Source organism: Populus euphratica, unplaced genomic scaffold (genome assembly GCF_000495115.2).
Source record: "Populus euphratica unplaced genomic scaffold, PopEup_1.0 scaffold136.1, whole genome shotgun sequence".
In the NCBI taxonomy this organism is placed as follows: domain Eukaryota; kingdom Viridiplantae; phylum Streptophyta; class Magnoliopsida; order Malpighiales; family Salicaceae; genus Populus; species Populus euphratica.
In genome coordinates this window covers 251,483-319,571 of record NW_011500002.1, presented here as the reverse complement: position 1 = coordinate 319,571, position 68,089 = coordinate 251,483, and the positions used below count along the sequence as shown (strand labels likewise).

At 32.3% G+C, this 68,089-nt stretch overlaps 6 protein-coding genes, 1 long non-coding RNA gene and 1 pseudogene across 11 annotated transcripts; 3 read left to right on the top strand and 5 right to left on the bottom strand.

Moving 5' to 3' along the window:
• Positions 1–9,360: 9,360 nt before the first annotated feature.
• Positions 9,361–12,284, bottom strand: LOC105140943 (uncharacterized protein ycf39-like). Its single transcript, XM_011047991.1, has 7 exons — positions 11,821–12,284; positions 11,623–11,721; positions 11,193–11,387; positions 10,749–10,841; positions 10,551–10,646; positions 10,198–10,338; positions 9,361–9,748 (listed from the first exon to the last, which is right to left on the bottom strand). Exons 1-7 carry the CDS (start codon positions 12,217–12,219, stop codon positions 9,572–9,574), a joined length of 1,200 nt encoding a protein of 399 aa, XP_011046293.1. The 5' UTR covers positions 12,220–12,284; the 3' UTR covers positions 9,361–9,571.
• Positions 12,285–12,934: 650 nt separating this feature from the next.
• LOC105140942 (uncharacterized protein At1g04910-like) lies at positions 12,935–17,676 on the bottom strand. 2 transcript variants are annotated; one of them, XM_011047988.1, is made up of 10 exons: positions 17,337–17,676; positions 17,093–17,158; positions 16,893–16,983; positions 16,408–16,490; positions 16,177–16,265; positions 15,911–16,094; positions 14,998–15,179; positions 14,695–14,797; positions 14,273–14,604; positions 12,935–13,956 (listed from the first exon to the last, which is right to left on the bottom strand). In XM_011047988.1, the coding sequence occupies exons 1-10, from the start codon at positions 17,532–17,534 to the stop codon at positions 13,521–13,523; spliced, it is 1,764 nt and encodes a 587-aa protein (XP_011046290.1). In that variant the 5' UTR covers positions 17,535–17,676; the 3' UTR covers positions 12,935–13,520. The 2 variants fall into 2 exon arrangements, with proteins under 2 accessions (XP_011046290.1, XP_011046291.1); XM_011047989.1 differs by having other exon boundaries at positions 16,408–16,484.
• An 11,250-nt stretch (positions 17,677–28,926) lies between these two features.
• LOC105140941 (glycerol-3-phosphate acyltransferase 3-like) lies at positions 28,927–33,197 on the top strand. The gene is made up of 14 exons (XM_011047987.1): positions 28,927–29,145; positions 29,295–29,352; positions 29,977–30,095; positions 30,631–30,730; positions 30,905–30,949; positions 30,994–31,044; positions 31,190–31,208; positions 31,250–31,327; positions 31,634–31,721; positions 31,803–31,899; positions 31,985–32,070; positions 32,247–32,366; positions 32,471–32,569; positions 32,940–33,197. The coding sequence occupies exons 1-14, from the start codon at positions 29,018–29,020 to the stop codon at positions 32,986–32,988; spliced, it is 1,137 nt and encodes a 378-aa protein (XP_011046289.1). The 5' UTR covers positions 28,927–29,017; the 3' UTR covers positions 32,989–33,197.
• On the bottom strand, positions 30,397–30,664 carry LOC105140940 (uncharacterized). Its single transcript, XR_845275.1, has 2 exons — positions 30,610–30,664; positions 30,397–30,492 (listed from the first exon to the last, which is right to left on the bottom strand). It is a non-coding gene; the product is annotated as an uncharacterized LOC105140940 (long non-coding RNA).
• An 11,655-nt stretch (positions 33,198–44,852) lies between the features above and the next one.
• LOC105140936 (lysM domain-containing GPI-anchored protein 2-like) lies at positions 44,853–47,770 on the top strand. The gene is made up of 4 exons (XM_011047982.1): positions 44,853–45,653; positions 46,889–47,009; positions 47,111–47,304; positions 47,440–47,770. Exons 1-4 carry the CDS (start codon positions 45,008–45,010, stop codon positions 47,529–47,531), a joined length of 1,053 nt encoding a protein of 350 aa, XP_011046284.1. The 5' UTR covers positions 44,853–45,007; the 3' UTR covers positions 47,532–47,770.
• Positions 47,771–48,410: 640 nt separating this feature from the next.
• LOC105140937 (MATE efflux family protein 3, chloroplastic-like) lies at positions 48,411–53,618 on the top strand. 4 transcript variants are annotated; one of them, XM_011047986.1, is made up of 14 exons: positions 48,411–48,590; positions 48,999–49,370; positions 49,670–49,812; positions 49,921–50,064; positions 50,195–50,367; positions 50,556–50,691; positions 51,017–51,113; positions 51,211–51,311; positions 51,451–51,614; positions 52,365–52,436; positions 52,532–52,648; positions 52,740–52,835; positions 52,919–53,037; positions 53,442–53,618. In XM_011047986.1, the coding sequence occupies exons 2-14, from the start codon at positions 49,018–49,020 to the stop codon at positions 53,497–53,499; spliced, it is 1,773 nt and encodes a 590-aa protein (XP_011046288.1). In that variant the 5' UTR covers positions 48,411–48,590; positions 48,999–49,017; the 3' UTR covers positions 53,500–53,618. The 4 variants fall into 4 exon arrangements, with proteins under 4 accessions (XP_011046288.1, XP_011046287.1, XP_011046286.1 ...); XM_011047985.1 differs by having other exon boundaries at positions 48,972–49,370; XM_011047984.1 differs by having other exon boundaries at positions 48,969–49,370.
• A 330-nt stretch (positions 53,619–53,948) lies between these two features.
• Positions 53,949–57,147, bottom strand: LOC105140938 (26S proteasome non-ATPase regulatory subunit 1 homolog A-like; annotated as a pseudogene).
• A 1,900-nt stretch (positions 57,148–59,047) lies between these two features.
• Positions 59,048–61,616, bottom strand: LOC105140935 (cytochrome P450 87A3-like). Its single transcript, XM_011047981.1, has 9 exons — positions 61,417–61,616; positions 60,991–61,321; positions 60,754–60,903; positions 60,412–60,663; positions 60,221–60,310; positions 60,034–60,112; positions 59,832–59,938; positions 59,618–59,745; positions 59,048–59,250 (listed from the first exon to the last, which is right to left on the bottom strand). The coding sequence occupies exons 1-9, from the start codon at positions 61,614–61,616 to the stop codon at positions 59,157–59,159; spliced, it is 1,431 nt and encodes a 476-aa protein (XP_011046283.1). The 3' UTR covers positions 59,048–59,156.
• Positions 61,617–68,089: the final 6,473 nt, after the last annotated feature.

The following is a 68,089-nucleotide window of genomic DNA, read 5'->3' as shown; positions in this document are numbered from 1 at the left end:
GGGACATAACGTGGCTTCGTGTTTCAACATTCCTGCCAAAAGCTTCCGTGTGGCTGGGATAGCTATGGCCAGGCAGTAAAAAAAAAATTAATTAATTTGTTTAAAAAAAGTATTTGAAATATAAAAATAAACAGTGCCGAGACCTGGAGACGTACTGAACTTCCTGCCAATATTCGAGCATTAAATTCTTTGGTCCCCACTGCTCTAAAAGAACTAGGTCGAGTGGTGTGGTTGCAGAGAGTAACCAAGCAAGAATTTAACGCCTAATAGGAGTGTGTCCTTTTTAAACTTTTATTTTCCTTTGCATTATATTTTTTTTTCTTTTATGGGAAGGTTTTCTTTAAATATACGATGTTTCTCCAAACTAACATGATTGACAATTTTTTTAAAAAACTTAAAATAACACAAAAAAATATTTTATAAAATAATATAGGTAAGAAAAATGCCAGCCAAAGAGAGCCAATTTGTATTTTAAAATAATATTTGAAATTTTAGAAAAGAAATTAAAAGAAATCATCAAAAAAAATTTAATATCTATTTTGATTTTAAATAATATTTTTTTATCAATTTTATTTACCTAGTTTCAAGTTTACTAGATAAAATATTTTTGTTGGCCACGAATTGCATTAGAGTTGTACCTCTTCTTGTTAAAAAAAAAAGAAGACAATTTCTATCAAGGTATTCTAACAACAAACAAGTGATATAATTGAAAAATTAAAACTAGTCAAAGATAATTTAAACAAATTTTATTTGAAGGTAAAACGGATGAAGGTCCCAATTATTGGTAGCATTTCTTTAAAGTTCTCCCAAAGGAAAGAAAGAAAAGAAGGGAAGGCATCATATAAGGAGAAGAACTTTCAGCGCCACCGTCAAATCACACAACAGTTGGCCCAGTAAGAATTGGGTGTCGTGATTCGTTTCCTTTTTTTTCATGATTAGATGTGTCACTGTCAAATGGCAAGTAGCTAGCCAGGCACTGAAGCATGAATGCTTTTTCATGGTCGTACGAGAAAATAATGCTTATTCTTGCTTCAGTTTCTTCTCTTCTTATGATGCCTTGTGATTTTTCCTTCAATAAAATCCCTCCGCCGAATAAAATCTTCCTGGGAATCAATCTACAGAACGACCTTTTGGAGGGAAATCATGGAAGAAACCCCATCAGTACTGATCATGCCTTGTCAATCTGCAAGCATATGCACTATATAGATGTATCCATGATAAGGACACGATGAATCGATGGGCCAACTTCTTTAAAAAATCTCAAGAAAGCTAAGCTAAATCTCTTGTTCAATCAATCGCAGATAACCCTGTCCTCGTCTCATTACGCTAAGAACGTTACGTATACCTGCAGTACTGTGCCTCGTGATGGCCTTGCCAGCACCAACAGTTGGCTTATTTGCTGTCTTCTTCCCTCCATTCGTCAAAGAGATTCATTCGTTTTGGCTCCCATTGCTATTCTGCAGAAGATCGAGCTAGCTCATGCGACGTTTACAGTGCCAGTGGCAGCGTTGATAGTTCCCTTTCTTGCACCATGCTTTTAGGGCCAGTCCCTAAACTGCTAGACTCAAAATCCCCCTCATGTTCATCCTTCTTGACACTGTAAAGTGAATTATTGTCTCTCCTTGTGTTTTATTTGTGTTGAGCTGCTAGCAATCTACGCTTTTTTTTTTCTTTTCAAAATACCATAGCAGGCATAAACTAATTGAAAGAAACCTGGAAGTAGCTTGGCTTGGTTATTTTCTAATAAAAGCAATCAACGATCATACACATTCCACGAATTAACCTTCTTTTTCCTCCTAAAACCAGAGAATTTAGGTCATTATATAGCTAAAAAATACAGTATTAAATTATTAATTACTCATTATAGCAACATCCTCCTCCATCCCACCAAATTAACTCCTTTATAGATAGAGCCAAAGCCACCAGCCCCCTTCACTCTCCGAAAAGTAAACCAGCGCGCAAAAAGAATCCAATGTGTCACCACTCATTTTGCTCTAGGGGGCCCACTAGACATCCTGTACAGTGACCAGCTAAAAGAATAGCCATAGGTGGGGTATATCGTGTCCATACACATTTTTCAGCCATATGATTCCATCATAATATATTTTCGAGAAAAAAAAAAGAAAAAAAATACAATATTTATCGATCTGCTCGAGTGTATGTGTACGGTTAAGTTGTGCAGTCAAAGATGAACCGAACATGATTTCAACAAATCATGTGCGCTGGAGCATTCATGTGCCCAACACCACCTCTCTCTGCGGAGGTGGCATTGAGCTTGAGGCTCAATTTCAAGTCCTCCGCCTCCCTGTGATCCCTGCGAAGAGCTCACCTGTAGCGGTGCACAGGATCAGATGTCAACCTCATGACACTGTATGGGCATCATCGAATCAAAATGCAAGAGCATAAGGCTGTTAATTACACTGCTGGCATCCGCAAATGATTAATATTTTTTGATTTCTTGACTTTAATATCGTATTTTCTTGCTCCTATATTTAAATCTGATATGAAATTTAAGCTTTTTAACCATGCATGAATTAGATTTATGTAATAATTTCTTTGACGTGAATCCGGTGTTATTATACATGCACTAAAAAGAAAGAGAAATGGTATTTTCCTGGAGAAATGATATAATTATAAATTTTACTGATTCTTTTATTTACATTTATTTGTGAAAATTTATCATATAAAAAATAAATAAATAGTATTTTAATGTAACAATTGTAATATTATTCTATTATATTAAAAATTAGCTTGAAATCTTATATGTTTTTATGAATACATATTTATTATATATAAATATCAATATTTTGATTCACATTTATATTTTTTAATTGATATCAAAAAATATATTAATAAAACTGATGCATTAATTATTTTGTGCTATAAAAAAAACTAGTTAACATGCAACAGAACAAATTAAATAAATGCTTTAACACTTTATTTCTTACATTTATTGTAACAGATGATTTTTTATATATTTAATTAAATATAATCATAATTTTTTATTTATAATTATAATTTTAAAAAAGCTTGCATTTTTTTTATAAAAAAACTGGAAACCCAAGTCAAACAACTAATTTCATATAATTGCAATAGCATAGGATTAAAATGGATAATAAATCTTCTTAATTAAGTCTAATTCAAACAGAAAAAGAACACAAAAAATTGCATTCTGATCGCAAACATGCATTCCGTGCCCTAATTTATCGTGGTAAGAACATGGTTTAGTAGCCTGGGACCTAACCTATAATCTCATCATAGTGCTGCCAAATATATAATCGAACTCAGATAACTTGTCTGAATGTAGGCTACAGTCACATCATCTTCACATTTATTACTGTTTTCTTGAATATTAGACGGAGTAATCGCAGCTTAAAGAAATTTAAGTAGCTGCTCGAAACATATTCAATTTTAATGTGCGAAAGTTCATCCGAAGAACTTAAGGACATTGCAAGGAAATAAAAAAGCAATCCTGCGACGTGGAATGTTTGAAGTTGGAAGCCACGCCATGGCAAACCCTCCTGACCAGCGGTGTCCCTCTCGAAGAACTTTATTAATGGAGCCCTCTCTCTCTCTCTCTGCGTTGATCAGGAATGGGAAGCACGATAGGCAACTTGACATGGAGCGGGGGCACTGGAGGGGCCTGCGAGAGGGAAGTAGCCATGTGCCCGATCGAGTACACATGCATTAAGCAAGCTGTTGAATGGTGAAAAGTGCCGAGTGATCAGAGATACGTGAAGACTGATCTTTCACTTTACATCTCTGCAGGGAAAACCTCACGTTCATGAGGTGGTGCGAACTGCCATGAAAACTTGCTGCTGGAAACAGTTTTAGGTAGCAAAGCGTGTTTAGGAGTGGTAATTAATTTTTAAAGTGTTTTTTATTTATAAAAATATATTAATAATATTATTTTAATTTTTAAAAATTATTTTAAAGATTAGCATATCAAAATTAAAATGATTTAAAAATATAAAAAATATATTACTTTAAAATAAAAAAATAAAAAATTTTTCAAAGCATTTTAAAAAAGCAATCTAAACACCCATTTAATTTGAAGCTTCATTTTCATATTTATATTTTATCAACGTGGTGTCTTTGTCTTCTTCCACAAATCTTTAGCTTAATTTATACTAATTTCATCCCTGTCGTCTAACAATTTTGCTTTTGGGCATGAAAAGTACCATTAAATAGGCAAAAAAGAGAAAATAAAAACCTAAAATTGCTGCCCAGGTGCATTAAAAAAGAAAAAAAAGGAAAGAAGCAGAACGTGGGTTCTCCTCGTAGCACCTTTTTTTTGTCAGAGACAATATTAATAACAATAGAAAAATATAAAACTTTCCCGAGAAATCAATTCAAATTTAAAACACCATGAGGTGAGAAATGAGCGTATGTTGTTGGGTGTTGTATTGTATAAAACATGTCATAATTATGAAGATTACTGTGATGATGCTCTTAATCAAGATTAGCAGAGTCAAGTCAAAATAAAAACATAATCAAGGTCAATAAAGGTGAGAATATCCGTACTGTGACTGTCCTACCAATCTTTAAAAAGCTTAAAGTATTGGGGACTTTGTGCAGAATCCTCGATACAGATCCATCTTTTCAATTCCACTCTATCAGATAGTGGTGAGGATTTCTTAATCATGTTGCTCTCATGGGAATACGAGAAAGCCGGGCATGGAGATGAAGTTAAAGTTTTAGATTTCCAAGTTCGTGAAAAAATAAATAAATAAAAGGTTTTATACAAGAGAGATTTCTCGCACATCAAACCATTTTCACCTTCTCTATGTATATTACTTTTGCACTCCATGTTGAAAATTTCAAGCTATGTGGTGTAGGAGATAAGAACAGCGTCGACATGAGTACAGGGACACAGAGAGACTAAAAAGAAGAGAGTATTTTGTGAGGGAGACCAGACCAGTGCATGAGCTGGTGAATAGTGCTGGTTTTGTGCTGTCGTTTTATGCGTATTTCAAGATATGTTTGTCCTAAATTTTGGTACAGTAAGCATGTGACAGAGAGGTACAGACTCACAAGCCTACAAAACTCTCTCTTATTTCACCTACCGACCCCTAAGCATGTCTCATTTGACCCTCGGGAAGCCCAGGCCCATCAGGCCCTATAGGCCACGACTTCCGCGGCTATCAACACTTTCTTCTTTTAATCGCACTCTAATTCAACATTTTAGCTAATAAAAATTACCTAGTGGTTCAGCTAGTATATATATTTTAAGAAAAATAAGCTTATGGTATCGTTACAGAAATTATTTTGATATCTTGATAGTAAAATTATCTATAAATACATATAATTATTTTTCAGCTCATATTATATTATTATATTACTATTAAGGTGCTGTTTGGAATTGTATTTTATATATTATTTCATGATTTTTTTTATAAAAAAAATTATGTTCTTAAATAGTTTCTATGTAATAATATCAAAAATAAATTTTTAAAAATAATAAATATATATTATTTTGATGAATTTTAAAATAAAAAAATATCATTCCTTCTTCTAAACCAAAGTGACGGTAGTTTTCTTAGGATCCAATAAGTGAGATCATTAGTGGTTATTGAGAAGGAGTTGCAACCAAATCACTAACAAGCACTCATTCATTTTGTAATCATTAGAAGAGTTATAATCTTGCAAGGCATGAATGCTGGCTTCCAATCAGATTTCCCAATTATTTGACAGTGATTGGTTCATTGCATGATAATATAGGTGGCTCCTCCTCCTCCTCCTCCTTGGTGATGTATAAGACTTTGTTGGCCCTCTCCATCTCCTGATCTTTCATAGGGAAAAAAGAAGAGAAAAAAGAGAGTAATCATTTCATTAGAATTTCAAATAGCTAATCATGCATTATACAACTTCGACCTCCCACTTATCATTTGCTCCTTTTCACTTGTAGCTTCTTTCTTACTTGGAATTCCATGCATCTTTGCCGGTAAATTGGCTGCACAAATGACAGGCAACCAGTTGTAGCTTTTCTAAGGTGACCCACCAAATTCTGAAATAAAACAAAATAAGGGTATTTATCAATTTATCCGATTCTGAACTAGAAATAGAAGAGTAGTAGAAAGCTTTGCCGAAGTTGTATTTTCCATATTATCATTTTGGATGAAGATTCAAAAGGAGATTAATTGCTGTAAAAATAACATTTATGAACGTATTAAATCATGTATTTGTAGTATTAAGAAGGAAATTTAAGAAGCAAGAAACAAAGGATAGAGGAGTGGAGACGAGGGAGCTAAGATTCCTCGACCGTGCATCACAATGGCCACTTAATGTGCAGTGAAGTCTTCTGTTCTATTATTAGACAAGGGCGATCGAGCACAGCACAGCACAAACTAGCCCTCATTAAAGTCAACACAACAGGCCCCTCGGATCTATAGCTTGGCAGTCGCATCAGAAACCTGGATTAAAGTGGACAGGCCTGTTGCCTGTGTCTTACCTTCATCCTTCGACCAGAGGGTGACAGGTCTAGTCAGCACTCTTCTCAGCTCATTCGTCAACCTATGCTATGGATGACAGAGATATAGCATCACGTGGGCATGGGGCTGGCCACTGCTATGAACAACAGATTTATACTGTATTTTACCATTTTAACACATTCTCGTAGTAAAAGTTAGAACAGTATTTGGAAAATTAAACAGTAAACAGAACCGCCATGGTATTGTTTTTGTAACAACTGTAACTGGGAATAGCGGTTATTTACTAAGAAATCAAAAATAAAGTTAATTATCATGTATATAAGTTAACATAAAATTATATGAAAATCCTATATATAAGTTATCAGGTATTGCATCTTTTTTTTCAGTCATCGTAATCCAGTAACCCCCAGCCTATGATTTTTGTTGAAAGACAACAACTAAAGCCTGAAATGAGATGACATTTCAGGCTTGAGCACTGAACTCTATAGCCTTGTGGCATATTAAATTGAGTTTAAAAATATGATTAAAGTTGTTTTTTATTTTAAAATATATTAAAAAAATTAATATTAGTATTTCAAAATAATCTGATAATACCAAAAAACTATAAATTTAAAATAAAATATTTTTTATTTTTTTAAAATATTTTTAAAACAATGTTAGGCTAGGTGAACGGTAAGGAATTTAGTCAATACCACTAGGCCTAAGGCCTTCATAAGAATTGGAAGGAGTTTCCCACCAATTCCATAGTCCATTACACAAGTAGATGAAAAAAAATGTTACCACCTAAAATTCTCTCTCTATTTAACTCGATTAACTCTCATGAAAGAAGGCATTGTAGTTTTCTGCTGGTTAGAGAACCGGAATATGCAGCAAATTAATTTAAAAAAAATATTAAAAAGAGATAAATATTTTTTAAAATAAAAAATATATAATATTGAGGTAAAATGAGTTTAATAAATTTAGTTTAATAATTTCATTAGAAAATAATGATATCATTAACAAATAAAATAAAAAAAATAACGATTCAATATAAAAGATAAACAATTGTCAATATTATAGAAATATATCTTCATAATATTTTTAAAAGGTCTCAATGATCTTATTTGTTAATAAAGTAAAAATTAAATGAGAATAAAATAATTGTATATAAAAAAAAATAAATAGAAAAAAATAAGATAAAAAAATCAATCAATGTTAACTTTTTAAACTATGATCTTGGTTATAAAACTAAAAGCACTAAACATGAAAAAATAATGAGGGTTAAAATAAAAACACAAAAAATTCAAAATAAAAAATTACAATAAAAATAATGAGTGTTAAAATTGCAATAAGAAAATCAAAAGGCAACTATAAATTTTAAATTTGAGAATTAAATTGAAAATAATAAAAACATTAACAAAATGACAAAAATCAAAAAAAAAAAAAAAAAAACACTACAAACTTGGGTTGAATGGCAAAACTAAAAACAATGAAACTTTCATAAAAGATTCAAGAAAAAAATAAAAAAATCATAAGAATAAACATAAAATCTTAAACATCAAAACATGATAAAAAATAAATATACAAAATTATTCAACATGTTTTTTTACATTTAAAAGAATATTTTAGATTTAAATTGAAAAACTTATGCACTCATCTAATTAAACAAATCAATAACCACTGTGTAAAGCAATAAAAAAAATTCATCAATAATTAAAAAAAATTAAAAAAACCAAGTGAAAAATAAAGATAAAAATATCTAACATAGTAACATGGGCAATTGACCTAATTATGTTTAATGAATTTCTATATGAAAATAAATTTATAATAGAAACCAATACACACATAAAATTTATTGAATATTAATTAAAAAATACAAGGCTACACATGTGGAAAATCCTATAAAAAATCAATATTTTTTTAAAAATTAATTCATATAAAATTAAGAAAAAAACAGATGAATCATAGCTATCTCTTTAAAAAATAAACACACCTAATATTATTTAAAATAATCACAATATAATTAAATCATAAATCCACAATTTATTTTAAAAAATACACACAAATAATGTATTATTTTTTTACAAAAAAATAATTAGACTAGGCGCTACTGGGCTAAGCTCGATACTTAATCTAATAAAATAATAACCTGCGCGCAAGCCTCTAAGTCCAAGCCCAAGCACGAACCTTTATTTTTAAAAAAGTTTAATGGAACAAGTGATGCATTGTCCACTCTAACTATATTTATAAAAAAATGATGTGCCATCTGTGTTAGTAAAAAAGTTGTCTTTTCAATCTAGAATTGGGTTATTGTGATAGCTGGAAAAATAAAATCATTTGTTTTTCATTCAAAAATGTATTTTCAATTTATTTAGACCCAATATAATTAAAAAAGACTCTAAAGACCTTGTTAGGCCAATCTATGACCATCAAAAATCCAATAAACCATCCTAAAATAAAAAATTCACCTAAAATAAAAAATTTTCTTGAGTTCAAATATGTTTTTTAGGTGTTTGAAGATAAAAACAAATGTATAAATATAACCCTCTCATCATACAGAATCTTGACATAACAAAAAAAATCATTCGAATAATCACGATCTTTCCTGGTGATCATTTTTATTCTTTAAGTTGAAATCTACAGTTCACTCTCTCATCTTAACCAAAAAAATAAAATTAAATATATATAATAATTTTTAAAAATTTAAGGAACTCATCACCTAATATTTAAAAAAACTAAAGAATTAAAATGAATATATTAACAAAAAATTTCTGTGTTACATGATATTTTCACTTCAATCCCTTATCTTTCAATTCAATTTTTTCTAAAAAAAAATGCAACTAAAAGCTAATTAAAGTTAAAAAAAATCAAATAATATAATTACAAAGTTTGAGAATTAAAATAAAAATACGCAGCTTCAATCCACGGAATGTTGAGAGAGAGAGTGCAGTAATTCCAAAAGCTAATACCTTTTAGTATTGAGTAATTCTTCACTGTTCAATTTTGACCAAAGGAAAAGACAGAAAAAGTGGAATAGAGAAAAGAGCGAGGATCAAATTGCGGAATATGAATGGCGTTGCCTATTCATACATTTTGCCAAACACAAAACTTGTGCTTAAATACATATATAGCTTCATTTACAGTAACATAATCTTGCTTCTTCAGATGTAGAAGTCGCTTTGTTTTGATTGTGCTTTGAGGTCTTTCAGTTTCTTCAATATGTTTGTAAAATAATCCTGCAAATACTTCTCCAGTGTAACTATATCTTTCTGCTCCACCCCTAGAAGACTGTATGTCTCAGTCATCGGAGCGGAAAAAACAACATCACTTGTAAGGACCTGCAAGCCTCGCAGGGGAGATTAGTGAGCTCAGTTACGTACAAATATTATTAGTTTTCAATTTATTCTATATACGGTAAAATGGGAAATAGAGTATAGAAGAAAAAATTTGACATAAAGGACAATTGAGAGGTAGCAAAGCTAAGTCATGGATAAAAAAATGATTATTTAAAGTCCTCATCAGAGGTGATGTGAAAAGGTTGACAAGGGCAGACAGTTCAATCCATCCCTTGAAGGTGAATTCATGGTATATAATCACATATAATGATGATTATTAGTGAAAACCATTAATCATTTCAATAATATTCGTACATTTCCGAGAGATCTTTCATAACTACAACAATCTTTCACATGGTCAGCACTTTAGCGCAAGACGAAGCACTCGCAGATAAACCACTTGCTTCGTGCAACATGGCTGGAAGGTGGAAGGAAATATAAGAATTTATTACCTCTGAAAATGCTAGCCGATCAGCAACATCACTTGTCCACTCAAAAAACCGAGTCAACTGACGAGTGAATCTTAAGACAGAGACTGGGACAGTAGTAACATTTGCATCCTGCCCCGCAAGCCTCTCGCACAATGTTATGACCTAAGCCAAGTGAATGGATATCATTCCAACCCAATGCATTGAAATATTAACATCATAACAAAAGGAAAGGAAACCTTGAAGGCATGAACTAACAAACCCACTAAACAACAGCATGGTATGATCGGCCAGAGATCATCAGACAGCAAAAAAGACTTCCGAAACGACGGAACGATGTGACCTTAATCAAGGTCAAACATTGGTATATCTCTTACCTCTTGAGTAGTCCAAGCTCGAGGGCCAGCAAAGGTGAGGAGCTTCCCATTAATTTTCTCATTCCGTAATGCTACAAGTGTCAGTCGAGCTATATCCTATTGACATGTGAAATTTTTAGGCAGCAATTGGAGGGAAAAAAATAGCAGATTTAACTGACTCCAAAAGATTAATCACAGAAGCAATTGTGAAATTCTAACCTGGGTATCCATGTATGCAATTCTTGTTGGGGCATCTGTTCCCCATACAGATTTCTCTTCTAGAATAGGTACTGCATATTGCCCAATAAGGCCCTGATTAAATTAGCAACAAACATTCAGACTCAATAAATGAATAACAGTGGAAGAAAGAAAGCAAGGCAAATTTAAGACTTCATAGAAGTAGAAGGAAACATCGATTCAGGAGTGAACAAATCACTGCTTAAATTTTCCAGATAATCATGTTCCTGCTAGTTTGGCAAGGATAAAAAGCAATCTCAAATTAGTTTCTGCTTTAAATGCATCAAGGAACTAATGCACATTTCCATGAGGATTCAGAGATGAAGAGCTCTGATGGGAGATGTAAAGCTAACAAACAGAATTACACTAAGCTGGTAACACACCCCCCACCACCACCAACAAGAACACAGTTTGCTCTACACTTACTTGCATGAAACCACATAGACGGATAATGACGTGGGTTAGACCAGAGTCCTGAAGAAACTTCTCAGTGCAATATTTAATCTCCATTAGGGGAACTTCAGGATGCTTGTCACAGTTGTGGATAGAATAGAACACATACTTCTGGATTCCCATTGCTTTTGCACATTGTATTAGAGCAACTTTTCCTTCCCAATCTACCTAAATAGAACAGAGAGATTAGATGAGGCCAAGAGCAAAATTTAACATTTTCTTGAATATAAACAATCACAGTAAATTTATGGGCCTTTCATTCACTGATGAGATATAGTTACATTTAAAGCAAAGATGGTATAATACGTCTTCTTTGTCATAAGTTCCTCTTTTTCATCTAATCTTTTTCGAACCAAGTGACTGGCCAGCTAGAAAACAAGAAATTAAACAGATATCTTCCTACCGTTTTAATGGGCTCTTCGGGACGCCCAGTAGCACAGTCAATAACTGTATGAACCCCAACCATTGTTGCAGGTATAGTCTCAGGCTTACTAAGATCTGCCTGTTCATCATATCAACATTGAGAAAACAATATCAAAATCCAAAAAATCCATCTGAAGCAAATAAAAAACCCTATTTTGGAAAGCAAAAAATATCTTACATTGACAACAGTGGCACCCCAATCACGAAGGAAATCAGCAGGGGCAGGTCTAGGCCTAACAAGACACCTAACATCATAGCCTTCATCAAGGGCTCTTCTCACAATTTGCCTGCCTAAAGTACCAGTGGCTCCTACAACTAATATACTGGTTGGTCTAACTGGAGTCCCTGGTCCTAAATTCACTGCCCCTGTTGCCTCTGCAGTCCCAATAGCACTACATGTCACAAGTTGCTTTCCATTACACTTCCCTGAAGGAAATGAGGTGGAAAGAGAGAGGAGAGGTTCTGGTGACAGAGTCCTACGCCAGGAGAGGGGAATAAAGGCGGATGTGATGGTGAATTGACAGTGGTGATGGAGTTTTCCTGGGGTTGCTAGCTGAGCTGGAAGCTTGCACGCCATTGCTATGGGAGCGAGGCAGAGGCAGAGGCAGGGGGAGAGAGAGGGAGAGGGGCGGGGGAAGAAACTAAGAGGACAGAAAGGGCAGAGGATTATGGATGTGAATGCGGCCACGTCGTTCTCTCAAATGGATTAGGATCTTTGCCACGTGTATTTCTCTCCAACTACTAACGACAAAGACCGGCCCTTTGGCGCCTCTTTCTGGGAACAACACGATGTCGTTCTTCAATTTATACTTGATTATATTGACAATTTTTTTATAGTTATTTTAATACATTTTAATTATATTGACTTCAAATTATAAACTATAAAAAAATATTTATGATGTCATAATAATTGATATTATCACCCAGTAAATTAACTAATCATCTTTAATTGTGATAGTTATTGATAAATGACATAATCATAACTCAAGAATAAAATTTTATTTTAAAAAGAAAATAAATATTATTCACTTTGTTACAAGTTATTATGAACTATTACATATATTCATCTAATGAATCACAAAGATTTATCGAACCTCATGTTAATTACTCTATAATTATGATAGTTAAGAACAATTAAATATGATTTCAAATAGAAAAAAAGCTCTTTATTACCTTACATTTGTAAAGAAACTATTTTCAATTAATTATCGCAAGTCCAATATACATATACAGGAAAAAAATAATAAGAAATGGTGAATGATCATAATGTTCTCCCTTTAAAAGGGGAATGATACCAAGCAAAGAAGTCATTCCAATTTATTGCAAATTATTATAACAACAAAAATGCTAACACCACACCCAACAAAATAAATAAAGCTTTATATTGAATCATTTTCAATTTGCTGTATTTTAATATCCAAGTCTCCTTTCTACTTCCTTTTCTATTCAAGTACAAAGAAAGAATCTCATGAGCAAAAAAAAAAAAAACCTCTATTTTATTTTCACTGTTGAGTTGTCTTTCTGGTATAATTTTCATGCCCCTCCAGTTCTATACCCATCTCCCCTTCCGGCGAGTAATTCGCCGGAAAATAAGGGGGGGGAAATGAGAGAAGTGCAGTTTTCAGGCACTGATGTGTCTTTCAACCTACAACAAGCCACATGAATGGAGCAGCTATACTTACAAAAAGTTTCTATTTGCCAACGTCTCTCTATGTACAAAGTTTATCTTTTCACACAATGCAGTTGCGGAAGATAAACTGTTGACGTTGCAAAAGTAAGGGGAAGGGCCGAGATGAAGATAGAAAAGAATTTGTTGAAGAATCGGGTTAGGTTAAAGGACTCATTACTCTTGTTATGCGGAAACTGCGGTCTCCTTCCTCAGTCGGAAAAGAATTCCTCCAAAAGCATTTCACCAGGCAGACCTTTACCTTTAACCGCTGTTCCATTGTCCACATAATCCAGGTCAGTCAAATCCTGATCATCCTCTATTGATAGCTCATCAGTCACATCACTAGTCTCATTCTTGTTGATATTCTCTTTAGCATCTTTATGGCCCTCATCCAGTCGATTTTGAGGAGTCAGAGTCAGACCTGCACTAGCCTTGGCTGCAGAATCCTCGCATATGCAGGATGAGGGATTTTCATGGAACTCGCCTCTGCCAGGCTTCACCTCATTTGGTTCTCCCATGAAACCAATTTGATGAGTTCGGACCCTGGAGGCAAATTCTTCCCATGTTTTGTTATGCCGGCTCATGAACAATTTGTACAGTTTTTTAGCATTTGGACGAATTGTTGGTTTGTGCCCAAAATATCTCCTGCGACAAAAAAAATATTATAGTCTGTGAAGTGAGCTGCCAAAGCCATCAGCATAAAGCGGGTGTCTAGGAAACTGCAATGACGAAGAACATTTCATATGTCTTTAAAATGTTATAAAGGCAAATGTGATGTGATAACTTTGTGTATAAAGCCAAAAAGAAATTTGTGTTTGCAGCAGGAAATACTTTGATGGTTAAGCCATCTGGACTTGAAAACAAAAACAAGAAGAGCACATAAACATATCTTCACCAGTCTTTGGAATTGCTTCTGAACAAACTGCAGTGTATAAAACCAAAAAATAATTTGCATACATACCTGCGACCAGCTAATATCTTGGCCATATTTCCATTGTTGTTGGTAGAAAAAACGTCACTTTCATCACAAACAATGAAGTCCAGTGCAGCCATTTGAGAAGAAAATGATGAAAATGGCGCCAATTCTCTCATGCTGGCTAAAGTCTCTTTTGAATGGAAATTTGGAAAGAGAGCTTTGAGTGGTGCTAATGTCTCTTCACCTCCATATACTTCACCTGAAGCCACATATAAGTGAACATCACTTCCGAAACCCAGGGCTCTCAGCATAAGACCAACTTCCTCTGGTGTGAGAGGGCATCTTCCTTGCCTTCGTTCTTTGTCAGGGTTGCTTGTCTGCATTTCACGTCAAAATAAACATATCAACCATGCTTCGTAAACTGTTTGGGATACAGAATGTGTTCTGAGAAACTACGAGGGCCTCACGTGTAAACTTTTCCACCTCCTCCGGATCTTGCCAAGTTCCATCCTTTCTTTCTCTCCCCCGCCAAAATAGCATCCCGAGAATGCAAGCATATCAGGTTCAAACCTATAACATGATAACGTTAAATTTGTGTTATCGAACCCATCTGACCCTCTACTGTGTTGACGATTCTACACTTAGTACAGATGAAAAAAAAAATCTCCAATGCAATTCAATAATAAAAATCTTGCCCGCAATGATTCAAATAACAAAAAGAAGTTTCTAAAAGAAGATTATAATAAATCAAGCATTGAGAAGGACCTTACCTCAAGTGCAGGGCAATGAAGTGCTCACTCTTCATTCTCATTCTCTCAACCAGTTTTTTGCCCATTTCAAGAATTGAGTCCGTGAATTTTAACGCATGGTAGTTGACCCTGCATCTTAGCTTCTGTAAATCTGGGTCCAACCTATTCGAGAGCCTGTAATCAAACTTTCCAAGCTGAACAACCTATGATATCAAAGGATAGCCAGCAAATGTCAGTTAAAATAAACATGCAGAATCAAGATTTGAAGCAGCATTCAAGCAAAACAAGTAATTTGTCATTAATGCTAGAGAAAGTGAAATTAAAGAACATTCTAAAATTATGAAACAGAAAAGAATGTCCAACAGTTTCTGATATTTTGCCTCTGCTCTCCCTACTTGGCTTTCAGTTTCACAACCGCGCAGATTCTGTCCATATGTCACTGATTCTATACATGTAAAATTCTACATTGAAATTACATGTATTTATCAGCTTTTGGCCAAGGATGCTTGCTTTCCGAAATTTCCAGGTTTGCCTATATAATAAATTCATCCTCCAATGTTGATGGAACTGTAGCTGTATTATTTCCAATTTTGCGCATCGCTTCATGAATTCTAATTCAAACATGATAAATTGAAATCTTAACTACATTAACCATAATGTACTTCAATATACAGGTATGTTTTGGTTAGCCTGACAGATCAAATTCCTCTAGGCATCTATTGCTGATGCAACATTGAAATTCACCACTCTAGCAAACAAAACTACAAAGATAGAGTGATAAAATCATGTCCTGTGAAATCTTTTTACATAATTAGGTTGCACCGTGTAGGAATATACAATCATGAAGTGAGGAAAAAAAACACAGAATTTAAGGAAGTGCAACTTACAAGCTTCTCTATAAACACAAGTATTAAACTTTTAGCATAACACTTACATGCTTCTTATTAAGAACAGGTAAAACTTTCGTCAGATAGCATGTGGGAGTACACTTCCTTGGAACCCGCATCCTATATGGATTCAGCGCTTTCCCGCCCTTTGCATGGAGCTGTTTGATTATAGTAACATCTTTTGATAGGAATGAAATGAACCAGTCAACATCAAAAATTTGAGCAAAATCGCTGCATCAAACACCAGAACAATATGAACGCACTGATATTTGAGCAAACAGAAATGAGAATGTTAACAACGAAAACAACATACCTACTATCATTCCAGAAAGACTTCTGATCCAGCTTAGGAACAACAAGAGTAGCATTCAAGATATAAGCTGCAACAACACCATCTGTTATCTGCGGCCAAAATGGTCATAAGAATCTCAGAATCACAAACTAATTTACCATCCTATCCATTTCAAGGCAGGCCAACGATTTGCAGTTAATTATCAATTGAAAAAATTGTATCAAATTTACACGTCAAATCTAAGAAACTCACCCCTGTTCTCTGTTGATTTAACCCTCCACTGGTAGCAATCAACAAGTACCGATCACTATTCTTTCTCATATCAGCAGCTGCATCTAACAACACACCTCCATCAAATTAATGTCTAAACTCATCTGATGACATTAACACTCAAAGTAAATAAAAAAACCCGAAACCCTTAATCATCGCAATGCTATTTTTCAATCTCCCAAAAAATGGAAACCAAAAAAGAAAAGAAAAAACCCTCCATAAATCAACAAAATTAGACATGAAATCTGTTACCATTCTGCAATTAAACAGGCTGGTTTCCAATTAAGACCAACTCCTCTGTCTTTTGTAGAAAATTTCTTTAAGTGGTTAATACTCTAATCTTCTTCTTCAACTACTACTAACATCGCTCCAATTATTCATAAACAAACCACTAGATTATCATCAACACTAAAAATCTCCAAATAAATAGGAAACTAAACAACAGGTATTAAACCAGTAAAATTTACTTTCAAAGCTCTCGCTGGCGTTACTGCAGCCATAGTAAAACTTCGATGACCTTGAGCTCCATAAATGACGCCCTAAGCGTCCTCCACTTCTCTTAAGTATTTCAGAAAATCAAACAAATACAAAAATCAGGCAACCGAAAGCAAAACACACGGACTCGTAAGAGCTAAAGAACAAACAAAGGCTCGTATAAATTACGTACCGGAACACGAAACGACGACGTCTCTTTACTTAGCGTTGACTCTTCCGCCTTAGCTCCATTTTTTAACTGATTCATCCCACGAAACAGAAAATCGCTATCGTTAGCTTGCTACTTAATTAATTAAAACGATCAGAACAGAAACCTAAATGTCCACCTCACATGACAGCAAAACAAGCAAACAAAGTTAACAAACACGATACAATCATGATCGCAGAAATCTGAGCAACAGAGAGAGAGAGTGTACTTGTGAGGAGTGGTTGTGGTGGTTGATGATAGGAGGAAGAGGAGAGAGGAAAGCGAAGGCGGCGAAGAGAAGGAGGAGGAAACCGAAGAAAGCGGTGAGTAACGGAAACTGAACCAAGTAGTGACGCGTAAAGAGAATCCAGTGGAGCACGGCGGCAGGTATGTTACGCCTTTTGGTTTCTCTCTTCTTTCTCCTCATGTTAGGGCGGAGAGAGGGAGGGAGAGAGATTTGTTGGAGGCTAGCTTTCTGGATGAAAAAAATGTCAAAGCGATGGGCAGAGCAGAGAGGAGGAGGAAGGTGATGTTCTGTTGTCGCGGTCGCAGCTACGATAAATACATATCCGTATTGGTTTTTTTTTTTTTTTTTTCCTGGGAGGAAAAGGCATAAACCGATTGAGAAAACGACAGTTTCACTGGATTGGCCTGCGAGCAGCCCTTTCCACCTAGGCGGAGTCGCGCCGAATATTTTATTGGGGGATGGTTGGGTGTGGTGCATGTCATGCAAATTGGATGCTGAGGTGGTGTGAGATGTGTACGTGATTTTTAGATGATAATTAGGGATGATAATTCAAGAGAACCCGATGAATATTGCCAAACTCCAACCGAAGATATATACATGCACATAAAATTTATATTTTTAAACAATATATATGCATAACACATATACCTCCATCACTTAATACACACACATATTGAGCATATATTATTTTTTTTATTTTATATTAAATAATAAAAAATACTTCAATAATAGTTATGTAGATAAATAATTAAAACGTGAGAGATAAAATATGTATATTAAAAAAAATTGTCTTATAAATAATAGGTATGGTATTGCTATTATAGAAACTAGATAAATTAACATTCATTGTCGATTATATTTTTAAGTTGTATAACTTTTATTTAAATTCTAGAAACTGTATTTTAAAATATAATAGTTTAATTATAAAAAAATTGGAAATTATGGATTTTGTAAGATTATTTGAGTCTATAAATTATAGTTTTTTAAAGGTTATCTAAGTAAGTTTACATTTACTATAATTATTTTTCATCTTATAATATAGTATATTAGATGTCATGCAATTACATTGGAACTTTATATTCACTCATCAAAACAATAATTTCTGCACCCGACAGCCTCCCTTCTTTTTATCTAGCAGAAGTCTTACTCGGTATTAACACGCGCGCGCACGAGCAGCTTGTTCAGGCCGATTTTAATCAAGCAACAGGTAAAGCAAGGTGTGAGCGGTTCGCACAGGAACTTTTCCAACCATCTAAACGCTTCCCGGCAAGATCTTTGTTTGCTCGGTCTCTTTTCACGTGATACACACGTGCTAACGTAATTGCCCAATTTTTGCACTTAACGAGAAACTATAATTCCACACACACCTGGAGCGCGTGTCTTGCATGAACCCACGAGATGTCAGAGAGTCTGCCTCACGTGCTATTCAGGCGAGTGGGAAAAAGTGCACGGTCGCGTAAGCATTGTCGTTTTGGCCACATTAATAACGCTTTTCGATGTGATTTAAGGCTGTGCTTCTGTGTTTTTTAGCTTCTTAACCCCACCCCCCCGGTCTTGTATAGTTAATTCGTGATTTGATAACGATGCAACGGATCGAAGACCTTGACTTGTAGTTATCTCACTAATTAAAGGTATATTTGGTTTCAACTCAGTTTTTTTTTTTTTTATATAAAGTATTTCCCAATAATATATTTTTATTGGGAGACCATTTCATTTTGTAGATATTTGAAGTCGAATCATGGGTGTTTTTAATTATTTATCTAGAGCCTTTACTTTAATTATAAAGAGGATGGAGTGAAGAGGGAAAAGCATGACGGACTACAATTGTGTTTGGGTCGTTTAAGGATGTAATTTAAGCTTATTATGATAGGACCAAGCCGGCCAAATAAAACCTGGTGCAGTCGTGAACCGTTTGATTCAGATCGGACTGTCATGATCTTGGTCAAAACTTCTGGTGTGGAGCCACATCACCTGCCAACCAGAAGAGATTGGAGATAATCTTTTGAGATTAGTTATTAAATCAGAGTTAATTAGGTGATAATATAGGTGGTTAGTTGATGGGCAATAAAATCATAACAAGCACAAAAACCCACCTAACCAGAAGCTAAAAGGCCACTTGGAATGGTTGAGAGGTGCAGAAATTGTCAAAACAGTGATATATTATTGTCCTCAGAAAATGAAGTTTGCTCACTGTAGCAATATATATGCATGCATGATTTCTACACCTGTTGCTGGCAGAATTTTCCTTTATCTGGGACAGAAGGCAACTAAGGCTGGCAGCACAGAGAAGGCAACTTATGGTGTGGACCTTCGATCTTGCTTGATGTATAAGGTTAAAATGAGATTCCCCTCTTCTTTTTTATAAAGATTTTGTCTACTGAGTATCTTCTTTTATGAGTGTTGTGTCCTTTGATTTTGGAGTATCAGGCGTTCTTTTTTTTTTTTTTCCTTGTGTTACAATTCATTTTTTATGATTTTTTTAAAACTTGTGTTACAATTCATTTTTTATGATTTTTAAAAAAAATTAAATTGTTTTAATGTTAAAAATAATTTTTAAAAATAAAAAAATTAATATATTTTTAAATAAATTAAAAAATTATTATTATCACAGAACACCTTCTCGATCTCCCCCAGTAAGGCTGCTCATGTTACGGGTACGGGGTTTGGTCTACTGTGATTTTCATGAAGAATCATATGATTAAAAATGATTGGAAGCATCAACAATTTTTTTATTTACAAGAGAAAGCATGTTTGATGGTTCCCTTCCAATCGACGCAAGCACGTTGATATGGTTGCCGTTGATGTGTTGGTGGACGTTGTGGCTATCATGGTCGCCAAGGATCAACCACTATAATATGATAATAATAGTTATTAAATCTTATTGGGGAGTTGAATTCGAAAAAATTCGTTGGGTTTGGTTTTAATCTGAATTAAAAAATACATTAATTTGTGAATTATCTCATGATTCACTTAATTTGACTAAACTGGTGGTGTTAATATTAAAACATTTTTTAAAAATAAAAACAAATCAATTTATTTATTTATTTATTATCATTGTATTCCCACTGGGCCACCACTGTGTTCCCGGATCAGCTGTACAGAGATCAGATATTTTCCGTTCACCCCAGCCACTTATATGTACTTGAAAAAGATTCTCTGCTAATCTAACTCACATGCAGTTTATTTATTTGTCCTTGGATTCTTGGTGGTCTCTAGCATCTTTATCATCTAAGGACTGTGTTCTACTCGGATTGCCTGTTTGGCTGTAGCCCAGCAGACCGAATGTTTTTATATCTCGGTTAGGCTGTTGTTGTTAACTTGCCTTTAAGGTCTTCACATGGCATTATTTCCATGGCCCCTCCTCGTAAAAACATACTTCTCCCGGCTTTGGCTTTTGAATTCAGCTTGTGCTCCATCTCGCGTCCTGGGCACCACCGTGCTAGCAAGAAGTGGGTCCTCGACACGACGCCAACTGCAATTCTTTTTCTTACGTTGGACTCTATCGTCCAACGCAGATTTAAATGACAAAAATCACATCTTTAATTAACAAAACTCTACAACACGTGAAATTTCTACTGTATATGAATATATTGTAAATCAAGAGATAATTTAATGTGAATTTACTATACATACATATACTTAAATGCATTGTAGATTAAGAAACAATTAATTATGGAATTGCTTCACTATTTGTTAAAACATGTGGAGATTTTTTATTCTACATGTACTGTGAACTAAAATCCAATTAATTGTGGATAGCACTATAGCACTGGACCACATTACTTGCCTATATTTTTAGTCAAGAATTGTGATTTGAAATTTCGTTCATTTGACTTTTGCCATTAAAATGAAAGCGATGCAGCAACAAAAATGACATTAAAGCCATTGGTCTAGCTTTGGTAATTGGATATAACGCTATCAAATCTAGTTAATAAATCAAACCTAAAACATTTTTTAAAAAAATATAATAACAATTATTATTATTATTATTGTTAATAATTTTTTTAAAAAAAATTATTACTATAAAAACTTTGAACATGTAAATTTAATATTATTATTAATATGATAAATATTATTATTAGTATTCTAGTTATTATTAGCTTTATTGTAATTAAAAGTATTAATATTAAGAACAGAAGAAAATTAAAAAATATATAATAACAATTATCATTATTATTATAGTTAATAATTTTTTTAAAAACAAATTATTATTGTAGAAACTTTGGTCATATGTAAGTTTAATATTATTATTTGGATTCTAAATATTATAATTTTTATTATAATTAAATATACTAATTAATTATAATTAATTAGATCAGGTTATTGACACCTAGCATTTGAGTTGTTAAAGCAGGGCATTAGAACTAGCCAAGTGCGCCTGACAGCAAACACCTAGCATTATAAATGGTCGAGGCTACATCATGCAAACACCTTGCGCAAAGTGTGACTAGCCTTGGGAGCTAGGGGCAAACCCAAGCGCTTAGTTGTAGCCTCAAGGGGAGCGGGTTTGCAGAGCTGCTATCCTGGGGTTTGCAACCCCGCGTGTCTAGGGTCCATAGACCTACGAGGAAGGGTCTTCAACCTCGAGTGTCTAGCCTACAGACCCGCACGCTTGGTGCAGACCCTGCTATCGAGGTCTATTCTAACCCGTGCTGGGTTCTGTAGACCGCCCGTGGGTTTAGGGTTGGATTAGCAACCCCTGCAAAGAAGAAAAATGATAAAAAATAAAAAATAATATAATAATAATTATTGTTGTTATTGTTATTGTTAATTTTTTCAAAAAAATTCATTATTGTAGAAACTTTGACTAGACAAGTTTAATAATATTATTAATATGATAAATATTGTTATTGATATTCTAAATATTGTAATCTTTATTGTGATTAAAAATGTTAATATTAAGAATATTATTATTGTGATATAAATATTATGATTTTTATTATAATTAATATTACTAATATTAAAAATATCATTATTTTTATTATAGTTAAAAGTATTAATATTAAAAATAGTATTATTTGTGTTATAAATATTATTATGTTTAGTATAATCAAAAGTATTAATATAAAAAAAGTATTATTCATGTTATAAATATTATTATATTTACTATAATTAATAGTATTAATAATAAAAATAGTATTATTTGTGTTATAAATACTTTAAAGTAAGGGGTGTTTTTCTTCTATGTTTTTTGTTAGGAATTATGATTGGGGCATTGCTTTTTTTGCCAAAAGCTATTGAATCCGGCTTAGGGTCTGCAAAACCACGCATCAGGTGCAGACCTAGACACGACCCGCATGCTTGGATGTGCCTAAGTCTGCTGACCCCCACCTAAGGGTCTGCAAAGCTCTTGGAGGTATTATAAATATTGTTATTTTTTATCATAATTAATGCTATGAAAATTAAAAATATAATTATTTATTTTAAAAATATTATTATTTATATTATAATGAATATAAGCAAAATTCAAGATATTTTTATTTGTCGTTAAAACCCAATTCTCTTGGGTGCTATATCAGGACTCAATTTCCTTAGCCCGCATCATGACCCAATGTTTTTGGATTCACGGAAGGACCTAGGGCTAATTGATCCTGCGTTAGGACCCAATAGAATTGGATCTTAAGTTTCTAAATATAATTGTTTATGTTATAAATATTATTATTTTATTATAATTAAAAGTATTAATATAAAAAATATTATTATTTGTGTTATAAATATTATTATTTTATTATAATTAAAAGTATTAATATTAAAAATATAATTATTTCTCTTTTAAATATTACTATTATTATTATAATTAATAGTATTAATATTAAAAATAGTATTATTTGTGTTATAGATATTATAAGAATTTGGGTTAGACAAGTTTAATAATATAAATATTATTAAATTTATTAATATTATTAAATTTATAAAAAATATTATTTTATAAAAAATATAGAATTGATTTAAAGGATAAAATAAATTATTATTATTATATTAATTTGGGTTAGGCATCTCCTTCTAAACCCAAAAAACTTGGGGCTGGGAAGGGGCATTAGGATCCAAGATTAATGGGTCTTGCATCCAAACCCAAGAAAATTTGGTTTTATGTTTATAAATATAATTATTTATATTATAAATATAATTATTTTTATTATAATTGAAAGTATTAATATAAAAAATAATATTATTTGTGTTATAAATAATATTATTTTTATTATGATTAATATTATCAGTAACATAATTAATAAATTTTAAAAAAATAATTATCAATATTGAAAAACAACCACAAATTATTTGAATTGTAAAATTAAAAATTATCATCATCATCATAATCATTAAAAAATTTTAAAAAATTATTATTACTATAAAAAAAATCATAATTTTTTTTGAAATATTGAAAAAAATAAAAATTTAGACAGATAAGTTAAATATTATTGTTGGGTGTGGCGTTGCAATCAAATCCAACACTCTTGGGCCCGCTGTTGCAGCCAGATTCAATACTTTTAGATCTTCTATTTTTATGATAATTGTTTATGAAAATGATGATGAGTCCACGACGTAGCAAGGGCCACTTAACTAATAGTTATCTAACCCGTAATTGACAATGAATTTTAAACTGTTTTTAAAAAAATATCATGTGTGAAGATTGTTTTGATATATTTTTTTTACATATAAAAATTCAAAGTATAAATAAAAAAGTATATACAAGCATCTAATTAAATAGATTAATAATTATTTATGTAAATAAATGAAGAAAAATCTTTAACAATAACCAAGTGAAAAATTAAAAAAACTAGACCTGAATGTAAATCAAGATATTCAAATATATATATATATAAGACATTCACCTGGTTGTATTTACTGAATTTATTTATTTACATCAATAAAAAATAAATCAATACCTTAAAAAACTCATGATTTAAAAGATAAATACAAATAAAACTGATTGAATAAACTCAAGTTTTTTTTAAAATATATCGAAAGGCTGGACACATTAACAATATTTTTTATTTTGGGAAATACAATTCATTTGTATAAAATAAAAAAATATAGATGAATTAGAATAATATATTAAAGAATCAAACACAAATAAAACAATTCTAAAAAAAACTTATATTAAAAAAAAAGCATGAAAAACTGTGGCCTAGACTATGAGATTATGATAACTTCATTAAAAAAAAAATGATGATAATCACAAAATCAATTTAAAAAAAAGAGCATAACGATAAGATCATGTGAAATTGAATCACCAATAATTAAATGTTGAAAGATGAAACCAAGAAAAAAATTAATTACAGAAAATGATCAAAATTAAAACGAGGATGACAAAATAAACTTTTAATTAGAAAAAAAATTAAACTTGAGGGATAAATTGAATTGCAAAATAACAACTTTTAGGGTGAAAAAAAATTAAATTTGAGGGATAAATTGAATTGCAAAATAACTTTAACAAAAGTAAGGAAAAATAAATCAAAAGAATGAGGGTCAATTTGTAAAACATAAAACAACAAAAATTTCTATAAAAATAACAAGAATGAAATAAGAAATTAAAAGAATGATGACGGGAAAAAAACAAAATATATGAGAAATTATAGTTGAAACAAAAAAAAAATTTATAACATAAATAATAACAAAATAAAAAATTTAAAAAATAAGGTCTGAAATTGAAACCACCACGGGGCTAACCATGTGAAAGAGAACACAGGGGCTCATTTAGAGAGACAACAAAAGGCAAGATTTGAGAGAGGAGAGGGAGTGATCACTGGATTCCAATGATAGATAAAAAAAAGTGTTATTGACACTGATTTAAGCTATCAAAATAAACTATATTAGTGTAAAACAATTTTTTTTGATAAGTAAAGTTTATATTAGGTGATTCTGTATCCTAAAGGTTCATGGAAAACATATCTGAGCTTTGGTTAAGTTTAATTTTTATGGTGACTTTTTGGGTTTTTTGAGGTCATATATAAGTTCATCACAATTCATACAATGTTTTATAGATATTTTAGGTAAAAAATAAATTAAAAATAAGTTTTTAATTAAAAAAACTTGAGCTCTGATTTTTTAATCATTATAGCAACCAAAATTTGAATAAATCAAATGAAGCGTTGTTTGATTTTTCTTTTTCAAAAAAATTTGTGACGGATGATATGCTATCTACTTTGATTGTAAAAAAAAAATTAAAAATCCAATTGCACGGGTTTAATAAAATAAGCCAGATGGGCTGAGCTAGCTAGCTTACTAAGTCTAGTCTTTTATATATATATATATATATATTATTTTATTTTATGTTTTTAATTTATATTTGAATCAATATCCTTCACTCTTTCATTTTATTTCTCTTTTTCATTTTATTTATAAAGCCTATTTTAAAGACAATTATTTTCTTAGCTATCCATTTAAATTTAAAGAATTTTTATGATTCATTTATGTTTTTTTTTAATCTTTTGTATGGATGAACCTTAGTTTTGAAAAAAAATAAAATATTTCTAATATGTGTAATCTTGTATGATGTTTTTTATTTTTTTAATAAATTTAATTTCTATCTCTGTTTTTATTATTGCTTGTTTAAATAAAAAAATTAACAAACACAATCAAGTAAATATCTTGTATTTGAATATTAAATATCTTGATTGATATTTGTCTATTGATTTTTCAAGTTTTATTTTTAGATATCATTAATAACTTTTTATTTATTTACACATATAATTTTTTATTTATTTAATTATATGTATGCTTAAATTTTTTAATTTGAAGTTAAATTTTTAAGTTATAACAATGCATTGAAAAAAATCTTTATATATAATTTTTTTACAGAAATAAAAATGTATAATTTATAACATAACACAAGTCATATAAGCAATGGTTTCTATTTAGTTTAAGACATGTATAAAAAAAACTTAATTTTTTACTGATTTATTTCTTTTATTTAATTCAAATCAATAAATTTAAGATTAATGGTGTGATCTATAACATGATTGATCATCTTCTCTTAGGATTACGTTTGAATTCAAATATTTTTTTCTAGTTTTGCAAAAACATATCTCCTACATATATGATTAGGATTATTTTCCATATAAATTAGCATTGCTAAAATATTAAATTTCTGCTAATTAAATATTGAATTACAGCTAAAAATGACTTTATTTCTATTTTAACGCCACATTTTTCCAAAAATATTTAACATTTTATATGACAAGAAGGTAGGATAGTATTAACGTGGAAAAAGGTCTCAATAATAGTTCGATGTAATTTCCTTAACTCATTTCAGATTACAAGCCAAGTGTATGTTGCATGTGTTTTTTAAAAATTTTAATTTTTTTTAATTAATAAATATTTTTTTTTATTTTTAAATTGTTTTAATATGTTGATATTAAAAATAATTTTTTAAAATAAAAAATATTATTTTAATATTTGTGGATGTTTTTGATAAATCTGCATAGTATTTTTGCCATAAAAACTGTAATTAGCAAAAATTTAATTTTTTTTAATATTTTTTATATATCAATATAAAAAATAAATTATAAAAATATTTTTAAATAAAAAACACTGTAAAATACAACAATTATTATAATACCAATTGAATTTTTTATCCTTTATTTTTTCCTAGGCCCCCGGCTTTGTTGGAAACCCATTTTACATATTTTATATTTACAAGGCAATACTATCTATAAAAAATATATATTTACTTCATTGATATTTTAGATTAGAATCTTGATATCAACGTTAAAAAATACTTCTTATTATCGAAATAAAAAAATATAAAAAATTTATATATGTATATAAATCATTATTAATTTGCCACAATGATAATTTATTAACAAAACAACCAATAATACGAGGTAGGTTTAATTGTTTATATAAATAATAAAAAAATTATATATTATTTTAATACATAATAGTATATTTGTATTGTAGCTTGGTCAACGTGTAGCGGTAATTACTAGAAGGTTGTTGGTTCCAGCTGTTGGTTTCGGGTTGCATTTTTTTTTTTAATTCCAAAAAATGGTTTTGTTTAATAATAAAATGGGCGTAAAAGAATTAAAAATATCTGTGTTTGAGAAGAAAGGCTAAAACCTTTCTAAACCTTCGCCCGCAGGATCAATCTATGGTTCATTCTATTATTTTCTTATGGCTTTCTTTCCTTTCATTTTTTAAAAAAATTTATCCTATTTTTTCCCTTCAATTTCTTTTCTGTTAATTCCATTCTTTAACTTTTTTTATCATATAATTAAGAATTATTTTTTAAAAAACAAAGTTATCAAACCTTGTTTGGTGTATGACATGATTTACGGATTAAATTGTTAAGTCCGGATTAATTTAATGTATTATTTTTTTAATATTTTTTAAAATATCATATTAAATTTATTTAAAGCATACTTATTTATCTTGAATTAGTCTTCATATTATATTTTAGTTTGGTTTTTTTATAATTATTTTTTTATAAAATTATCACAATTTTATGATTGAAATTGTAGATTTAACAGGTTAACTTAAATTAATATAAACCGATATAAACCTCATTTATTTTTATATTTTAAAAAATAATTTTTTTATTTTTCACTTTAAATTAATTTTATTTAATATTTAAAAATCTTTTTGATGCATTGATGTTAAAAATAATTTTAAAAAATAAAAAAACATTACTTTGATATATTTCTTAACAAAAAACACTTTAAAAAACAACTATTACCACACACTCAAACACTCTTATATTATATATTATTTCAATATTTTTTTAAAAAATAACACCATCATGATATTTTTTTAAATCCAAAACATGTCTTTTTATTGTACAAGATGCATTCAAAACCCAAGTGCTTAAACCTTTTTTTTTATTTATATTTTTATATTTTATTTTTTTAGTTTAACACTATAATCATAGTTTTGCAAATTTTTGATTTATTTTTTACTTTAAATAATATTTTTATATTTTTTAAATTATTTTGATGTATTAATGTAATAAATAAATTTTAAAATATTAAAAAAATATGATTTTAATATATATTTAAATAAAAAATTCTTTAAAAAAATAGTACCACTTTCTTAAGTAGGTCTTGGTCCTCGTCCTATTAGTCGTAGAACGGCGCTGTCCTATTCTCGAGATGTAGATGGCCTTTGCATTATAAGACAACGAAATAAAAAAAAAAAAAAACAAAATGGAATCGCAATTTCAATATAACCTATGCAAGGAAGGACTAGTATTACAATTAATCACAAAAGGGAATTAAAAATTAAAAGTAAATATATAAAATAAGATAAAGGTGTAAATTTATTTAATAAGACATGGTCATGTCACACGTGCAGGTTTCCTAGGTTTATGCCGTACAACAATTTTGCATTATTTTTTAACTGTTTTTTTTCTGTTATCAGAGTAAGAATGTATATACATGTATGTACCAAACACATTTATCATCCTTCGTTATAAATTCTAAGAAAATCAAAACACATTTATTTTTTTATTAATCTTAATTTAAATAAACATATTTAAATAATAAACTTACTTCAATTAAAACTATTTTTTATAAATAATTTTTTTAAATTATAATCTTAAAAACTATCAACTATCAAAATAACGATGGCTACATGCTTTTGCTTTGGGGCGCGGAAAAGAAAAAAAAGAAAAACAGAAGACACTCTCTTCTTCTATAAATTCCCCCCCTGCTCTTACTGCTAACATGTATATAATGGATACTGCAGGGAATTTGAAGACATCAAGCATCGAATTAGACCTGGACCGTCCCAATATCGAGGACTACCTTCCTTCTGGATCCTCCATTCCGGAGCCTCGGGGCAAACTTCGTCTGTATGAATTCTGTCTCAAATCTGTTGATCCGGGTTCTGTTTTTTTGGCTACGCTTTGATTTCAAGTTCTGTTTTTCTAGCTGTTTCAGAGCTGTAAAGATTTGATTTTTAACAGGGTTTTGCTTGATGGTCTCTCTGGTTCTTGTTCAGGCGTGACTTGCTTGATATTTCACCTACTCTGACGGAGGCAGCTGGTGCCATTGTTGATGTGAGTTTCATTCAATTTTTTTTTTCAGAGAAAATGTGCGACGCAAAATGTTTTTTGAATGGAAAGAAAGGAAAATTATGTAAATTCTGGATGAGATAGTGTTAATCATGGATTTTATACATGCAGTGGCATGGTTACATTGTTTTAGTTAGCTGAAAATGACCTGTTTTATTGATTCAAAATAATAGGCTTGATAAGGAGATTTAGAAGAAAAGTTTTAGTTTTTTCTATGAGAGTTTATATATTAATTTTACTCATGTTTAGATTAAACTCAATTTTGAGAATGAATGAATTACGACTCATTTACATGATATGTCAAATTTTTTACTGAATGCAAAGAGGGGAATTTGGGCATAGTTTTAGATGAAAGAGGTGTTAATCATGATAAAAAAAATAAAATAAATCTTAACGGAATATTTATTTTCAAGTTTGGTCTCTCTCTTTTTTTTTGAGTAATTTTCTGATTAACTTTAGACCAAAGAAGCAATATAAACATGCAACAGTATAACTAGCTAGGTTTTGCTCATTGAAAACTACCAGATTTTCTTGATTCAAAATAATCGGCTCAATAAGGAAATTCAACCCCATTTGGATTAAATTCAAATTTAACAATGAATGAACCAGGATTCATTCACACGATGTTTCAAGTCGAATCCTCCAGAACCATGGAACTGGAATGTGTATTTGTTTCCCCTTTGGTGCAGCGGTGTGATGATTCGGTATGGGATTTTGTTCCCTGTCAGGTTAGTTATCTGCTGACTACAATATTTTCTATATATATCCAGAGGGTCACTAAAGTGAAGCTGGGTCTCTGTGCCAATTTGGATAATTTGAGTTCTCATTTTGATTCTTGACTTTATGGAGTTTTAAAATGTCATAATGAAGAGATGAACCGATGTTCTTTATTTGCTGCTCGTTATCTTTTTTCAAATTTATGTGTCCCCTATGAAAGTCTGATTGATATGATGGTTTATCTTCAAATAAGTTGCTACGGTGAACTCTCGTTCAATCTAGCTGGTTGATGTATTTTAATGAAATCTTCAGCAAATTTTTGTGTCCCCTACGACAGTCTGATTGATATGATGGTTTATCTTCAAATAAGTTGCTACAGTGAACTCTTGTTCAATCTAGCTGGTTGATGTATTGTAATGAAATCTGCAGCAAATTTTTGTGTCCCCAACGACAGTCTGATTGATATGATGGTTTATCTTCAAATAAGTTGCTACAGTGAACTCTTGTTCAATCTAGCTGGTTGATGTATTTCAATGAAATCTGCAGGGTTCTGGTACTGATAATTGGGTGGATTATTTTTTTTTCACCCTACATTCCAGTGCATTTTCTGCTGAAAGGGCACGACAAAATGAGAAAAAAAATAGAGGTGTCGATCATTTATTTGTTGAAGTTCGTATACTTTCTCAGAGTTATATACATGTATATTAGAGAAGACAATTGTGAAAATCTGGTTTTTCTATATTTTAATGTTCCAAAATCTCTAGAAGTGGTTATTGCAAACTGTGCTGAATGTATTCCATATTTTTTAATTTATTCTCAGAGGTGTTTGTTGGAGTTAATTTGCATGTTCTTTGTTGCTTCATGGTTGTCAAGTACCATGGACCACGACCTAGCATACGGCCTAAACAGACTGGAGTTGTCAAGTACCACGGACCACGACCTAGCATACGGCCTAAACAGGTTCGTTTCAGTATAAACTTTTTTGATGTATTTATGTCTAATAGGTTTTAATTTTTTCACTTATCAATCTTTTTTCTTTTTGATCTGAGCATATCCAATAATTTTATTTATACTCACTTATTAGCATAAACTTGCTGCTGAACAGGTTTTTGTGAGCAATCATACTTGATTGATTTCATTATCCTGGAACAGATGACTGCATTTGCTTCCATGATTGATTTCGTTATCCTGGAACAGATGACTGCATTTGCTGTGATTATGCAGAAACACCCTGGTTGGGTTGGTAAGTGAGAAATGGCTTCATATGTATTTCAGATATTTGATCCAATTAACAGTTACATCCTGAGTTATATGTCTGTCAACAAATATCAAAGGATCCCGGAATTATGTGTAACTGATAATATTTCACAAGTACAATTTTGAAGGAAGAAATAATGCAATCCCAGCTCTTATACTAGTTGTTTTGCTTCAAGGCCTTTGTGGTGGTTGTTTATAGATAGCAAGAAATGTGGTGGCCAAGCTGAAAGGATTGTCATGTAGTATAGCATAGTGTATTTATTAAATTGAATGGTGGTTGCTCTAAATGCAGGGCTGTTGCAAAGCACAATATTAGAGAGTGCAAGATGTATCTGGTTCAATCGTGCAGAGGCAAAGGATCGTGAGATTGTAGCAAAGAAGTAGGTGTAAATGCTGGTGTTAAAATTACTGTTCTTGAAAATGATGTTCTCTTCATGATCATATGGAGTTGTATATTTCAGGTTAAGGGATCATGTTCAGGAAGCTGACAATAACCCTCTTCTCATATTTCCAGAAGGAACTTGTGTAAGTAACCATTATACTGTGATGTTTAAGAAGGTATGAATATTCAACATAAAAATTATTGCTTCTTTAAGCTTGCAATGCATGTTTTCTGTAACTTATATTGTTTGATGATGTGCAGGGTGCGTTTGAACTAGACTCTACTGTTTGTCCAATCGCAATCAAGTACAACAAAATTTTCGTAGATGCCTTTTGGAACAGCCGAAAGTAAGAAGCTTTTCTTCCAATGACTGTCTTTTATGCATATCCCAACATAGCTTTTCTTCTATTGACTGTATTTTGTATATATCCCTGCATTTCCTAGAGAGTATGCATTTTTCAAAATGGGAGGAGGTTGGGGTGTTTTTCTGGTCGAGAAACATGCTTAAATGTCTCATTTGCAGGCAGTCTTTCACAAAGCATCTGTTGCAGCTGATGACATCTTGGGCTGTTGTTTGTGATGTGTGGTACTTGGAGCCCCAAAATCTGAGACCTGGAGAGACCCCCGTTGAGTTTGCAGAGAGGTATATACATTCTTTTCCACCCTTTCTGTATTTTCCATTGACGTGTGTTTTGTAAAATTCCTAATAATAAATTTATTTGGTTCAATTCCAATGCATTTGTGCAGGGTCAGAGACATTATATCTGTCCGAGCAGGTCTCAAAAAAGTTCCTTGGGATGGATATCTAAAGTATTCTCGCCCTAGCCCAAAACATAGAGAGCGCAAGTAAGCCAAACACCTTTCCTTGTCTTTCGTTGTCCTTTTTGTTTTATGACACCTCATAGTCACACTTCCACTCTGATATTAGCTTTTGCATATATGCATCGCAATATGTTTATAACTTGCATTAGTTTTGCCCGGCAGCATAATTTCCGACTATGGACAATAGAAAGGATGATGCTTACCAGCCTATGATTATGTTTTTCTCAGTCTCTTGGCATTTATACGGGCATCGTTTACCAAAAGTGTTCTGTATCTACTTGATTCTGTTGGTTGTGTATCTCTGAGAATGGTTGATGACATGCATCTCCTGTTGGCACGTATCTTATTTGTATTCTGTATAAATCTCCGATCTCATTCCCCCTATGCATTTCAGGCAACAAAGTTTTGCTGAGTCAGTACTACGGTGCCTGCAGGAGAAGTGATGTATATTTCTGCGTTTTTTCCTTTCTTTGTTGTATTTATCCCAGAAATTGCTCCCGCACTTCTCTCCACATCTCATTGTTCAAATGTAAACTGTGATCTTTATCAACAGTTAAGCTGTGGGTATGATTAAGAAGCAATCTTGGAGAAAATTCCATATTTATCACTTTCTAGGTCTTGCTTCGGTAAATTCACCAAAATGTTGTGAAAAGGCTCAAGTCTTATGTGTCTGGTTCAATTTTACTTGGTCTTCAATTTTCATATCCATTTCTCGCTTCTTGCCTCCAAGGTTCGTTCTACAGCGAAACCGATCCACACTTTCTGGATGATCGGATGCCACAGTTTCCAGTCAATGGATAATGAATGTATCAATACTTTCAACAACATCGTGGAATTCTTGAGAACCTACTATCAAAAAAAAAAAAAAAAAACTGTTTTGGGAATCTCTGTATCCGTTTCTTTTTTCTACATGTTAGAGATAAACCTTTGCCTGTCAAAAGAGGATGATACTGAAATCAAGCATTGACTCGGTGGACTGATAATGACGGTCTTCACAATTAACATTAACCAAAAAATAAAGAGGTTTTTTTTTTTTTTTAACTGTATCTCTCTTTAAAGTACTATTTATTCAAAAAAATTTTAATCAATAATTTTTTTTAAAAAATAAATCTTATTTTTAATATTATATTTATTTGTTATTGAGCTATTTTATTTTCATTATACGAATAATAGCTTTGACACAATCCATTCATATAATTTATATATATATATATATACACCCCACGAACAAGATTAATATAAATAAAGTCCACATATCATATTATAAAGTCTAGAAAGAAAGGAGATGCTAACATGTAATAAGAACATCGCTCACATATCATATTATAAAGTCCGGAAGGAAATGAGGTGCTAACATATAATGAGAGAATTTAAAATATAACATAAGTATTTTAAAAAGTTTCAAAAGGATTAATTACAAGGTAACTAAGGAGTTCTGATTCATATATTATACTAGAGTTTACATAACTAACGTACTACACACAAAGGCGGAGTGAAGGGGGGGCAAGCAAGGGCCCGAGCCCCTACAAGACTTTTCTTTTTTAATTTTGTAATTACATGTAAAGTGCTATAATAAGCTATAGAGTGATAAAAAAAATGCCTACGTGGATTGAAGGATGAAAGCTTGAAGATAGAGAAAATTCGACTTTTCCAAAGAATTACAAGTAATAGGCTACAAAGTGCCTATGTGGAAAGAAGAAAAATATAAAGTGATCAATGTCTTTCTTGGTCTTTTCCCTGCCTATAGGTTTCAAAGTACAACCCTAATATAAATAGTTGTAAACACAGCTGGTCAAAACAAAAACAAGAATAAAAATGCACATCACAAACATAATTTTTATGTGGAAAGATTGAAGCAGATTTGTTTAATTTATCTTCCCGGAAACAAAACAAGGTAATTGAATATCAATAACTCAAATTTAAAATATATTTTTATTTTTATTTGAGATATTTATTAAGAATTTGATGAGATTATTTTATAATTTTTACTTTTTTAAAAAAAGTTTGCTAGTTCTAACAATTGTTTTTCGAATTCTTGTTATAGTGATTTTTTTTCTAATTAATTAGATATATTTTATTGGTTTGTTTTGATTATGCATGTATTTTTTTTATGTTTTGTTTTTAGCAGAGCCACCAAAATTATCAATTTTTTCTCACGATACATATTTTGATTTTAGGTTGAACCATGAGCAAAATAAGAAGAATTGATTCTTTTTTTGAAAAAAAAATATTGATAACTCACAGCCTAGTGAACCAACTTCAAGTAATGTTGAAGTTATGGTTGAGCAACCTCAATGTACTTCAGTTTACAAAGAACCTGCACTGATTAGTGAGCAGCCTTTTACTAGAATCGACATTGCTCATTTCATTAGAGATCCAAGCAACCGTCCTCAATTTTGGGAATACCTGGTTAATCAACAAGATGAAATTCGAAGGGCATACATTAATTTGGGGCCATATCAACCTTTGATGTCTAAATATCCGCTGACTGGTAAAAAACATCCTCGTCGATTTCAGTCTCATTGGTTCAAAAGTTATCCGTGGCTTGAATATTCAGAGAAAAATACTGCATTTTGTTTCCCTTGCTATTTATTTCCAAGTAAACCATATGGAAAGCTAGGATCAGACACATTTACTGTTAAAGGATTTAATTGTTGGAAGAAAGTTAATGATGGGGAACGATGTGCTTTTTTGACTCATATGGGAAAAGGTCCAAATTCAGCTCATAGATTTGCTACCAGGTGCTTAGAAAATTTAAAAAACCAGTCATGTCATATTGAGAAGGTAGTTAAGAGGCAAACTACTCAAGAAATTTAAAATAATCAATTACGTATTAAAGCTTCAATAGATATTGTTCGTTGGCTCACATTTCAAGCATGTGCTTTTAGAGGACATGATGAACGTCCATAATTAAAAAACCGAGGTAATTTTCTTAAAATGATGGAACTTTTAGCATCACATAATGAACAAGTAGGTGCTCTTATTTTGGGTAATGCTCTACAAAATGCTAAATACACCTCACATTAAATTCAAAAAGAAATTTTGCATGTCTTTGCTAGAAATGTTCAATTTTCAATTCGTCAAGAGATTGATGATGCAAGATTTTGTTTAATTATTGATAAAGCTCGAGATGAATCTAGAAGAGAGCAAATGACCCTTGTTATTAGGTTTGTTGATAGAAGAGGATTTATACGAGAACGATTTTTGGATATAGTTCATGTCAAAGATACAACTGCTGCAACTCTTAAGGAAGAGATTTCCTTTGTTTTATCCCATCACAATCTTGATGTTCAAAATATTAGGGGTCAAGGGTATGATGGTGCCAGTAATATGCATGGAGAATAGAATGGTTTACAAGCTTTATTCATCAATGATTGCCCTTATGCATATTATGTACATTGCTTAGCTCATCAATTACAATTGGCTCTTATTGCTGCAGCTAGAGAAATATCTGATGTTCACATTTTTTTTTCAGAATTTGATTTTTATTATTAACATTGGTAGTGCTTCTTGTAAGTGTAATGATGAATTACGGGCTTTCCAAGCAGTTACAATTGAACATTTAGTTGATATTGGTGAGATTGAAACGGGTAAAGAAGTTAATCAAGTAGGTGGTTTGCAACGACCTGGAGATAGTAGATGGAGTCCGCACTTCAAATCAATTTGTAGTTTGATAAAAATGTATGGGGCAACTTGCTTGGTTCTTGAAAATATTGCTTTAGATGGATCTACTTATTCTAACGTGGTGATGCGGCTTTTTCATTTAAGTTGCTAATGTCATTTGATTTTGCATTTATCTTACATATAATGAAAGATGTTATGGGAATTATTGATATGCTTTGTCAAGCCCTGCAACAAAAATCTCAAGACATTTTAAATGCTATGCATTTGGTGACTACCACAAAGACTTTAATTCAGAAGTTAAGAGATGATGGTTGGAAAACTCTCTTGGAAGAAGTGACATCATTTTGTAAGCATCATGACATTGAAGTTCCTGATATGGATGCTTGTTTTTCTAGTGTGGGAAGATCTCGTCGTAAACAAAAATCAATAACAGTTGAACATCACTACCGAGTTGATATATTTACAACTATCATTGATCAACAATTGCAACAGCTAAATAATAGGTTCAATGAGCAGACGATCGAGCTTCTTAAGTTAAGCACAACTTTAGATCCTAGAAATAGCTATAAATTATTCAATGTTGAAGACATATGCTTACTTGTTGACAAGTTCTATCCTCAAGATTTTTCTGACCAAGAAAAAAATTCATTTGAGACTTCAGTTGCAGCATTATGAGCTTGATGTACCCAATCATCCAAAGTTAAAGAACATGTCATCGATTGCTGATTTATGTCAAGGATTGGTTGAAACAGAAAAATCAACAATTTATCTACTAGTTGACAGGTTGATTCGGCTTATTTTAACTCTTTCTGTTTCGACAGCAACTACTGAACGAGTTTTCTCAGCGATGAAGATTGTTAAAACAAGACTTTGTAATCGGATGCAGAATGATTTTCTTATAAATTATTTGATTGTCTACATAGAAAAAGAAATTGCTGAAAGATTCATAATTGATATGATAATAGATGATTTTTATTCTATGAAAGAACGACAAACACAATTAAAATAAAGATGTAAGAATCATTCTTTATGATTTTTTACTTTATTTCAAAGTTTATCACAAATAAATAATGTTTCACTTTAGCTAATGTTTTTTATATACTTTGTATGTTTATATTTGATAGGTATAAAGACCAACAACATTAAAGTGATGGATACATCATAAAGATAAAATTAACTTCATTACTTTGACTCAATTTGATATTACTCCAAACCTTTTTACCTTATACAAATGTCATTATATGTTTGTAATAAGTTATTTGAATAAAACTAAATCATGCAGGTTTTTTTTTACAACTCATATATAATAAATTAAAACAAATATTATATCTTATTATATTATTTTTGGCCTCCCCTAACAAATAATCCTAGCTCCGCCCCTGACTACACGTTGAGCTAAGATTTTTGTATACATCAAAGTTTACACAAAAGCATACTGCATAGTCTAGTTAATACTATTATGCTTAAGCTAAAGTTTTACATAAGCTTAGCAAAGAAGAGTCCTAAAACTAATAAGCTCTCTGGGTATTAGAAGGATCTGTTACAAAAACAACTTAATAAACATACAATTATATTAACAACATAAATAAAAAATGATCATATAATGAATACAATTAAAGCATAAGTTTTCTATTAGCTTCCTAGAAATTCTAATAATGACCCTATAAATTTCTTGATAATCATTTAAAACTCAATTAGACATTATTTACATATTCTTAATTAAATACTTTTATTTTCTTATATGAACTTAGTAACTTTATTTAATTGGGTTCACTAAGTCTTCAACATTGCATAGTCCAATATGGACAACTTTGGAAATTGTACATATTAAATTTTCTTAGGTCAATCAAACACGAATATCCTTTACGAATTGATTCTTATTGATCATTCTCAAATGTCGTAATATGGACACCGTTAGCCATACTATTCTTATCGATCACTTCTCGGCAATCTTAATACAATTGCTAGTAGTCGAAGCTAATCTTATTAATCATTCCCGATAGTCCTAACACAGATGCCATTAACTAGGGTTAATCTTATAATTCATTTCTCGACAAATCTTTCATGAATGCCATTTGCTGAAGTTAATCTCTTATTTACTTTCCTGGCAAATCCTATCATGGATGCCATTAGCCAAGGCTAATCTCATAATTCATTCCCTGACTATCCTACCACAGATTTCATTAGCCAAAGCTAATACCATAATTACCTTTCCGGTAAGACCTATCATGGATGCTATTAGTCAAAGCCAATCTTATAAATATACCAGTCCTTACTTATAATGAGCATAAAATATTTATAATTGGATTCCTTTTAAGAATTAAATTGCTTAAGTATAAAGGGAAGAAAAACTATGTACTTGCTCCACTTGTCTCGTGACCTCCTCCAAAAGAAGATCCAATCTTGCTCGCTCATTTTGAATCACAAGAAAATCTTTAGTCATGTTTCCTTTAAGCCAAATGTTATAGCAACTCCATATTCATTCATTATACATATGATACTTTCCATGCATGTTTATTTTCTCATCATACCATACAAATATATATCAAGTATATTTTTAAGGTTGGGTACATCAATATGCAGGTTTCCACACGACTCAGTTTCTATCAATGAAAATTAGTGTCTTATGACTTAGTTTTGCGTCAATAAAATTTAGTGTCCTACAACTCAGAACCGGAGTCTCATAACTCTAAATAAAACAAACTTTATGTCAATAGAAAGGTAACACATATTCAAAATCTCATAAATGATCATGTATCATAATTTGTCAATATTAAATCCAAACCCGAACAAGAAGTTAGACAACAAATTTGTCCAATAACTGCCAGCCTAACCTCCTTTCGGTATTTTACCCATATATAGAGTTTTATAACTCCAATAGAGGTAAGACTAGTGTCGAAAGTTAGCCAATTCATCTCTTTATAACCTTTATATGAAAATGTGTTGCAAATTCCTTCATCCTGGATGTCTAATATTAGTGGGATTTCTGACCAACGAAACTGCCCTGTTACGAGTAATTTGACATTTCAATGGTGTTTTACCTATTTCTGGAGTTATATAACTCCAATTGAGACAATATTAGTGCCAAAAATTAGTTAATTCATTTATCTGTAACTTTTATATAAAAATGTGCAACAAATTCCTTTATCATCGATGTTTAATATTAATGGGAGTTCTGACCAACAAAACTACTTTGTTATGAGCAGTTTGACCTTTCAACGGTGTTTTACCTATTTTTAAAGTTCTATAACTCCAATTGAGACAAAAATAGTGTCAAATGTTAATTAATTCAATTATCTATAACTTTTATATGAAAATGTACTATGATTTCCTTCATCTTTAACGTCTAATATTAGTGGGAGTGGGAGTCCTAACTAATGAAACTACCTTGTTACGAGCAGTTTGACCTTTCAACATGTTATTTTAAATTTAAATATGTTGCGAAGAAGGAAGTTTTCTAGCACAAGTTGGTAGCATGCATGTTCAAACCTTTTTTTTAAAGATTATATTTAATAATTAAGAATTGTTTAAATGACGCATATTACTTTACTAGCAATTTAGAATTGAATATGATTGTTAAACAAGCAAACACAACTAATGACAATATGGAACACTAACATTATAAAAACCATAAATGCATTGTCTAACCAGTTTGCTAACTATAAGATGCAAAATGTAAGGATGAAAATGTTATTATATAGTTCTCCCTACTAGACTTAAAACAAATATAATGGCTTCCCAAATTCAAATAAATGGTGGCAAAGAAAACTATTCCCAGGATATATAACATTGGGTATAGCTTTGCTTGTATATTGATTTGGGCTAACATATTTATCAGCATTACTGCTCTAAATTAAAAACCAAAAATAAAAATCTCAAAAGAGAGTGTAAAAGGGCTTCTTTCTCTGCTCTAAACATGAAGCCATTGTGCATTCATATGAAAAACATGCTATCATATGGGTTACTTTACCATTAAGGTCTTAAGCATATTGTCTATAAAAACAGCTCCAATAATTTACTTTTGATGGTAGCAACAATTACAGGAAAAGATCAAATTAAAGGCCTTATACAAACCAAACACAAACTTTAGAACAAGTTAAAAATAGTTGTTTCCAGCATTTCATGGTGCATGCAAGTATATAAATCGAGATTATAAAGATACTAAGCAACATTTCTATAATTTTTTAACATTAAAAGTATATTTTGCTTAATCTAAAAGGTGATAAGTAGAAACACAACCACATAAGCTCATAAATTTTCAAAGATGCACTATATAAAGATATAAATGTAGTGCAATCAAGGAACTCATAAATCGAATGAGCATCACATTTACTTGTATAAATTTTATGTCAACATCAATCACCACACATTCATTCCTCAAGCTAACATTTAATTTAAGATATGTAGTTGGGCACTTGTGAACAATGTTAATATTATATAATTTTCTTTTAGTTTCAGCCCATGTACTTATCTTATAACACTAATTCAAGCCACTAATTGATCAAATTTTTCATAATTATTTAAAACTTATAATTACATTTCTTGGTTGCTACATATTAATGTATGTACAAGAAACCTAATTCCTATCATTTGAGATTTTTCTCATTTGAACCTTAAAAAAAACAATTTAATAATAAAAAAGTGAAGGTTTGTTCTTACCATTAGAATCTATCAAAGATTATAAGAAGTTTTTTAGTGATTTCTTTTTCCATTTCTTTGCTTTTCCTTCCCTTGCTTATTGTTGGAGTTGGCCAGCCCTAATCTCCACCAAATCCTTCAAGTTTATGTTTTTTTCCTTACTCACAATCACTCTTCCCTTATGCTATTATCTTGTAATGGTGATATGCAAAGGAATTTGCTTGAGAATTTTTATAAGGGAGGGTTTTTTTTTCTCCTATTAAAACCAACTGTAATTGAATGTAAAAAGGATAGGAAAAGTCATTTTTCTTATCTCCCAATCTATTTATACCCCCTAATTATCGTAGGTCTTGTTTGGCTAGTTTTGTTTTAAATCTTAATGCCCTCATGTGTTCTTCCATGACTGTTTTTCCTAATAAATCGGGTCTATTACCATTTCCAAGATTTCTCTCTCTCTTTTTTGTTTGTTCTAATGCTTATTGGGTACCTCCATTAAATCCATTCTATAAACACTTAGATTGCTTTTCTGCTAAAATTTCAACTGGGGTTTACATATGACATCCATATAACCTATAATAACATATGAAAGATTTATATTTAAAAACAAATTGAAACTCAATAATTTACATTCAAATTACAAAAAATTCAATATATTTGTAACACATATCTAATGCAGTTTTTGTACATCCAACTCATTCTGATAAAACTCGTGGATATAAATAAGATTTATAATGAAATGTCTAGTCCTACACCATCTCACATGACAATCCATAAAGCTAACACATTTTTTACATTCAATTTATATAAATAATATGTTGATTAGAATCAATTTATTTTTCTTATTTCTTAGAACCTATATATAATGACCTCTAAGTGACAATGCCAAATATATTATTACTATAAAAATGACCATAATGGTAATATAATCGGTAAACACCTACATTTATCAAATTTACCTATAATAATAAAATTATCAATCAAATTCGTGTATTTCATAGCTAATATTATCACTTTACATGTAATTTGATATAATCTATAATTTAACCTAAATCAACACTAACTCTAACAAAATAATTTTGTTCATTTACAATCACCAATAACCCAAAATCATTGATCATTTCATAAAATAACCTAATTATCAACTCATATTATATCTAATTAACCTAATCTCTAATTTAAAACATTAACATTGTATGAAATCAAATTAACACATTAATATAAATTACATCAAACTGATAAAGGAAAAGTATTCAATATATCTCTAAATGTATAATATGGGTGGTAATGGTGACCAATGGTGGTTTTTTTTGGCTAGAACCTGGTTGAGTTGCAATAGAGAGAGAGGGCGACAATATAGGGTTAAAGAGAAAAAAAAGGGTGATATCATGGTGTTTTGAGAATATATTGCAGTGAGCAGAGAGAAAAGAGAGGAAGGTTGCTAACAACCTAGAGAAGGGAGTGTCGAGTTGCTATGGAGAGAAAGGAGGAAAAAAGAAGGAAAATGAAAAGAAATAAGCTCTTTGGTTATTAATTTCAAATAAAGTTATAGATTCTGTATGCGACTTACATGTAATAGATGATATCTGCTATTTATGTGTTATAGATGATATCCGTGACTTGTGTATTATAATTGTTATCTGTGGTTCATGAAACTGTGTTATATCCCTAAATATTTCCCCACCATGTTACTTTACTATTTTTTTTTTACAGTTGTGCTAAAAAAACTCCTATTAAAGCTTAGTAAGATTGTTAATGATAATTTAATTATCGCTGCAACTTCATTCAGTGTTCATTTAAAAGGTTAGCAATTAAGCTTATCTAGGATACAAATTTTTTTTCTATTAACATTCTTCATTTACGAAGGCTTTTGCTTTACTAGTTATAGACTTTTGTCTTACTAGTTTGGTGCTTTTGGTTGCATTTAATTTGATCACGAGGAAAGAATAAAATGTTCCCTTTTTGATAAACACAATCTTTCAATTTAGAATAGGCTTTTTCAATTTTAGGTAACATGTTAGCACTTGTCAATTTTACATGAATTCATTGAGTTTAATTTAGGCATAGTTTGTTTTTATATTTAGAATTGTGTTTGAGTGCATTTTAAAAATATGTTTGATTTAAGAAATCATTATATTGATGGTTTTTTTCTTTGTGTGGTTTCTAATGGATCCAAACTTAACAGGCTTAAAAACCTCTCCAAACCCCCCCAAAACCTAAAAAAGCCTGAAGAAAACATCCAAGGAGAATGGGATTAGGCAAGGATCTCGAGCCCACACACCCAATTAGGCTAGGAGCCCGGGCATAAGCTTATGTAAGGCGAACGGCTAGATGGTGATGAACGTGCTACCCAACACCCAGTTAGGAGTGTTGCATAACATATAAGGTGGTGGGCGAATGTCCAACTAGCACCCCAGTTATTTGGTTTGGGTGTGCACCCCAACTCTAAAATACTTGGGTCCAAACAACGTGTTTGGACCTATTCTTCACCTTTAATAGGCTCAAAAACCTTGTTTGAGCCTAACACTCTATTATCATTTTTTTTTTCTAAGACTCCCTATTCCTCCGTATTTTTCTCTAATTCTATAATATAATTTTAAGTATAATATAACTTAAAATATCAGAATTATGAAATCACACTTCAACCCTTTCTCTTAAAAAGAAAAAAGAAAACTCTTGAACTATAAATACATCATGAATTCTTCAAATTCAAAGTGAACAATTTCTTTATTTTTAATACTTTTAACATGTATATTTTCAGAGTTTATCTCTCTAAAATATCACTGCATTTTCTCTTTTATAAAGTCACCGACTTAACCTAGGGGTGAGCAAAAAAAATCAAAAAACCAATTAAACTAAAATAACAAGAAAAAATAATTAAAGAAACCAAACCATAAAAAAATGATTAAACTTATTAGAAAAAATAAAAAACAATTAGGTTTGATCGAGTTTCAATTTTAAAAGGTTGAAACTGAATAAACCAGATCAAATTAAACAAGTTCAAATTAAAAAAAAAATACTAATGGTACTATAAATAGCTTTCCAAACCCATTTATTTTTTAGTTTCTTCTTCTAACCTTAACAAACCCTTCTAAACGAATAAAAAATGCTCACCCATAATTTTACCATTAGAGAGTCCCTACTATTTATAGGTATTAATTATCAACCACCTTAGCTTACCATGCACCACCCTGCTATCAGCTTCCAATCACCTGAGATTTTCAAATTAAGCAATCAAATATCTTGACGGGGGAGAATGAATTGTATTGCTTGAATTAAGAGATTAACTAATTATCTAAAACATAAACTTTATTTTTAAGTATATTAAAATTTTGAACTCATTACTTTTGATGTATTGATGAAAAAAATAAATAATTTTTTTTAAATATATTTTTAAATAATTTTTTTTAAAAAAAACACCTTACATTATAATACTAAACACGCAGTTAATCCTAGTTAGTTTTTCATGATACATGCATAATAATAATGTGTTTATACAACATATATATATGCATTGATTAGACAATTATAAATAAACAATTATGGATCATTATCATAAAAAATAAAATTTTACCATCAAAAATAAAATTTAATCAATGTAAAATATATGCTCATTCATAACTTGTATTACAAGGATGTCTTTTAGATCTTTTAAAAATTTGCTTAGTTACCAAAAATGAAAGTGAATAATTTTTATTATGTGGTTTTAATTCAACCATCTTTAAATTTGAGAGATTTATCTATAAATTATATAATTTATATGCAAATTAAAATTAATTCTAGTTTAGACAATTTTTTACTTCAAATTTAAATCCAAAAAGCTAAAAAAAAAGAAACATATTTTAAAATAATTTGAATTATTTTATTTTTTATTTTAATTTTTTTTTATATTTGTAAGTTGTTTTGATGTGTTATATTAGAAATAATTTTTTTTTTAATAAAAAATAATTTTTTAATATATTTAAAAATAAAAATATTTTAAAAAATAATTATTATAACGTATTCCACCCTCCCATATTTAATAATTAATAAAAGCAAACGACCCAGGAATCAAAATTCAAAGAATTCAATATATCCTCACGTCAGTCAATGACTTCTGTCTTCTCAATGTTCTCATAACCCACGCCCCTCTCCCCTCTTCTCCTTCATCCTCCTTCTCCAGCTCGCCCTTTTCAACTCCCAAGGAATCGCACCATAGCGAAGATGGGTTTCCATTTCACTCCGCTGCTTCTCACCCTACTCTTATTCTCCACGCTCCACTCAAGATCTTCTTCCCAAACCTTCAAATGTAGCACACCCTCCACGTGTCATTCCCTCATTGACTACATCTCTCCAAACGCAACAACTTTCTCCCACATCAAAACCCTCTTCTCCGTCAAGAACATACGCTCCATCTTAGCTGCCAACAACCTCCCTCTCTCCATGTTACCAAACTCTACCATACCTGCAAACCAGCCCATCAAAATCTCATTTCCTTGCATGTGCATCAACAACACTGGTCACTCAAACAAGCAACCAATCTACACCGTTCAAAAAGATGATGGGCTTTTTCATATTGCAGCAGAAGTTTTCTCAGGATTGGTAACATACCAAGAAATTGCTGCTGTTAATAATATAACAGACGTTAATCTGATTAAGGTTGGGCAGAAGTTGTGGATTCCTTTACCTTGTAATTGTGATGATGTTGATGGGGTCAAAGTTGTCCATTATGGACACGTGGTGCAACCTGGCAGTTCTTTGGAGTTGATTGCTCAAGAATATGGGACCAGTAAAGATACACTAGTGAAGCTTAATGGGGTTAATGATAGTTCTCTCTTAGCTGGTCAAGTTCTTGATGTCCCTCTCCAAGGTAAGCTAATCAAATTTCAACCCTGGATTTATCATTTGTTTTTTATTTTTAGATTTAAAGTGATATTTTCCAATCAACTCTTAGATACACTTTTTTTTTAACTGAGGCAAAAACAAACTATTCATTCTAATTTTACCTGGAAATATTTGTTGTATACCATGTCGGCAATGGCCGAGAGTGGAGAAAATTAGAAATAGTTTTTTTAAAATATATTAAAACAATATTTTTTATTCTTAAAAAAATTATTTTTAACATCTTCGAATTAAAATTATATAAAAAAAACTTGATCCGTTAATTAGTAAAATAATATAAAAAAAACTTGATCCGTTAATTAGATGCTTGAATTTTTAAAAAGAAAGTGGTTGAACAAGTGGGCATATATTAAATTTGGATTTGCTTTCTGCGTGGATATTCCTGATTTTGTTTTGCTTTTTGTTGGCTTGGAGTCATTAAACTGTTAGAAAGTGGCAAATAATAATTATTATCCGATAGAAAAGGCACCATTTCACACCGTGTGGCTTGGCATGATCTCAAAATGACTAGCAGTGAGGCACAGCCAGTCTTTTCAACTTACAATTTGTTGAATCTGTATGGTCCCTACCATACCCGTCTTCAACCTTTTCCTGCCCACTGATTAGGGTGTGCACAGTTTTGCAAACAGCGTAAAGTATGATCCATGGGCCCTTTGTTTCACAAGACATGATGGTCTTCTTGGCTCCTTGTGCTACGCAAGGAGGCTTCATATCTAAAAAGATATGTCTCGTGCGGTATGCGTTCACATTTCTGCTGGGAATCAAGCAAGGAAGAGGATCGAAACCGAGACATCTTAGGGAGATGGGTGCACGGGATGCGGGTTGAGCTACAGACTATAGGCTCATTGGCATTATATATGCATCCCATGCACTTTAATAATTCTCATTTTGCAATCCGTGATGGCATGCTTTTATTTGCCAAACATTTTTAGGAATATGCTTTCGTGCATCTGAATTTCAAGGTGGAGATTGAATGATAGTTGTTAACAGCTCATCCTCTGAGCATTATTATTTTTTCCTGCTGTTAAGTTTCAGACCACATCTTGGACCGATTAATGTTTGTATTATGACTAAATTATTGAGTGCTATAAAATTCTCTGACAGTGCACTGTGCTTTCTTGATCTTGTTTGTCTTCGAATGTCTGTGTTATTCTTTAATGTGCCTATCTGAATTAATACTGGTCTAATCATGTCAATTGACAGTTTGCAATTCATCGGTGAGAAGCGACTCAGTAGATTATCCACTACTTGTTCCTAACAACACCTATCTCATCACTGCTAACAATTGTGTTAAATGCAAGTGTGATGCTGCGAACAACTGGACGTAAGTTTGATGCACAAATGGCTTTGTTGTGTTGAAAAATTCTGTCTAGTGGGTATCATGAGAATTGTTGATTTGCATAATTCTTTTCTCACATTTTCCAGATTACAATGTGAAGCATCTGGGATTAAACCATTCAACTGGTCAACTTGCCCTGCTATGCAATGTGGCTTGTTATCCATCAACAACTCGACGACTTCTGGTTGCAACATCACAACCTGTGCCTATGCCGGTTTTAGCAAGAACCAAAGCATCTTCACAACTCTCGCCACAGGGTCCACTTGTCCAGTTACTGCAGGTAACTACTCACAATAACACGGCTAACTACGTTACCAAACTGCTCCATGTAGTATTCTTCGAGGGTTGGTTTAACGTGATGATTGGGAACTTACAATGTTGTGTTTTTTTTTTTTTTTTATTGTGGACAAAACAGCTCCTGGCAATTATGCTTCAAGGACTGGTTTGAGTTGGAACTACTTGTTCATCTCTCTTCACCTGATTCTTCTTCTTGTGTATCTTCTTTGATTAGTTAGAAATGGTGCTTCTCTAAGAATGCTGTCTTGGGTTTATGTAAGAATACACTTGTAACGTAGAGAAATTCTGTTTCTTGATGTTGGGGCATATGAGTAAGAAATTATTTATTCAACAAACAAGGGAAGTCGGAAGGAATTGCTAGCTTAAGATTCTCCAGCTTACAGAGTCAAATCTTACCTTAAGGTGTAATTTGGTCCATTGGGTTACATAGCTCTCGAGCAACTGCTGTTCCTGCATCTCGAAAGACTGATATGTGTTTTTTTGCATTCATTAAACCGAAACATTGCCAATGATCAAAGTACCAAAAACTGTTTTCCCACAAAAGGCTTCTTGTTTGACGACGAAGCATCATTAATTTGGAATGAGCTTGGATAAGGGCCTTCAAGAAATAGCATTAAGTTTCTTTTGTTTGTAATATTTATTTTATTTGTTCTTTGATTCAACATTTAAGAGAGGATTCTCGAGCATTTTTTTATATCAATTAAAATTAATTCTTTTTAATGATTCTAAATACTACAGGATATTAAGTATTTCTTTTAACAAATCTCCTTGTATATGCTATACAGGCCCTAAGATTTGTAATATTTTACAATATTCAAGCATTATACACAGACGCCAAGACTTTTGTCTTATGAAGGACAGAACAATATAATAATTTAATTTTTTTAATATAATATAATACCATTTGACTAAAAAAGTAATATTATTTACCACTGGATAGATCCGGTCGGGTGCGTTCAAAGTGGGCTAAATTGCCATCCCTAAGAAAAGCCCATAATTCGGCCAAATGTTTCTAAGGAAAGCCCATAATAGAGCAACCGCTTAAAAAGTAGGTCCACTATATAAACAGTTATGTTTTCGTGAGTTCAGTTCAGTTGACAGCGACATGCAACATTGTCAGACAGGGATACTTCGCTCATGACGATGTTCATAAAATTGGCAAAGTTAACGATGTCTTCTCTTGTCTTCATCTCTTAAACTTTTCAATAAAAGAAACCCTTAAAACCCTAACAAAAACCCTCTCGTTATCATCTTCACCAACAAGAAAAGGTAAAGCCTTTCTCTCTTTTATGTTTCTTTTCTTCTTATTCTGCCTATTTCTGTCTCTGTCAATTTTTTTGTTCTGGCCAAAACCAAACCGTTCTTCCTTGACTCAAATTCCCATTCTTCAAATTTTTTTTTTTCTGGCCAAAACCAAACCGCTCTTCCTTGACTCAAATTCCCATTCTTCATGTAATTGCATGGGAAAAGTTTGTTTCTTCGATCGTTTTGTTTCTATACTCTGTTTTTCGTTTCACAAAGCCGCTAAAATTGTCTTTCTTAATGTTTATATATATATATATATATATTTATATATGAACTTTTTAATGGAAAATAACTGCTATGTATTTAAATTTTTTTGAAATTTGACAGTTATTTTTGCCTTAGAAGTTGATTATCTGATATTGAAGTTCATAGAGAAATTAGTTCGCTAGAAATGGCTAGCACTGGACAATTCAGTGGCAAATCACTTTACAGAGGATTGACAAGTAGAAGTAGTGGTGAACAGAGTCGATTAACAAAAGGAAAAAGGAAATTTTGTTTGTTGAATCAAAGTAAAGTTCCTAAAGGATTGGGGGGTGGCGATATAGTGTCGAGAAAGTGTCATTTGTGTGCCGAGCAAAAGAATTCTTTGTCGCCTCTGGTGATTAGACATCGGAAGGCGCGATTTGGGGTGGTTTGTTGTCAGTCAAGTTCTGGGTATGGTGTGGAATCCACTGATGAGCAGGAGAGATTGGTTTTAGAAGAAAACAAGTGCGGCATTATCAATGGTTCGAGAGGTGAAGAAAGGTAAGAATGAAACTGCATCATTTAGATTGGTTTAGAATGTCATCATTGTAAGATTCTGTATGTTTTTGAAGGACATTCCGCCCCCCCCTTTTCTGTTTTAGTATTGACACTGTTTTCGTAATCGAGAACATAAATTAGTATCAATCATGTTCCATTGGTTACAAATTTCATCAAATTGAAGAGGCATTAGTCTTTTTCCACATAGCTTGCTTTCTTCCTTCTATGATTAATCATGTTGCTTCGGAAATCTAAGGATTATTCATATGTGATAGTACTTGCTTTCTTAATTTTGTTTGCAGTGAGTCAATTGGGGTTCTGATCAATCAACCACGTTCTTCAGATGTCAGATGCGAGCTTATAATGCTTTCTTTGCCTGCAATTGCTGGACAGGCTATTGATCCTTTTTCCCAGTTGATGGAGACAGCTTATATTGGCAGATTAGGTTTAGATCTGCCCCTGCATTATAGCTTTCTTTGTGTGATTATGCGTACTGGTTCTTTGTCTCTGATTACTGTTCTGTTTAACCTTTGCCTTGATCTTGCTTTCTTAGGTCCAGTAGAGTTGGGTTCTGCTGGTGTTTCTATTATGATATTTAACAATGTATCAAAGCTATTCAATATTCCTCTTCTAAGTGTGGCAACATCTTTTGTGGCTGAAGACATTGCAAAGAATGCAACCAAAGATTCTATTTCAGGTATAAGTTTATACCTGTTCTTGATGTTTTGATTGCCATTTTGAACACGGGCATCATCACGGTGCAGCAAGTGCTGAAATTAAGTTCCAACGATTTTAGATGATTGTATTTATATGGATGGGTTATACAGAAAATGGCATCCAAGAAGGCAGTACTAATGGTAAACCTATTGGGATGGTTGAAAGAAAGCAACTATCCTCTGTGTCCACTGCTTTAACATTAGCTATTGGGATAGGAATCTTTGAGGCTGTAGCCTTGTCTCTGGGATGCGGATCATTTCTCAACTTGATGGGCATAACTGTGGTAAGTTTTACATATACCAAATTTATGTGACATTTCATTTGATCTTAAGCATCTTTCTCTGTGGCCATCTATAGCTTCCTGTGAAGACGCGTTCATAAAAAAAGTAGTTGTTCATGTAAATGCTGTTTTTACATTTTGAGATCAATCATTTTCTGAGAGAGTTTCAAGCTTTATCATATTCTGAACAGGAGTCACCAATGCGCATTCCTGCAGAACGATTTCTTTCACTAAGAGCCCTTGGTGCTCCAGCTGTTGTGGTCTCCTTGGCTCTTCAAGGCATTTTTCGTGGCTTTAAGGATACTAAAACTCCTGTATTTTGTCTTGGTAAGTGTTTAGTTCACATTTGATTTTCTCACTAAATCTTGATGTAAATCTGTGGCACTTTAACTGTTTGGAGGGCACAATAAAATTAATATGATGAATACTTAGAAAGATATTGTTGTATTGCTCGAACCATCTCTGTCTTGCTGCTCTCTCTTTCTCTCTATCTCAATAATTAATCTAGAATGGCCCGCTCTCGTCTTTTCTTTCAATTTTGAAGGAAGAAGAAATCTTGTTATGTCTGCTCTCTTCTTTTCTTTTCAATTTTGAAGGAAGGAGAAACTTGTTATGTCTCTCCCGATTATTAATGTAGTTCTTCCATATGCAGGCTTGGGTAATCTATCAGCTATATTTTTATTTCCCATACTCATGTATTATCTTAAGTTGGGTATGACTGGAGCAGCTATTTCCACAGTAGTGTCACAGTATGTTTCTCTATGTTCTCCGAGCTTTAATACAGTTCTTCAAATGCATTTTTCTGACAAATGTTTAACAATAATTTCATTAAATATTTCATTCTAGATACCTTGTCACCTTTTTGATGGTTTGGCAACTAAATAAGAGGGTTATATTATTACCTCCAAAGGTTGGAGAGCTCCAATTTGGGGTCTACATGAAATCTGGTGAGTTTTCTCCTTAAATTGGAATCTAACTAAATGAGACTTAACTGGTATTCTGTTATGATGTTTACTGATCTCTACTTCATGCCTAATATTACTGTATTTTTATCTTGTTTTCCTGAGGTTCCTTGTTCTCTTATAGGCGGCTTTCTTATTGGAAGAACTCTTGCTGTTTTAACTACCATGACATTGGCCACTTCAATGGCGGCTCATCAAGGTGCAGTAGCAATGGCTGCGCATCAGATATGTATGCAAGTATGGTTGGCTGTTTCTCTTCTCACAGATGCACTGGCTTCATCTGGTCAGGTACAACTTTCTCTTCATTAAAGTCATCTCGCCAAAATATCATCACAACTTATATCTACTTGTTATACTCCATAATCTATTTTAGTTCCTTATTTTGAATCACTATAGATTCATTTGAATTTCTCTCATCCGAATGTATATTCATGTCTCTTCTCACAGATGCACTGGCTGCATCTGTTGAGGTACAACATTATCTTCATTAAAGTCTCATCAACGTATCATCACAACTTACATCTACTTGGTTATACTCTAGTATCATTTTAGCTCCTTATTTTTAATCACTATAGATTCATTTGAATTTCTCTCACACGAATGTATATTCATGTCTCTTCTCATAGATGCATGCTCAGGTACAACATTCTCTTCATTAAAGTTATCTCATCAACATATCATCACAACTTATATCTACTTGTTTATACTCTAGTATCCATTTTAGTTCCATATTTTTAATCACTATATATTCATTTGAATTTCTCATCTGAATGTATATTCATGTTTGAAGCATGGCATCCATATAAGAATAGAAGTATAGCTGATATGTTAGTACTAGAAGGAATATACGTACCCAAATGAATTGCTTCTGAACTAGTTCCATACTGTGCATATGGAAGTTATGCATTTCCAGCAAGTTGATATGAACTCCCATTTGACATGTCTGTAATTTTTAGTTCCCTTCCACATCAAATACTTAGCTGGTGGTTCTACACATTATTTACTGTGCTCTTGTTGCCCAACCTATCTATTTTGTAGGCTCTAATTGCAAGTTACTCATCAGAAGGTGACCACAAAACTGTGAAAGATATCACAAAATTTGTTTTAAAGGTGGGCTTTCTTGGCCCTTCTGTTATTCTGAGTTTATACCTTGGGATAACTTATTTTCTCAATTTGCTCATAGCTTGATGTACATGTTTTCCTAGATTGGACTAGTTGTTGGTGTTTCATTGGCTGCAATTCTGGGTGTATCTTTTGGTTCCATAGCCACCTTGTTCACCAAGGATGCTGATGTATTAGGAATTGTAAGAACTGGGATATTGGTATGTGTGCTAATCTCTATTGGTGTTTCTTTCAGATTTTATTTATCTGAGTGCTCCATATTTGTAGTAAATTGATTTTAAAATTTTCCAGTTTGTTAGTGCTAGTCAACCTATCAATGCCCTAGCTTTTATTTTTGATGGTCTTCATTATGGTGTTTCTGACTTTCCATATGCGGCGAAATCTATGGTAAGCTACAACTCTGTAATTCCTTTTCTTTTCCCAAATGTCCACGTTTTGGGTTAATCTTATGTCTGGTAAATGATCTACAGATGTTGGTTGGATTAATATCATCTGCCTTTCTGCTTTGTGCTCCAATTAAGGGGCTCCCTGGGGTTTGGTCTGGTTTGGCTCTCTTCATGGGTTTGCGTGCAGCAGCAGGATGTGTGAGGTTAGTTGAACAATATTTGGTGTAAATTTTTATTTTCATGATCAAAGACTGAGCTTGCAGCAAGAGTTTTTGGTTAAGGAATGATGCTTTTTTGTTTTGAAAATCAGTGTGGCCTAGTCATTAATCTATTTCTAGTTATGGGTGTAACTCTGTCGAATAAATTTTTAACTAACAATTCTACTAAATTAGTGATGCAGTATCATTCTTCATTGTATTCATAGCCTCATATATGCGTGGCCTAGTTTTTTAAGCGAGTCCTTAATGTCGAGCATTTGTATAACATGCCAAGGCATACCCCCCCTGTTATTATGCTTCTGCACGATGCAGACTTGACATTTTCAGTATGGTGTTATTTTTTATATAAATGCTCCTTCTTCCTTACAGTGTTTTATTTTCATTTTCAGATTACTTTCAAAATCTGGTCCATGGTGGTTCATGCACAAGGATTTAGAGACTATTTAGGTTGGTTAAAGTTCAGATTCAGGCTGCTCATTTTCTATTGTAATTTCCTCCCTGTAATTACTTAGTTGCTTAATTTTGATTTCTGTAAGTCCTCGCAAAAGAAGAATTATTAGACTCAATTCTGCTGAAAGTTATTAACCTAAAACATAAAATGCCCTACTAAAATATATTTTGGCCCTTGCCAATTGCCTTAGCGGTGATACCATCAGAGGATGAAATATAAAATGATGTTCGATGTAGAGGCTATTAACTTTTCATCAGCTTTGAAAATTGATGCCTATGGAGGATGAGGACACGGCAGACGCCCTTTTCACGAAGAAAATTTATTTGGTCGAATGATGCCTATGGAGGATGAGGACAAGGCAGACACCCTTTTCACGAAGAAAATTTATTTGGTCAGCCTCCGTATAAGGATAGCCTTGATACCCTTATCTGTCATATGGAGTTGATTTCAAGAAATCAAGTCAGCTGCTGGCTTGATTGTTGATAGCCATAAATGGCTCTCTGTGGCATCTAACCACTTAGCCACTTCAACAAGGCATTTCAGTCTTATTTACAAGCGTACTTGAAATATTCCAAAATAAGGGAGATAATTTCCTGATATTGCCACCCAAATCATCAGGTGTTCTTAAAATTTGAGGAGCAGGGGTTTCTCGTCAACATCCATGACTGCCGAACCTTGTTCTCTCGTAATTGAATCACCAGCAGCAGGTGACACTGTAGATGGATTTGTTTTAGACGAAAACACCTCAGGCTCACGTGGCTGCAAATCACTCAGGAGGATAAATCCTGAAGGTGCTGACTTCACGGGATCATATCTGTTATCTTCCAGAAATTTAATAAATTTTTCCTGAGCAGGAACCACCCTGGCAGGGTTGGTTAAAATTTCGAAAGAAGGCTCAGGTTCTGCGGTGTCAGTTTCTGCGCCATCCACCTGTCAAAAGAAACAGTCAACATGATAATCAGTAATCTAGACGTTACAATTAAATTAATTCTGACGGTGATTTCTAAATCTTAAAGGGTATGAGGAAAAAAATGATAACAGTGACATGTTCTATAGATTCCTCTAAATTCTCGAAACCATAATGAAACTGCAGTTTGCAAGTAAACAGCAATTTTTCCTGCATGGGATCGCCGTTTTTTTCAGTTGATGATTTCCTTTTTTCTGCATCTTTAAAACAGGAAAAGACTCTTTCCCATCTGCCTTTTTAGCATTAGCTTTCTTGTCCGCTTTTCTCTCGGCCGTAGCTTCAGACTTGGCTGATGTTGACGGAACTGCAGGAGGAAGTGCCACAGCAGGTGCAGTGGTAAGAACAGTTGCTGGTTTTGGATACCCAAACAGAGAAGGTTTTGCATTTGATAGGAACTCAAGCCGTTATCTTTCAGGTCATATTCCAGCCCAATAAAGGCTGTAGGGGAGCATGACCGGCTTATGAAATATACGAGGGGGTGTCAATACCAAAACTGGCAGAAAACAGCCAGGCCACCAACTGCAGCGACTTTATCGTGTTTTGTCTTCGAAAGTAATCTTGTGGTCACATTCCTCCCACCAGCATTAAGTATTCCAGAAGCCAGGATAGCTTCCATCTTGCTCATGTATCCTTTCTGCTTATCAAGAGTTATCTTTTCCAACTTTTGCCTTCAATAAAATAGCAAAAATACATTAAAACTCGGTCTTCCATAAAATGACAGAGAAAACTAAGATATTGTAGTGGAATACCTGAATGTTGCACCACGAGAATCACTGGCTCCATTCATTTGGACCATGATCATTTCCAAAGCAATAACCGCACCTTGACAAACAAAATCAACAGCATCTGATGTCAGAGGTTCTAGCAATGTTATAGCGTCACTCAAGCATGTGCCAAAATGCCCACTGCGAGAGCTGCACCATATCGTACATGAGGGTTGTAGGATTTCAGTAGCAAGGAGACTATTTGAGGAGTCTGCAGTTTCAAGGTGCAGTGAGATTTACCACAATTGACAGCTCCAGCGATATTAGAAGTACAAAAATAAAAAATAAAAAATAAAATGAAGGGAGAACTAGAAAGCTAAAATTCAAACAACTGTATTGAAAATGAAAATGAAGGGAGAGCTAGAAAGCTAAAATTCAAACAACTGTATAATTAGATCAAGGAATTGAGTAATTATTTTAATTAGACATGAGAAGCAAGCACTACCTTATTGGATGAGAATACCAATAGCAAACATTAGATCATGGAGCATAAAGTGTTATGGAAGAGAGAAAGATCCAACCTGCTCTGGCCCACAGTAGTGGACAAATCCAAGTGCAATAGCAGCAGTTCACCTCACGTCATCATTTACATCTTATGCAGCAAAGTATAACAACTGGCGAATGACGTTATTGTTTGCTGTTCTCCTGTAGGCCAATGCCAAAGCATACATGCCACCATAACGAAGTATAGGATCTTGATCCCGAGTCAGCCTTTCAATTGGTGTCTGCTTCTTCTTCTCTTCCATAAACTGTAAGGGCTATTCCCAATGCAAGTTCCAGCAGCATATGACCACAGTATAAATAAAGTGGAAGAGGATCGTTGATGGCCTAACCCCCTTCACAGAATATGAATATTAGATTTACCTAGTAATCTTCTCATGTTGTGTCTGACGAGCACAAGCAAGCATCTCGCTTGCAGGCCAGCAGGTTCTCCAGCCACCGCACTATCAGCATGCAACACATTTTTTATGTCATCATAGATATTTTCACCAGCCGTTGCTAGAGTTGCCAATCCAAGACCTAAGCATGCACCATGTTGAACAACGTGCATCAATATTATAATCACCTTACGTTTTGGCTCCAAAATGAATCTGTAATGGACATAAAGCAGTAAACACACCTCGAAGGCTATCGCGAATACATTGCTTGATTTCCTCCCCGTGGTTAGCATAGTAGAGATCCATAGCACAGAGTGCACCACCTTTTGTGTATGCAATACAGCTGACACAACTTGGACTTTCAAAAACATAAGGTGACATTTGTGACTCACCCTGCTGCAGCTGCAGCTGTTCTCTGTTGTTTCTGTAAATAACACCAAGTCCAGCTATTGCGCTGAACTGGGCCCAATTTCCCCCCTTTCCCAACAAATCCTGATAGTTGGTACAAGCCCCAAAACAGTCGAGTTTATGAAGTGATACAAGTATAACAATGAAAAACAAACAAAATGATACAAAAATCAAAGAACAACAATAAAAAGACATGCAAGATTTATTATTCACCAGATTCTCCCGGACGAATGTATCAACAGCTGTTCCAGCATGCACTATTGCATTTCAATATAAAGTTGCATTATGGCAGACACTACCACTTCTCTCAATAGGCTGCTTAATAGTCTTCGGAATAAGGAGATATGACCTGCAATCAGATCACGAGTATCATTTCCAGCTCTTCTATATTCCACTTCAAGAGAAACCACCAATTATTAAAAACAAAAAGGAGTATTTACGGATTTTTTTCAATTTCAAAACAGAAAACGTCTTTTTCCTTGCTTGTACTGACTGTATAAAAAACGTTGGGTCAATTCTATTGATGCCTCTCCAGACGAAAATTCTCCTGATCTTTGTCAACCTCTCAGCATACATTCCTTCACGTGGATCTGTTGCATGATCATTTTGAGTAGAATCTGAAGGCTGAGACATTGAAAAGAGGTCTCAGTCTGGTCCTCATTCTCCACAAGATCAAAGGCTATTTGAAATGCCACCAAAGCTCTGTCCTTATTTTTAGAAAGTAAAAGTTTTTCCAATATGCTTGCCACGCCTTCGGGTTCATCCAAGAGCATTAGCTATTGGCAAATGCTCAATAAATCAGGATATGCAGCTCTCGGTGAACATTAACAATATGACGGAAAACCTGTAGAAAAGACCAACAGATGAACAGTTCATGTCACTATTTTCCTTCAGGATCACTTTGGTGCAATGAACATAACACATACACTGATTAGAGATCTTTGTTGAGCCAGCTCAAAGAACCCATGAACTCATGCCGATACTCTCTATGATCAATGAAAGAATGACAAGCGTTGATGCAAAATGATAGTGTTCCATGAACAATATCACTTCTTTCGATTGCCTCCACGAGTTTATCTATTCTTCGGCATTCTATTGCAGTTCCCACTGCTTGTTGGTATTCTCCATGTTCGATACACCTAAGTGAATGAATGGTAAGAAAAGAGCCACAGAGACTTGCCGATTATCAAAGAGAAATTCACATCTACGTACTTATCCAACATTCTCTCCACAATCGCCCCCAGCATAGGGTCTATTAGTCAGGACTTGATTCAGTTGCCTTGGATTTCAGTCTAGCATACGGATCTATAGCCTTACCTAAATTTAGCAACAGAGGCAAAATGTAGGGCAAGTGAAACAGGGAAGCATCCTCAAACCTTAAATCATCAAACTAAAGCAATCTTAAGTAAACAAATGATGTTGATATTTGGCTTAAACTTTCCAAAATTTCCATCAAACAGCATCTCTTCAAGGTAACTGTAACACGAACCAAATTTCTAATCCTTCAAACACCACTAGTTTCAACGCAAATTGATCAGAATGCTTACAAATAAGAGCTAACCAGAATCCTCTGAAATATCAAACAGGGAACCAGCTCCAACGACATGAGATAACGAATCATCATCATATCCGCCCAAGTGATAATAAAGCTAATGAAAGAAACACGACCAAATAAGGATTGCATTGTGCACAGGAAAATATTGAGCACTAGAAAAAGAAAAGGGACAGAAGAAAAAAAGAAAAAACAAGAAACAAGAAACGATCAGTCATTGCTAAAAGGAGACAAAACCTTCAAAGAAACCACCATAACTGCAATATAAACCGTTAAAGCTGCAATGCTTTTCACTAATAGAAGACAATGAGAAACAGATAGAAGAAGCCAAGTTCCGAACTTTATAACACAAAAGCTTCAAAAACAAAAACAAGAAAAAGCCCAGAACACAAAAATTCATAAAGTGAAAGAAAAAAGGTATTTATGAGTGATATATACATAATGGGGATACTGTTGGAGATTTCGGGCCAAAAGACATCAACAAAGTTGTTAAGATTGCGTAAAGCTTGCTTATTACTGGGTTGTCATCTTTAAGCATTGACAGTCATCCAGAAACCGAATTCATTACCTTAGCCATTGCAAAAACCAGAAAAATTCTGGACCCAAAATCCATTTTTTGAAGAGAAACAAAGATTTGAGCAATGAAAAGAGAGAACTTTGGTTATTCTGGTTACTTGCAAACAAAGTCAGGTACTTCAGAGTTATTTGAATTCTAACAAGTATAATGGAATAAATCTGTTTTAATCATTCAGTCATACCCTCTCATAATAAATTGTTATATTGCTACATTTTTCATGATAAAATGTCAAGTGTCGCCATTGCTCTTTGTACGGATTTCTTCATGAAATCATATTAAAAGAAAGGAACTAAATGATGCATATAATTGAAATATGTCCATATAGCACTTGGATATATATATTATTCAACTTATAAAACATTAATTTGCTTGCATATAAAATTAAATGAGGCTGAAATCTTAGAAACAATCTCAAGATATAAGACGGGAGATTCTTACTGGTTACATGGAAGATATAAATATACTTAATCACAACACTAAATCTTGAAATATTACAAATGTCTTTGATTAAATGTCCTTTGGTGAGAAACTTATGTGGATGCCATCTCCAAATCCCAGAATAGGATTTCTGCCAATGTTTCCTTGCTTGATTATATTCCACCTATTAGAAATCAAAACCCAGAAAGGTATTAGCGACGATTTACATGAAACAAATTTGGCGACATGAACAAAGATTAAGAAAAAAACAGTTTACATGTAGAATCATTCTTGAATCAAACTCGGTTATTGCAGTACAACTCATAACGAAGGCACAAGTTGCTTCTGCTGCAAACTCGAGCTTGGTTGCGAAGCTAAAAACCTTCTCGATAGGATTTAGGAGGTCAAGCATGCATATTGGGTCCATTTGTCCTCGTTTAATAATCAGGTGAAGCATGTATATTGGGTCCATTTGTCCTCGTTTAATATATTTTTTTAGGGTCTTTGATCCCCATTTTTACAAAAAAAAAGAAGAAAATATTAACGTTTACCTATATTTGGTGACCAATTTGTGAAGGAAGATTGCCATGAACAATTTAGTGAATTCTGAGCCTGCACATTGTCTCCTTCCTCCACCGAAAGGCATCAAGTTCTTAGAAACAGCATACGAATCGAAGTCCTGCGTTTTTCATCCAGCATTAGCAGATGTAAAATCTGTGGGTTTTTCGCATTGAATTTTGTTTCATTGTGGAATAACATGTATACCTTCCATCTCCAAGGGTTAAACTCAAGTGGATCCTTGAATGTGGCAGGGTTTAAATGAAGGGCAGAATTTACAACCATGATAACCCAACCGGCAGGAATTGTATATCCTGATCAATTATAATCCCCTCTCGTCAGAAACTTGATCATAACAATATGCAATCAAAAATTAAGTAGACATTGAATGTCATCAACAATATCTTACCTTTCACTTGCATATCTTGCAATGCTCTTCTTAACAATCCGGGCGCAACATTTCCCAGCCTCAGGGTTTCATTGATTACCTGTGATTTCACCCCCAATCAATCCAGGTTCTGTGAGATTGTTGCAACTTGCAATGGATCGAATTGACTTAAAGGAGAAGAAAAATCCAATGGGGTTAGAGAACATGCCTGAAGTGAAAAAGTCATTGAGTTATATTCAGCCCATGTAAGTGGGGAATCAGGATTCTCTCTGTTTTTCAGAATCGCTTCATGCTCAACCTGGTAAAATTAATCAGCAATGCCAGGTTAAAACTATCAAGTTATAAATTAGTGGTTGGGGGCTAAAAATTAAATTGTTGATATAAACTGCATAGACTTACTGTCAACTCCTCTAACACTGAAGGATGGTCTCCAATTAACTTCAGGGATAGTGTCAGTGCTGCTGAAATCGACTCGAAGCTCGCGAATAAAATCCCGAAGATCAGATTTACAGTAAAATCTTCAGTTAGGAACTTTTCTTTATCCATATCAGCTATGATTTGATCAAGGAAATCTCCTCCTCGTGATTCTGCTGGTGAATTCATTCTTTCCTTCAGTGTATTCCTCAAGATACTCAGCGTGCTATCTTTGTCCTGAACATTAAGATGTAAGAAATTGATTGGTTCTATGATCTAAAACAAGGTTTGAGGTGAAGATCTTTTTGATTTATCTATTTTAACTACCTTTAAGCATTTGTGGTATGTTGTGCCAGGGATGTTCAGGGGCAAGGACATGAAGGCATCTATGACCTTAGTGAACTTTTCGCTAATCTTGTCCGATGAGTTTTCAGCATCATAGCCAAAAAGCTGCTTCGCAGTAAAGTCACAAACCATCTGCAATGGCAAGAAAAAGTTATCAGACAGCATATAATACGTGTTTGTTGGAAGTGATCAGAGTCTATCAATGAGCTTGGAATTTACAATTGAAACAGCCGGTTTGACATCGACCGATGCGTCGCTAGACCACATTTGCAAGGACTTGCTAACAATGTTTTCAACTTGAGGAAGCAACCTTTCCTTAAGGCTCTCAGAACCAAAATGAGTCAGGGTCAAACTTCTTGCATATTTGTGAATGATACCAAAAGCATTAGTCCTTGATTCACCGCTTTGAGCGAAAAGCTTAGAGAATGTGTCCATATACCACATCTCAACCAACTTTCCTTCGTTTTGAAAGATGTAACTGTTGATTTCTGGATCAGCAGACACCACTGCAGGTCGTCCGAGGATGTTTGTTCGAAAAATCGGTCCATACCTGAAGATTTGAAAATATTATAGCGCATACTTTCGAGCAATGTCTTGATTAAAGTAAAGAACTAATATCATATGGTTGGACACTAATAGAATTACCTTTGAATTCTTTTCTTGATGAAAGGGTGAAGATCGAGAGAATAACTTGGAATAATCAACTCAAGAGTCTCTCCGATGATTGGCAACCCCATGGAACCAGGCGGCAGAACCCCATTACAGGTCGGGTTCCTCCATTTGTTTATCCAGTGAGTATAGTATACAACAAGCACAGCGACAACACACAATACAAATGTCCACATTTTTTAGCAGGTGCAATTACAAACACAGAGAAATGACGACTTTGGAGAATTCACAAAGAACGCGTACTTATTTATATGGGCACAATTGCTAGAACAGGCCAAATACCCGTTAATATAAAAATAATCAGTACAAAGTATGTAGGATAAACCACTGGCTCAAGGTAGTGACAACCTGAGGAATCTTGGATAAAAGACACTGCAAGGTAGCCGGTGAAATGTTCGAGGAGTTCAACTTCTAGTCTAGGTATCATTGGTCCATATATATATATATTGAAGTTCTTGCTAATAGAACAAAACTAAAAACCAATTGTACATTCCAACTCAAAGAAAAAAGAGAGTTTTATATTAAAGTTTGAGTTCGTGGGGTCAGCCTCCCATTTGAGAACAGTGAAAAGAGAGTTTTATGCCATAGTTTGAGTTCATGGGGTCAGCCTCCCATTTGAGAACAGTGAAAGATGATTGATTAGTCCAGTCCATTCCTTTATGTTGTAAGAGATTACTCTTTTGGAGCTGCCTCGTGAGCAAGTTCAGAGCCGTTTCATGCACCTTTAGTCCTGCACATAAGCTACCCAATGGCATCTAGTGAGCCTCTGAAAATATTTAATTTCCATCAAATTCTCTGAACGGGGCATTTGCTTGGGGGGCTGGCTTACAATTGTTTGATTTTTGTGAAACTACAAAGATTTTACTATCTAGTGTTAAATTGGGGCATCAAAGCACATCCAGCTCTAGGGGTGTATTCGTGGATCGGAATTTTTTACATTCATTTCCTATTAGAAATTTGTGAATTATTAATTATCCAATGAGTATTCATTATTTATAATTATTTATTAATCAATAAAAATAAAATAATTAATATATATATATGAAGTATTTTTATGTATATTAAATGATATATATATATATATATACACATACACACACGCGTACGGAAATATTAAGATATGTATGAATCATATTATATTATAAAAAATTAAACATTCTATAAATATATTTATATAATATAAGAATATATTTCAAATTAAATTCAAGGAAATTTCAAGTTAGATTTAATAATATTCATATTTTATCTCTTCTATATCAAACCCAAAAATTACTCATTTATTCACATCAGCTCGGGTCAATATTTACGTTAAATTTTCATCCTAGGCAGCTCATGCAGAGAGTGTATGCTCTTAAGGGTATCGGGCGCTAGAGGTATCTGGTCCACGGTAGGGCTTCAGGTTAAGCAAGCTCAGTTTAGGCTGTTTGCACTCGAATAAGCCTTAGGGCCTGTAACTATTTTGAGCCTATATCCAAACTAGATTCAACTCTGAATGAAGGATCGTGGGCCTTATCCAAATAATGTAAACCCAGGCCCATCATCAGTGAACACAATTCAAGGCATCAAGCCATACGGAAAGCTACCTTGGTAGCTCAGTCATCAACTTATAGTCAAGGAATCCTCGTATTATACTTAAACGTAGTTAATTAAAACATTTAGACGTGATCGATTCCAACAAAATAAAAATAAAATAAAGCTAACCAAGATGGCAAAAACATTTTACTACGTGCATCACCAAATCTCATCTAATCAAGTAATTTTTTTTGTTTTAGTTGTTGCGGGGTAATACGGTGGATAAAGCGGTGTATAATATTTTTTTTAAAAAAAATTGTTTAAATATTTTTTTTAATATCATTGTATTAAAATTAAAATTATAATCATAAAAAAACACCGAAAAAAGCATTAATGTAATATTTTTTTAAGATAAATGCACCCAACAAAAGCATTTAATTTGCCAATTACAGTTTTTGGTTTTTCCTTCCTTGCGAAAACTGGCCCCGCGGGGAGTGGCAGCTTAGTCAAGTCAATGTTTACCGATAGCCGAGTTGTAGAAGTCAGGAGCGGAGTTTTCCCAGCTGGTAGTTAAAGATTTAATCAGAGAGGTAATGATGGAGATTTAGAACAACTTAATTGCGCGTAAAAAACAGTCGAGAATCCATTAAGTGTTAGGTTTCAAAGAAAAAATAGTTAAAGCCATGAACCATCGAGAGACTAAGGCAAAAGGGAGGACTGGCTGCCGAGCAGACGGAGACCTTTCCACAATTTAATTCTCCAGGTTGAACCACCCTCTCAGTTTGGTACACTCCCACTTAGAAACTCAAGGTCGTGACCCCTTCAAAACTGCCATTGATTCAGAAAGAGAGACGAAGACTTTGAGGTCAAGTCAACTGCCCAGCCAGAACTTTGGCTTCTTGTTTTCTTCAAAATCTAATAGCTGGACCGAACTAGTGGTTTGATGAACAATTTACATGGTTAGTATACTCACCGCTGTTGAGAGCACAACTAACCTAACCCCTTGTGATGTCAATGTTACATAGCCTTGAATCACTATCTTCCCCTTTTGCAGCCATTTATTACCCAATATATATATATATATATATGTTAAAAAAAACTGATTTATTTTTTTAACAAAAAATAATATAAATTATATTATGAAACCTCACTTAATAACTTAAAATTTTAAATTAAAATAATAATTATTTAATATGGTGTTAAAACAGTCAAGAAGTTAAATCTTACTATTTTTATTTCTTTAATAAAAATTAAACACAATATAATATAGGTCTCTCAGAAGGTTTTCACTTAAAAAAATATTGTTAAAAAATAATATAAATCATATCTTATAACATTAATTACCAACTTAACTTTTTTAGTTAAAATGGTTTTTTGAGTGTTTTTTTATTAAATAATACACTTGTTTTATTATCTATTTAAATAATATCTTTTAAAATAGTTTAAATTATTGATGTGTGTATGAGTTTATTACCTATTTTTAATAAAAAAAATATATTCATAAACACTATATATTACATTTAAAATGTTTAATGCGGTGACAAAATAAATAGATAAATATATTTTTAGTAGATTAACGTTCAAGGAGGGGCAAGTGAAAATCCAAGATTGGTTGGGAATGGGTCGTCTGATTCAAGTGGCCCAACAAGGCAACCATTCAAGTCATGTACCTCAAGTCCACGTGGTAGACACGTGATCATAGAAACGAAGGCGGCTACCTTCTGGTTCTTCAACACCTGTGACGCCACGACCTTGAAATCAGTTTTACATGGAAATTACTATTACATATGTGATTACACAAGGTGACGTTTATCTGGGTCTCTGTGTGTATATATATATATATAAAATGAATGACACTTATGATATGACATAAATGTTTTTTATTTTTATTTTTACAATTAATAAACATAATAATTATATATGAATTTTTTATGAAATTGTACAAATAATTTAAATAAAAAATTATTTTTTAAATTTTATAAATATATTGATGTAAAAAATATACTTTTAAATTTTACATATATTACTCTGAAAAGATATTATTCTTGTTTTTATGTGACAAAATTTATTAGAAACAATCTTCTTCTTTTTTAAATTTACAAACTCTTGTTATATTTATTAAAAATAAAAGAAATTTTTAATAAATTTATAAAAATTGTTTTCTACTATATTTTAAATATATATTGCTTTAACCCTACAATAAATATAATAAAAATAATTAATATTTTAAAAATAATAAACTTCACATCTAACTGCTTTTCGCTATACCACCTTCATTGAACCTCTTACCCTTTCCATTTACTTTTTTATGTCCTCTTTGTATTCTAATGGATAAATTCATCCCATCCCTTCATTTACGGGATGGAAATCGTACCTGCATGATTATAATATAATATAGCAATTATGGGATCTCATGTGAGGTTAGATTAGTGGGTTTTTTTAAATTGTTTTTATTTTAAAAAATATAATTTTTAGATTTTTTTTATTGTTTTAATATGCTATTATTAAAAAAAATTAAAAAATAATATTTTAATATATTTTTAATTAAAAATACTTTTAAAAAGCTTAACAATACAAAGACACACTTAATCTTTGGCTCTTTCAAATAAATTAAAATCCCTTAAAAGCAAGAATTTAATAAATATAACAAATCATGTTTCAAAAAATATATAACAGGATCTCATTCTCTTTCAAATGATGTAAAAATTCTAAGTTTGATATTCAAACTCATATGATAAATCGGTTGAAAGTATTGTTTCATAATAAATATCATAATGATTAAAAATATAAAATATCATACAAAAATAACTCCTTCAATTTATTATGCTGAAATATGAAGTGGCGTGTCTGTATAAACTGATCTCTTCTCTCAACACATAAGTCTTTTTAGATCCTAGAGTAATCGGGAAATATAGTTGTTTACGAGTTTTTATTACCTGCTGAGATGATGAGTAGCTGTTTATTTATGTGTTTTAAAAATATTTAAAAAATAATTTTTTTTATTTTTTATTTATTTTAAATTAATATAATTTTTAGTATTTTATAATGTTGATGTTAAAAATAATTTTTTAAAAAATAAAAAATAATTAGCATTTATTTTAATACAAAAAATTATTTGAAAAGCAAACATTATTAAACAACCTTTCAATCATTATCTTAAAATAAATAAAAAAATATTTTCTTCATCATCTTTATTTCTAAAAAAACATAAATTGATTTTAATATTTTTATCTCTTAAACTCAATTAAATATATTTTAATCAAATACAGTAAAGACCAGCTAGAGCCATAGAAGCTGGTCATCATAAATATAAAAAAATCCAAAGTATACAAGCAATGATTTCCGAGCTGAATTTACATTCTTTAAAAAAACCAGTCAAGTCTGATCACAGAGTAAACAACTATTACAAGTCAAATTTAATGTTCCACGATTTCGGCCGATACACTGATCTTAGAATGATGATCACGGCGACTCGAATAATTCCAAATGTGGAATAATAAAAATTGGAAGCTGACAAATGCAAAAATTCCAAAAATTAAACTTTACATTGCACAGGAAAGTTTCTGCCTGTCTTTGAAATTAGAGTGCTGTGAAGAAATTTACATGAATTTTGGAAGCTTTCTTTTATATTATTCTGGTCTTCCCTTTTAATTAGAAAAGGAGAGGAGAAGAAGTTTCAAAGCATGTTTATCAAGGTAAAAACAATAGTTTTTAAGCTTTTGTAACCATGTCCTAACATATACCTTGGATAATATCTAGTGTGCGGCCATTAAGACCTTGTAGGATGTCGGCTAGTCTACATACCTCCAAGAAGTGCACAAATTAACTCTACTCTTGGCCAATTCCATAATCAGCTGAACTCTCTCTCTCTCTCTCTCTAATGGGATGGAAAGGGATATTTTTGAGCTGATTTACATATTAATTGAAATACAATCTCTCTTCCAAACTATTTTTCGATATTAATCCATGTATTAATAAACAATTCTTTTAAGGTTTAATTCAAAAAAGAAAGAAAATAACCGGTCTCCTTGATCACTTTATCGAGCTTTTAGGATTAAAATCGATCAATATACTTTCTTTCTGTGTTTGCTGGGAGTGTTGACATTCTAACCTTCTCTAATATGAGAAACAAAATGTACAACAAGTCTGTGTAGTGCATGGTTTGCTTCATGAGCAACAAGGATTGGCATAAAAATACTTGCCTTTTCTTCTTCTTATATTCATGAATTTGGTAACCTTCAACGGACATCTTAAATGGGGTTACTCATAATTCTCTTTAATTAAAGAGAAAAAAATCATCTCATGCTTCATCTTTATAACAACAATGTTACGACATGAAGTCGAGGACACGAAGTTTAATATAATAAAGTCACATTCCTATAAAGTTGTCTCCTAGAGACTACCTTGTATCTTCACGGGAGAGTGGTTTTGCAACTTTCTTGTTGATAAGAGATATCTAGGTAAAGTAATCCCTGCCTAATTAAGCTACTCTTAGTTTATATCTTTTATCTAAATATAGATTTATTGGTGTAGTTTGCAAGTAAATAAAAAAAAAATATATCCTATATTGAAAAAAAACACTACATCCCAAGTATTTATATGTATAGATTTTTACTGTATAATAAATTAAGTGAAAGTCATGACATATTAGCTCTTCTAATAAGCTTTCTAATACTATTATATGGATATTTATACGCTTTCTAATACTATTATATGTGGATATTTATAATATAAAAAAATTAGCACTCGACATTTATTACTATTAGAATAAAATTGAATAGCAACTATTTAATTTAATTCAAAATATAGTTGTTTCATTAATAATTATAATGTTTCAAGTCTATATAAACTTGTCACTACATATATAGAGAAAAAAGACATATTTAATATTGTCTTTGTGTGAGACAAATAAATATGTTATTAACAATTATAATGTTTCAAGTTTATATAGACTTGTCACTACATAGAGAAAAAAGACATATTTAATATCTTGGAGGTGTTGTCTTTATGTGAGATAAATAAACATGTTTTCATGCCTCTATGCCAATTTTTTATTTGTTTCCATACCCAAATAGTTTAACTAACAATACCAAGTTGTTTATCTAATGAAATTTGAATTTAAGCGTTAGGGTTGCTA

Bases quoted from the DNA above. Each gene is read 5' to 3' on its own strand.
- LOC105140936 (XM_011047982.1), top strand. From the start codon at position 45,008: ATGGGTTTCCATTTCACTCCGCTGCTTCTCACCCTACTCTTATTCTCC. The intron at 45,654-46,888 runs GTAAGCTAATCA...GTCAATTGACAG, and splicing joins TCTTGATGTCCCTCTCCAAG to TTTGCAATTCATCGGTGAGA. The intron at 47,010-47,110 runs GTAAGTTTGATG...CACATTTTCCAG, and splicing joins GATGCTGCGAACAACTGGAC to ATTACAATGTGAAGCATCTG.
- LOC105140941 (XM_011047987.1), top strand. From the start codon at position 29,018: ATGTATATAATGGATACTGCAGGGAATTTGAAGACATCAAGCATCGAA. The intron at 30,096-30,630 runs GTTAGTTATCTG...TGAAATCTGCAG, and splicing joins GGGATTTTGTTCCCTGTCAG to GGTTCTGGTACTGATAATTG. The intron at 32,071-32,246 runs GTAAGAAGCTTT...TCTCATTTGCAG, and splicing joins GCCTTTTGGAACAGCCGAAA to GCAGTCTTTCACAAAGCATC.
- LOC105140942 (XM_011047988.1), bottom strand. From the start codon at position 17,534: ATGAGGAGAAAGAAGAGAGAAACCAAAAGGCGTAACATACCTGCCGCC. The intron at 17,159-17,336 runs GTACACTCTCTC...GGGATGAATCAG, and splicing joins ACCACAACCACTCCTCACAA to TTAAAAAATGGAGCTAAGGC. The intron at 16,491-16,892 runs GTAAATTTTACT...GTGTGTTGTTAG, and splicing joins CGCCAGCGAGAGCTTTGAAA to ATGCAGCTGCTGATATGAGA.
- LOC105140935 (XM_011047981.1), bottom strand. From the start codon at position 61,616: ATGTGGACATTTGTATTGTGTGTTGTCGCTGTGCTTGTTGTATACTAT. The intron at 60,664-60,753 runs GTAGTTAAAATA...CTTAATGTTCAG, and splicing joins CATACCACAAATGCTTAAAG to GACAAAGATAGCACGCTGAG. The intron at 60,311-60,411 runs GTAAGTCTATGC...TAATTTTACCAG, and splicing joins CAGTGTTAGAGGAGTTGACA to GTTGAGCATGAAGCGATTCT.
- LOC105140943 (XM_011047991.1), bottom strand. From the start codon at position 12,219: ATGGCGTGCAAGCTTCCAGCTCAGCTAGCAACCCCAGGAAAACTCCAT. The intron at 11,722-11,820 runs GTAAGATATTTT...TATGATGAACAG, and splicing joins GGGGTGCCACTGTTGTCAAT to GCAGATCTTAGTAAGCCTGA. The intron at 10,339-10,550 runs GTAAGAGATATA...CACTTGGCTTAG, and splicing joins GAGCTTGGACTACTCAAGAG to GTCATAACATTGTGCGAGAG.
- LOC105140937 (XM_011047986.1), top strand. From the start codon at position 49,018: ATGGCTAGCACTGGACAATTCAGTGGCAAATCACTTTACAGAGGATTG. The intron at 49,371-49,669 runs GTAAGAATGAAA...TTTTGTTTGCAG, and splicing joins GGTTCGAGAGGTGAAGAAAG to TGAGTCAATTGGGGTTCTGA. The intron at 52,649-52,739 runs GTATGTGTGCTA...AAAATTTTCCAG, and splicing joins TTGTAAGAACTGGGATATTG to TTTGTTAGTGCTAGTCAACC.